This window comes from Acanthopagrus latus, chromosome 10, assembly GCF_904848185.1.
Source record: "Acanthopagrus latus isolate v.2019 chromosome 10, fAcaLat1.1, whole genome shotgun sequence".
NCBI classification, from domain to species: Eukaryota; Metazoa; Chordata; class Actinopteri; order Spariformes; family Sparidae; genus Acanthopagrus; species Acanthopagrus latus.
The window spans coordinates 14,282,788-14,353,426 of NC_051048.1; the positions used below are offsets into that span (position 1 = coordinate 14,282,788).

Here is a 70,639-nt window from a genome sequence, read left to right on the forward strand (position 1 = left end):
CAGTTATCATCGAGAGCTGACAGGGAAAAGGACAGAATTGAGCAGTTCTCACTTCACTCTGTAATCGAATCGTTGGGCTACCCCACAATGAGCATGGTGTGTTAGACCATGGATTGAATTTACAAATGAACGAATATCCCTTTAAGCTTCGACCACAAATCCCCAATGATGTTTTGTCTATTCTGTCATTTAGATTATTAGTTTTACTATTTTCAGCGTATACTAAGGAACATACAGTATATGCTAACTTGTTTTAACCCATGCTGATTGTTGATGTTTATTAGTGTAGTCTCATGTTGGATATAATTATTTCAGCAGAACCCCTCTGCTCTCATGCCACTCTATGAGTAGTATCAGTGCTGAAAAGGCTTTTTTTTTTTCATTATTTACTGCTAGGAATCCTTCTGTTGTCATGACTAGTTGGGAAATGGAGAGAGCAATGTTGCTGTTCATCTGGTCTCAGATCAGGGCACTCAGGTGTCCAGAGTAGCAGAACGGGACAGAGTTAGTTTGAATATTTGATGGCTGCGAGGGCAGGAGTTGCAGCAGTGTAACAGAAAAGCGAGAGGAAGATAACATGAGAAAATATTTTCACAATAATATCATACTGAGTTTGTATATATTTGCACTCCTCTCTGGCTCTTTTAAAGTTGCCATCCACAAACTTGAATTTTAGTTGAGTTGAGAAACAGAAAAAGTTTATTTGGCAGAGATAAGGCCCGCAGACAAAGGCAAAGAACCACCGCTGGGGAAGTAAAGGGAGAGAGCCAAGAAATGTTTTGGCATCAACAATGTCTTGGCATCAATCATTTCAGCTTCAACCGATTAGTATTAGTTATTTTTTTTTACTTACTGATTAACATACTGATTTTAACAAAATAACTCAACAGACGACACTGTAAAAAATGCATGTGCCTCGAAAATGTTAAATTATTAATTTTACATTAATAGAATGTATCAAGATGTAAACTGTAGTTGCACACTCACAGATAGAAAGTTATCCCATTGATCATTGCTGGACTTAAAATCAAAAAAGTACTTTAGATCTTGAAAATAGGTCAATATACTGTGTTCATGCACAAGTCAGGGAGGGCCAGATGAAGTCAAGAAAGCCACCGTCTACGACCTCTAGCTAGGACACTGCCTGTAATTGCAACTCAAAGTGGAGCTTAAGTTTAAATATTTTATATCACTTTGAGAAATGTGTGTGTGTGTGTCTGGGTGTGTGCTGGAGGAGACTGAAGGTTAGGGCTGCAGGAAAAGTGATTGCAAGTGAAATTTGTTTTAATCTAAATGACAGGCCCAACACAAAGGCCAATTATGGTGAAAATTAAATTTAAGAAAAATAAATATGGATTTGTTCAAATGCTCAGGGTTCAACCAGAAAAATTCAGACTGGCAACTTAAATAACTGATTTACCCCATTCACACCAGACCAAAACCTCCCTAACAACCACTAACATCTGGCTTTTGTATTGAAAAAGGGGCTCAAGGTAACAATTTCCAGCAATTGACACATTTTTATGGCCATATGTGAGTGGATATGACATAAAAAAAATTAGACATTATCCATAATGATTTAACACTGCTTGACTGTGTATTTCTTTGTGAAGTACTAGTCCAAATGATGCCTTTTTTCAAGTGCTTTACATTTGGCATTCACTCACACGTCAACTGGCTCTGCAGCAGTCAGGTGCAATGCAGTATGACATGTTAAGTTAAGTGCATCTTTGTTGTTTTGTTATAGAGTTAATTACAGTCACGGTTTACAAGTTATATGTGTACCATTTTCCAATAGTTCCAATGTATGACTGTTGTTTAAAACAAGGTTAAAGTCTTCTGGATGTAGTCTGATGAGGTGTATGATCAGCAGCTTTCCTTACTGATCTGTTTATCTAATGTGCTCATAATAATGAACATGGTACAAAAGGAAGAAAGAAAAGCAGACAGGCTAACTGGCCCACTGGCATTGTACAGGTTTTTTAGCATTTGAAATAATGCATATACTTGACAATTTTGGTGTAAAAACTGTATTATTTTACCATACCAGGAGGGAGTATGCAGAAAGTGTTGCTAACAATCTTTCTCATCTTGAAAGCAGAGAGTGACGTCTCAAAAATGATTTACACAATTAATGCAGCTCCATTTCAGTGTGTCCCTGGTGTGAAGTTAATTGACTTGTTCTGCATATACATACATCTACTTATGGGCCATAGTCTTACTGTTGCTGCTGTCAAGGCCACTAATACGGTATAACATAAGACATCCTGAGATTAGGCAAGAAGTTTCACAACAATATGAAAACATTTGCAAGAGAAAGTAAACTTTTTAGAGGCAGTTTTAGAGGAACTTTAAGAAAACTTTTGCAAAATAATGCGAAGGTTGGCCTCTGTATCCTTTTGTGTAATATATATTCCTGCATCACCCCCATGTCCTGTCTGAAGCTCCATACAGTAACATATGGTAAGGATATGAAAAAGTAACACACTGCAGTTGCAATGGATATGATTCCATTCCAAGGAACCCAGTACATAAACGTGGTTGATTCATTATTGAATATATAACAGTCTCAGGTGTACATGGGGAAACAATGCTAATGAGAGTGAAACATACAATTACAGTCACTCTTATGCATTCTGTAACTGAAGTCATTTATAGTAAATTATAGTGCGGTCTAACTGGAGGTGGGTTGTAAGAGCACAGCTTGGTACATATCGTACAGAACCGTACAAATAGGCAAATTGGTAAGATATGATTGAATATCAATTACTTGATCAATCAGGTAGCCAATCAACATCAAGAAATCAAGATAATACTATCACAGCTATCAACACTAAAGAGGCCACAGACAGCTGTTGAGAGTCTGTCTGTTGCAGTTCTCCCACAGCTTTGTAAAACTAATGCCCATTAATCTTCATAACATCCAATTATCCGTGAAAATTTCATGACGTACAAAGCTACGTTCAGCAGTCACTCAGCAGCATGCTAACAAGCTGGACTCCTGCAGTCCAAGGTTTGCCTCCCCCTGAGCTGTCTCTGCGCTCAGATGATGCAAGACCTGATTTATTCATCCATACTTCTCATCTGCAATCACACACACACATAAACAAGATGGTGCCACAGGCACCCATCAATGAGGGCCATGAAATATTTACTGAGTTTAGTTTTCAGAGGGTTCATGCTGTGGAGATTCACTCTCAAATTTGGCTCTGAATTTGCAGCTTTTCCTTGAATAACTGGTTGAATGCTAATGTTAGTTCTTGCTGTAGCTAACAAGTTATCTAATATGTTGTTTAACCTATGTTCTTCCACATTTTCAATATTCCTTGTCTTTTCAGTCACAATTTGTTAGATTCCCAACATTTATATGACTTGTAACTACAACACAGCAGCATAACATTCAAGCTTCCCACCCTGAGGAAAATGGCCGCTAGTGGAATATGGTTTATACATACTAGCATTCTTAAAACAGTTTAAGGCAGCCAACAATTGACCCTATCAAACTCCTGCGAATAATTATCTCAGTTCAGGATCTTTAAAGCACTGTGTCACACCAACACACACTCACACTTTTAACCACACACACACTCCAACGCCCCCCCCCCCCCTAAGTATTTCATATCACCTCTTGCATGGTCTGAAAAGTGTGACCATCAATTAGGGACCACACTTCTGCTGCGCTCTCCTCTATTCCCCTGCAGACAGGTCCCTGTAGCCTCGCAGTCACACTCTGTCATTCCATATTAAAGCGCTGAGGTTGATAACTCACCCTGGCTGCTTGACACACACCTTGCCACGAATAAACAAGGTTCTTTGAATGCCCCAGTGTCCCTTGGCACTATTAATGCATGAACAAACAATGCTGAAGACATGCTTGTACTGGACAAATGTACAAGAGTATTTTCATGTTCAAGACTCCTTCCAAACTACCCATATTGAATACACCAATACTTATACTCTGATTAATGCATTTTATACTCAACTTTACAGCATAAACCTTCACACTTGTCTTTCAAAGCAATATTTGAATAATAAAACATAACTCAAGGTGTTATGTTGAGTACACTTAAGATTGAGGTTCAAATCAGTTCATCAAAGACACCTATAGACTGCAAGATTTAGACTCAAGTGGACAGTATTTGTTAATAGAATTACAGTCCAAACGTTGACAATTTAATGAGATGGTGATTAATCTGCAGGCCAGAAGCTACGGGGAACAGTTTTAACCATGACTCAAGGTCTTTTTTCAGGTCATGATTTACATGCATCAGAGTGACGAAGGAACTCTCAAATGTATGAAAGGGGATGCCTGTTGATGGTATTTTCATGTCAAATAATTATTTTTCCCCCACTCCTGCACAAGCCATTTGAGCAGTTCTGTGTTGTGAATACTTGATGAGTGATGTGCAGAGCTGTGTCCTAGGCAGGTTTAATTTTCACAGCAATCACACTGACCTACAGTAAACCTTCAAGGATGATGGACTAATCAGAGCTATGTGTGCTGGCTTTGGTCGCTTCAACTGATCTGAGGACAGAAGAAGATGCATGTTTCCCTTTTTGTCTGAGATGTGCAATTGCCAGAGTTTTACTTATTTATGAAATACTTTACACATGCAACTGATATTTGATGTCATATTCTTACATGGCTGTTTTTAGTCAAATATAATCTGTGTTATGATTCTTCTTGTTACACTTGGTAGCAGGTTGTAGGACCCAAAAGCGGACACACGGCAGGGAGTGTAAGGCAATGCTGTTGGCCGCAGAGGTGCAGAGAGCTAGGTTTCTGATAGCAGAGCCTCTGGTAGATGGGAATGCAGGTGAACACTGGAAACAAAAAAAAAAACAATATTAGTTCTCAAGGTGGAAACACGAAAACAAAATGGTGAGGTTTAATACTTAAGCTGAAATAACCAAAAACCAAGAATCCAAACAAAAAACCAAGAAGAGCAAACACCTAAAAAACAAAGTCAAAATCAAAAGCAAAGTTCAAACCAAAAATCAGAAGAGCCAAGTGGAGACATAAAGCTGGCAATGAAAACTAGAAAACATACCATGGGGATAACCTGGAGGACAGTCTCAAGTGAAACATGGGAAATACTCAGGGGAAAACACAACAATCTGACAAAAAAGAGAGGGAGCACAAACACTGTACACATGCACAAACTAACAAGGGGATGAGGTGCAGGTGGAGTGATTCAGGGAAAGACACATGAGGGGAAAGAAGGAAAAACACTGGAAGGAGGGAAAACAGAACACTGGAGAAAAGTAAAAGACAACACCTATAAAACACCTATAAAACACACATACTAAAACAGAAATGACAGGACCATGACACTATGTTTGCCACTGTTGCAAATTAGCTAGAACCAAAGTCAGAAGAGGCCCACTCTACCAGCCAGACAGCTGCTATTACCCATGGATTGCAAAAGAGTAATACTTAGCCATCATGATGTCACCAGCTGGTTTGTAGACTACACCACTTTTGGCATTTTGGACGTTGTGGTGCTGCCATGGAAAAGGATTGCCATGCCCCGCCCATTGTATTTTAAAATATATGGTAGCATAGTAATTTACAAAACCAACACAATGCTCTATTGAAGGGGACTTAGATGATTGAGACCCTGAACTCATTAGAAAACTCTTTACTGAGGTAATAATTCAAGTGAGAAGGAGGGCAATCTTCTCGTAGACAGTGGGGTCACCCCCTGCTAGCCAATTGAAAGAAAGCAAGTTGAATGCACCTCCACAATGACTTCACTTTTCAGACCTGGGAACCACATCTTCCTCCCGGTTTATGCTATCATCAGCAGCGTTGGAGGAGGATGTTGTCTCGTGAGGGTTATACAGAGTCCAGTCCTGTGGCAACAGTAAACCACTGAACACTTGTGCCTTTTGATCAGACCACACGTGGTATGAACTAATTAATCTCAACCCTGAGGGGTCCAATGGCCCATTGAATCTGTTTGAATTGAATCCACATCATGATCTATAAAGCATTATTAGATGAATAATCAGCCATTGAGAAAACCATTAATTACATTAATTGTTTGTTGTTTTTTTTTTACTTGGCATCTTGGAAAAATATGGTTGGTTCCAAAAATTCCAAAAAACAAAAGTTTCTGAAACAGCAACTTGATTGTGTTGACATGCAACTATTAAATCATTAGTACAGGGGTTCTCAAACTTTTGCAAGCTGGGCCCCCCCATAGTTGGTTCATTGCAGTTGGGGCCAGCCCCCGCTCCTCCTCCACCTCTGATATGAATGTATGCTTTATGCCTAATAGGCATATCATCTGCATTTTTTACAGAAGCTTGCAGGTAGGCAATGTTAATGTGAGACCTGAGCCTGCTTTGCCTTGCAAAGATCCTCAATTCTTGGCTCAATGTCTGATAAACATAGCCTCAAATCATCCTCGATTTGAGCACGATTGAGTGATACGTGCTTTCAAGTCAGAGACTCCAAACACCACACATATCTCCAATAAGACCAGTAAAAGTCGCTAGATTTGTCGCTAGTCGCTTTTGACAAAAAAAAAAAAAAAAAAAGTCGCCAGGAGCATGATTTGTTTGTGTGTTATAATAGTCCAACCACTTGCGGGGCAGGCAGGCCCCACCGGTTGAGAACCACTGCATTAGTGTATGGGTTATAGTTGTGTTGGACTAGTGATACTGAGTCATCGCTTGACAAAATGAACATGTATGCAGTAGTATATTATGATGAAAGCCTCTCACACAGCATTTACACCACATTAGCACAATATAATTATCCCAAACTCAGGACAAGTTCTGGTGCCATAGGATGATAAAACACTTCAAAAGGCTTCAACTCTGCTAACATTCAACATCTTTAAAGCCTCTTCAGTTCCATAGTAAACATATCAGAGCAGTTCTATTTTACATGGCTGATGTACATTTTTTGATTTGGTAATGGAAACACGTTTCCATTTGTCAGATTTCCCCAGAGAGCTTGGCCACTTTCCACCATCCTTCCCACCCACACTGCCTAATTAACCTCCCCGGGATCTGCTTTTCAACAGGGGTAAACATTTGAACGCTGGTGCAAGAGCCTCCCAGGGCCTTCACCCTCCCTCCCATCTCCTACACCCTCCCTTCCACCTCCTACACCCTGGACCCAAGGTAGGGCACTAAAGTGCACCTTGCTGTAGCAACACTAATAGTAACAGTAACAGTATCTGCGTCAGGGGTGGATCAAGAGCAGAGGCTCGCATGCTTTTCTATGGAAATGAGTGGGAAATTATGTGCTGTCACATCATGTAATGCAGCAGTGAATCATTACTCCCACAAGTTATTCAAATGCTCAAGGTCAGCTCATCATCTTCAGCTGGAGTCAAAAGCAGAAAGAGTCTCAGCGGATGTACCATCTTTTGTTTACATATTTCTATAAGCAATTGTCCCCACGCAACATCACTGTTATCTTCAAATTGAATATTTTTTTAAGACCAATACAAGGTAAGGTATATGTAGAGTAGTTCAATGATACAATTCATAAATTGCATTAGAACGGAGGTGGGACAAAGTCAAACTTAAGTCTTGGCAACACAATTCTAGGTCAAGACCAACAAGTCTCGAGTCTGTAAAGTAAACTTGTCCATTTTTGGTATAAACATTCATGATGGTTTGCTAAAATAAGATAATGAACCATGCCATGTAAACAATACACCTACTGAAAATCAGCATGTTATAGAGCTGTAACTGTGACCATGTTAAGATGCCATGGTGACCAAGTGAAATGGACTTTCATTTCGATAGCACCATAGTTTCCAGTCCACTGAACACTCAAAGTGCTTAATGATACTTGTCACCACGATTCACACACACCTTCAAACACTGATGGCAGAGGCCGCCATGCAAGTTGCCAACCTACTTATCGGGGGCAGTTTGGTGGACACATCAACGCTCAGCATGGTGGTGAAGTAAATGGGGATAGGGTGTCAGTTTGAAACCTCACAAATCTATTAACAAGCAATACAAATGCATATAGTTTTGAGCATATATCATTCAAGTTTTGACATCTGTGTCACTTATTAGTAAGCCCAGACCAATACTTACATTTACCTAACTGTTGATTAAAAGGTAACATTGCCAATTTTACATGTCAATGTATCTGATGTGTCTGATGTGAAGTAAGTAGTATTAAGCCTTCTGTGGCTCCAGAAGGAGCTGCATGTAAAGTGATGGATTGTCTCCAATGAAGTCAATCAGTTGTTATGTTGCACTGTGGGTAATGTAGGCAACAGGTTTTGAAATCAAAGAAGACTGCGTGGACTAGAAAAAGCTTATATCTCCGGTTCTATTGTATCGATTGTGATGCTGGACCAGTGGACTGCTTTTCAAAACCTGGTGCCTCATTACCCACAGCGCAACTTAGCTAGAGTGACATCACCAGAGGCAAGTTATCCGATGACATGCAGTATCCTCTGGAGCCACAAAAGGCTTTATACTACTTTTATCACATATGCAGCAGTACTCCCAAGACCTGTTAACTCACTTAAATGTGGAAAAATGGTGGAATTACCCTTTAAGTATTTATCTAACAATCTGAAATAACAGCTTTCAACTACCAAATCAAGCACAACTTATCAGTGTGAGCTACTTAATATTGGCTTAAAACTATTACAATAATAAACATATTATTATCCATTTGTAATCAAGAAAAGTTTAACTGATTTTGCAATGTCTTCTATACTTCTCTTTGCTAATAATAAGTATCAGAGCCCAGCTCAGACATGCTTTTGCCAACCTCAGTGTTTGAACTCAGAGTTGGTGTGGCAAAAAATATTTTTTCTAATTTGCATGTCATTTTTGCTCACATGCAGAGGAAATGTTAGATCCCTAGAGAAGGTCACTTTAAAGGAGAGCAGCACTCCAACAAGAAGGCTGAGGTGGACAGAACAGATACTGAGAACTTAATGCATAGATCTCCTCGGAACAGCTTTATCAACCTGTTCTCATCAGTAAAACAACCCAATAGGTTACTACAATCAAGCCCAGACCAATACTGGATAATCTGTGGCCAATGCCGATACTAACATTAGGGAGTAATAAAGTACTGATATCACATATCTGCTGATATTCTCATATGCATTATTCATATGTGAAAAATGTTTTACGATCATCACTGGATTGTGCTCATCAAACACGTGTGATGACGATATGTACGTAATGGGTGCAGGAGATTTTCATCTCATCAGTACATTGACATAGTAAACTTTAATTTTTAACGTAATATAAAAAAAAAATCATCCAAGGCGTTTTTTTCTGAATTATGTTCAATAAAAACACATTTTCTATATCAACACATATTTGACAACATATGTGCCGATACTGATGTATCATGCACATTTTTTTACTGTGATTCCAATTAATTGGCATGTAAGACAAAGTTGACCTTGACCTTTATCTGTGTATATATTTTTAGCCCACTGAACACATCAGGTGCATTTTTTGAACCTCGAGATGGACAAAAATGATATTTTATTATTGATCTGTTGAGAACAAATCATTTCACTTCACTGTACTTTTCCATTTAAGATTCCTCAACAGAGTACTCTCCTTCTCCATTACCCAAAGTGATGGGCTGCACATATAGAGGTGGTGAGGGTTCCTTGCGTTGTTTTTGGGGTTGGGTGTGTGTGTGTGTGTGTGTGTGTGTGTGTGTGTGTGTGTGTGTGTGTGTGTGTGTGTGTGTGTGTGTGTGTGTGTGTGTGTGTGTATGTGTGTGTGTGTGTGTGGGTGTGTCTGTGTTAGTTATGTGTGAGTAGTGTGTGTGTGTGAGAGAGAGTGCGTTGCTGTGTGCATCTCAGAAAAAGGAGACAATGATGAATGAAAGTCCTCCTTTGTGTTGTGCACTGTCCTGTGTGTGACACTAACACTGAGAAGGGCCTGCTTCTGGCTCTGTTGTGTATTGCATTTATTCCTCCTGCCATGTCTCAAGGCCGTTCATCAAAACATGTGCATGAATGCCCTCTGCTGGGTGTTTGCGAACCTTGCCCTTCAAAATCTGTGGCAATCATCTGACCCTAGTGAGCTATTTTGCTGCTCTGAATCTGATCCATGTAAACAAACATCCTCTTGGTAATACTGTGAAGGTCTTGTTAGTCTTGTTGGATGAGAAGAGATAGGGCTCAGAGAAGATCCCAAAGCATGAATAATTGAACAACCTTGAATATGTTGTCTTCCAGTTTGCGTCAGAAGAAAAAAACAAAAACCTTTCAAACAATCTGTATCCACCCAGCTGCTCTCAGCCTTTCTTCCATTACAAGAAAGCTCCTTCCTACTTTTATATGACATTGGACTTCAGAGGCAAGTTGGTACAGCAGCCTCTCTGGTAAACAAACAGACAGCTCTGTCTGTTGCTCTGCTCCCCAAGGCTGAGAGCTCACAATGACTATTCATAAGAACCAAATCCTTAACCCAGATAAGTTAAGCATCCAACAAACACACTCATCATCATGTGTCACAGTCCAGTTTTGGCATAAAGAGGTTGAAATGAGGATTGGGTCAGTGCGGGGAAATGGAGAAAGACCTGTCACAGCAGAACTTACAACATATTTGTCTTTTCAGGAGCATACCCCCCCCGAAGAAATTGTTGAAAAACAACCCATTAGATGTGACTATTGGTGAGATTTTTGAAGAAAAAAAAACTGACAGATTGAGACTTACAAAATGAGTCTTATTCTTACAAATGACATAGCAATCAACAGATTCAAGGTATCTGCTGAGACCAGATCATTACACAAATGTGCCTTGAACTGGACAGAAACAAAGTTCATAATTTGTGTAACAACTGTTACCGTAATTGTTACCACTTCAATCAGGAAGTAAGCACTAAAAGACCACAGGTGAGGGGGAGGAGGAGGGAGGGTGAGAATGAGAGGGGGATGAAGAATGAGTGGTAGAGCTGGTAGTGGAGGTCATGGCCAAAGAAGACAACTTTCAAATGAAATCAGAGCAACCGTGGTTGATCATATCATCAACCATGGGCTGACACTGCAATTTTCTTTTTCAGTTTACTGTTTTGTGAGCATATTTTTGTTCACTCCAATGTAAATATATCTGCTGTGCATATGTTGCACAGACTTGTTCGGTGAAAGATAAAAAAAATAAATAAATGTTTCAACAGCATGTGTGTATCTGCAAATACAGTTTTTTTCAGTCGCTAACAAGCACTCACCCATACTTCTGACTATACTTCTTTTTCTAAACTCTTAACACAGACTCACACCTACAAAGCACAATTGGCCAAATGGATAATTTTCTTCTCAAAAACACATATTGTTAAATATATACTAACTCTTCATTTCAAAATAGAACACACCTTTCTCTGTACAAACTAACTTTACCAAAACACTGGAAATCTGACCCACAATGACATTATGTTGTCAAAGAATAACACTTGTTTTCACTTCAGAAGGTACATGCAGTCAGTCAAAGTACACCAGGCTTCAAAACACTGGCTATTGTTGATATTACTGCATAGACTTGTGTTTGTTTCAGTTTTACAGATATTTGCATGTAAAACATGCAATACAACATTTCTACACTAAATTTCCTGGTTGGGAACTGTATGTAAAAGCATTCCACTAAAAACCAAATCATTTTTTTATTCATTTACTGTTTACTACAAGAGGTACAGTAGATATAGGTACTGTTTACAGTGGGATAGAACAGAACACTTTTACAGTACTGCTTACAGTAAAGTGAACAAAATATCCATGAAACACAAAAGAACATTCTGAAAAAGAAAAAAAATGCAAAAAGCTCAAAATAATAAAAGCACAACATTTCTAAAGTAATTATCTAATCTCTGCGGTCTTCAGGGTTAGGCCACATGTTTTCATCAACATCGCATCTGATATTATCCAAGGCAATGCACCTGGGATAAAAGCGTTTAGTATGACGGATCCACCCTTGGCAGTTATCAGCTGTGATTTCCCTGCAGCCAGCATCCATGGCTTCAAGGAGGGACATCTGGTCATGTGGCTGATGGTCATAAACCTTCCACCTCCAAGCAGAAAAGAACTCCTCTATGGGGTTGAGGAAAGGTGAATAGGGTGGAAGGAACAGACGCACTAGTCTTGGGTGGGCTTCAAACCATGCTGTAATTGCTTGGGAATGATGGAATGCCACATTGTCCCAGATGATCACAAAGGTCCTCATGTTTTCACCTTCTTGATTCTGCTGTGGGATGAGGTGATGGTGGAGATCATCAAGAAAGGCAAGGAGGCGCTCTGTATTGTAGGGTCCAACCTGACATCTGTGAAGCAGCAATCCTGCGTTTGAAATCGCCGCACACATTGTTATGTTTGCCCCTCTCTGTCCTGGCACATCAGCTGTGGCCCTTTGTCCAATAACATTTCGTCCACGACGACGCCTTTTGGCCAGATTGAATCCCACCTCATCAAGGTAGATGAACTCATGAGGTGCCTGGTTGGCCTCCAATTCCATAACTCTCTGAAACAAAGTTTCAAATGCAAATCATGTCATTACTGTACACCATACTATGCTGTAACCAATTACAGTGCTGTACTGTCTAGGTTACCTGCTTGCAAAGTGCAAAGCTTTTAGAATTGAAGATTGAATTGAATATTCACTATACCTGGATGTATTGTTGCCGTAGCTCTTTGACTCTTTCACTATTCCTCTCAAAGGGAACAGTGTAGAGCTGCTTCATCCGCACTCTGTGTTTGGATAATGTCCGTGCAATTGTTGTGAGGCTGATACTGTCAACATTTTCAAACATGTCATTGTCTTCTACAATCCGAGTTTGCAGTTCATGGAGTTTTATTGCATTATTTGCAACTACCATTTCCACAATGGCAAGCTCTTGATCATTATTGAGGAGCTTTCCTCTTCCCCCAGAGGGAGGAAGACGTTGCATCCTTTAGAGGGACAAAAAATTCTATGTTAGCGTTTCTGTATGGCCTTACTGTATTGACATGTCAAGTGAGAATACAAATAATCCATGTAAAATGCAATACATACCTGTTGGTTTGTCGAAAAATGCGTACAATGGAGGCAACTGTTGACCGCCTCACATTGGGCTGCACTCTTTCACCAGCCTCTCTTAGTGAAAGACCATGGTTGATGACATGGTCAATGATAGTGGCACGAATTTCATCACTGACTACCGTTCTTGTAGCCCTTGGAATGCCACCACCACGCATTCTTATACCCCTACCTTGCCCTCTCCTTGGGCCTGCTCCTACACCTGCCCCCCTCACTACACCTCTCACTACACCTGCACCTCTCCTTCGTACTCTTCCTCGTCCAGACATTACAATGTTTTTCTTTTTACTGCTTCCAAGAGAAATCACTCCTCAAAGTCCTCCTTTTATAGTTATCAATGCAGCTGAAATCATTGGAATCAGCTGTAGTTGGCCCAATTTACCCCACATAAATCAGCTGTGTGTCAATTATTCAATTGCTAGTTCATTATCAGCTGAGATATATTGTTTTTGAACTTATATCAGTGCAGAAGTAGAGGATTTTATACTGTATCTAAGGTTTGGAGTATTGTTTTTGCTATTGTGGCATGTTGTGTGTTAACATTTGTAAATAATACAAAAACAATCCATAATTTTGTTGGGAGGTATCGCGTGTCTCTTAAGAAAATGTAAGCATTGTGGAAATGTGTTCACTGACTGCATATTGTGTGAAAACGACATGAAATGTGTGAATGGTATGGCCACAGAAGTCCGATGCTGTGCTAATTGTGTTTAGAGCTTCGAAAATGTGTTAACTGATTGGACAAACGCTTGTTAGTCACTGAAAAAAACTGTAATTCTATGCATGTGAACAATCTGAAGAATCCTCTACAGTTTGAACTATGTTAGTATTATGGTAAAGCATACTAAAGATAGGAGTGCTTTTCATTATGCCCAACAGTGTGTAGTTCATTAGACAAGAATCTGTAATATGAATATAAAAGTGTTTGCAATCCGGCGCAAAAGTTTGATTTTGATAATGCTATATGTCAGATGTATGAGGTATTTTGCAATTTGGGTGTGTGGTTTTGTCAATTGTGTTAAGTATTTTGATAAAACCACACTAGTTTGCAAAATTGTGTTTTGGCAATCGGCAAAAAACTGTAATGTATAAAATAGAGGAAACACTAAAGTACAATAAAAAATGGTGTGTCTCATTCCTCCAGTTTAGTAATACGATCTGCCACTGGTTTGGAGTCAGTGGGCCACATGACATGGAAGCTATTGAGAAAAAAATCATAATTTCTGCATATTACAGTTTTTCTCGATTGTTTACACACATTTTCTGAAAGCACGCCTCATACTCTCAGAACTCTACACACAAATCAAAAATCACACACACAATGGGCAAAACCCCTCAATTCTCCTGCAAAATGAAACTTTACATTGAAAACAATGTTATTTCTTCTCAAAATGGTATTTTGTTTTCAAATGGCACACACAAACCATCAAATGAATAGACATCTAGAAGAACCAGTTGAACACTGATGTGCTCAATGTAAAACACTATGATGAACGGACAATACTTCTTCTTCATTGATCATAATGACTTTTGTTCAGTGTTACACTTACTATAGACAGCACATACATGACTGTGTTGTAAAATATTTGAGAATATTGTTTTTATACTCAGGACACACAAATATGCGGCAACAAATATATTTTATCCACCTTGTGTTGGTAATCTTTCAATTCTGCAATACAAATAGTAAAATACTGTAAATACAGTGTAGGAATACAAAATAGGTACATTTCCCAAATACTTGAAACATACTTTATTTTTACAGTCAACAGAACAGTCCACAGGCAATACTGTACTACTGTACTCATTGAGTACTGTATTGATTGGCAGTACTGCAATTTTCTAGTGAGAGTAGATTTCTTACCTATTCTCATTACTCTCACTCCTCTGGCTCTGGCTCTGCCTCTGTTTCCAATGTTGGCATCCATTGCTCCAAAACAGAAGAGCTCCCCTGTTGACCTTTTATGTTAAAGCTCTGATTGCTAATTGTAAAACTGTGTAACAGGTGTTTGCCCATGTGATGAGTAAGTGTGCATAGTAGGGCAATTGACTTTAGAATTTTGAATGATAGTGTGTTCTTTGTGAAAACAAGAGATTTTCTCCATGAAAATCGTGCCAAATGCAGAGAATTGTGTGTGGTGTTTTGAAAAAAGTGTGTTTTAGAACTGCAATTTCAGTGTAAAGCAGGAATTGTGCTTGTAGTTTAGCAGAATTGGTTCAGGGGTTTGGTGCATGAGTTACATGTTGTGGTCATTGTGTCTCAAGTACCAGTTTTTGTATGTAAACAATCGAGAAAAACTGTAATATTCATATAAAATGAGGAAGCACTAAAATACAATAAAAAGAGCTGTATCTCATTTGTCCAATTTACTAATTGTTGTGCATTCAGTTGCTACTTCACAGCCCTATTATAAGGTATTGGGTATTTCCTATTTACCAGTAAGCTTCTTACAGTTTTTGCCCATTGCTTGAAAACATTTTGCAAAACTTGGCTCATTGTGTCAAAACTCTACACACAAGCAAATAAAGCACAACACCGGGAAATAAACCATTCACATCTATGTCAAATTGAAACTTTACTATCAAAACCTAACAATCCTTTGTCAAAATTTCACTCTGATGACAAAATGATACCCACTTATGAATACACTTTCAGATCAGCAGCAACCCACTAGTCTACTTTATATAAGACACCGCAGTCTTTCGTTTTCACTAATTGATTCAGTTACACAGAGGGCACATTTTCACAACAACCAAAAAATGAAATATTCAATTCAAAATCATTACATTACAGTAGTGTATTTTACAGTACAGTTAATTCGGTTAAAGCAAAAATAAAACAAAAATAAAACAAACAATACTCTACTGTAAACAGAAAAACACAATTGTGCACAAGTGGGCTTATGGATCATCCCGTCTGTTGGGGTCTGGCCACAGGATCTTATCAACATCACAAGCACTGTCTTCTCTCACTAAGCACTGGGGAAAATATCCCCCATCCCTGGATTGACCTTAACCTCCCTATGGCAATGGAACAGGCCTGCAGAGACACTGAGGTAAGGTCGTGCAACTTTTGTTAAGAACGGATTGTAATACAGAAAAGTTTATGTTTATTCTTGTAATGAGTGTCTGGCTGTGGAGGTTTGGAGCAGTCATAATTCTATAACTGTGCTGAATTATTATAATCCCTGTAAAACTTTGGTAATGGCAGATTTTGATGATATAATGGAGAAGGTAAGGTGTCCTGTTATATGGGTTGGAGATTTTAATGCGCATAATCCTTTATGGGGCAGTGATCACAGGGATAGTAATGCTGTGATAATAGAAGATTTTTTAGATAAGTATGATCTAGTAGTGATAAATGATGGAAGGCCAACTAGGTATGATATTCTTAGAAAATACAATCTGGGTAGCGATCATTATTCTATTATTTGCAGGTTTGGTAGGGATTTGAGGAAAGAAGTGGAGGACAAAGTCCCTAAATATAATTTTTCTAAAGCTAAATGGGTTAAATTCCAGGAGAGTGCCCAAAGCTTAATTGGAGAGGTTGATAGTGAGGACTCTATGGACAATTGGAATGCTGCCATTAGCTCCATGTTACATGAGGCTGCTCGGTGTTCCATTCCTTTGAAGCAGACACCTAGGCCCCGTATGCTGGTTCCATGGTGGAATAAAGAATGTGACAAAGCTGTAAGGAATAGGAATGTAGCATATAGAAGACTAAAAAAAGTATCCAATAATGTTTAATGCAACAGAGTACAAAAGACTGAGGGCAGTGATAAGAAGAGTTATTAAAGAGGCGAAGAGATGTAGTTGGAGGGAGTTTTGTGGCACGCTAGGTCCTGAGACTCCAGTAAGGCAGCTGTGGTCAGCTGTACAAAAAATGTCAGGGATATATAAAAGCAGATCAACACCTGTGTAACGGAAAGGAGAGATTGTAGCAGTTTCCAATAAAGAAAAAGCAGACATGTTTGTTGAAAGTTTTCAAGCAGTGCACAGCTCAGGGAGTCTGGGAGTTGAGAGATGTAGGAAGAGGACAGAGTTGATGGCAGTTAATCAGTGGAAATTGGAGGGGAGTTTAGATAATGCTAATCCCATTAATCTTTTTACTATTAAAGAGTTGAAAGAAGCAATTATGTCTGGGACAAATACTACCTCAGGGAGAGATGGGTTGTCATACAAGTTATTTAAACATATGGATGATATGGTACTTGAGGACATTTTGGCTTTATTTACAGTTTTTTTCAGTGACTAACAAGCGTTTGTCCAATCAGTTAACACATTTTCGAAGCTCTAAACACAATTAGCACAGCATCGGACTTCTGTGGCCATACCATTCACACATTTCATGTCGTTTTCACACAATATGCAGTCAGTGAACACATTTCCACAATGCTTACATTTTCTTAAGAGACACGCGATACCTCCCAACAAAATTATGGATTGTTTTTGTATTATTTACAAATGTTAACACACAACATGCCACAATAGCAAAAACAATACTCCAAACCTTAGATACAGTATAAAATCCTCTACTTCTGCACTGATATAAGTTCAAAAACAATATATCTCAGCTGATAATGAACTAGCAATTGAATAATTGACACACAGCTGATTTATGTGGGGTAAATTGGGCCAACTACAGCTGATTCCAATGATTTCAGCTGCATTGATAACTATAAAAGGAGGACTTTGAGGAGTGATTTCTCTTGGAAGCAGTAAAAAGAAAAACATTGTAATGTCTGGACGAGGAAGAGTACGAAGGAGAGGTGCAGGTGTAGTGAGAGGTGTAGTGAGGGGGGCAGGTGCAGTGAGAGGTGTAGTGAGGGGGGCAGGTGCAGTGAGAGGTGTAGTGAGGGGGGCAGGTGTAAGAGCAGGCCCAAGGAGAGGGCAAGGTAGGGGTATAAGAATGCGTGGTGGTGGCATTCCAAGGGCTACAAGAACGGTAGTCAGTGATGAAATTCGTGCCACTATCATTGACCATGTCATCAACCATGGTCTTTCACTAAGAGAGGCTGGTGAAAGAGTGCAGCCCAATGTGAGGCGGTCAACAGTTGCCTCCATTGTACGCATTTTTCGACAAAGCAACAGGTATGTATTGCATTTTACATGGATTATTTGTATTCTCACTTGACATGTCAATACAGTAAGGCCATACAGAAACGCTAACATAGAATTTTTTGTCCCTCTAAAGGATGCAACGTCTTCCTCCCTCTGGGGGAAGAGGAAAGCTCCTCAATAATGATCAAGAGCTTGCCATTGTGGAAATGGTAGTTGCAAATAATGCAATAAAACTCCATGAACTGCAAACTCGGATTGTAGAAGACAATGACATGTTTGAAAATGTTGACAGTATCAGCCTCACAACAATTGCACGGACATTATCCAAACACAGAGTGCGGATGAAGCAGCTCTACACTGTTCCCTTTGAGAGGAATAGTGAAAGAGTCAAAGAGCTACGGCAACAATACATCCAGGTATAGTGAATATTCAATTCAATCTTCAATTCTAAAAGCTTTGCACTTTGCAAGCAGGTAACCTAGACAGTACAGCACTGTAATTGGTTACAGCATAGTATGGTGTACAGTAATGACATGATTTGCATTTGAAACTTTGTTTCAGAGAGTTATGGAATTGGAGGCCAACCAGGCACCTCATGAGTTCATCTACCTTGATGAGGTGGGATTCAATCTGGCCAAAAGGCGTCGTCGTGGACGAAATGTTATTGGACAAAGGGCCACAGCTGATGTGCCAGGACAGAGAGGGGCAAACATAACAATGTGTGCGGCGATTTCAAACGCAGGATTGCTGCTTCACAGATGTCAGGTTGGACCCTACAATACAGAGCGCCTCCTTGCCTTTCTTGATGATCTCCACCATCACCTCATCCCACAGCAGAATCAAGAAGGTGAAAACATGAGGACCTTTGTGATCATCTGGGACAATGTGGCATTCCATCATTCCCAAGCAATTACAGCATGGTTTGAAGCCCACCCAAGACTAGTGCGTCTGTTCCTTCCACCCTATTCACCTTTCCTCAACCCCATAGAGGAGTTCTTTTCTGCTTGGAGGTGGAAGGTTTATGACCATCAGCCACATGACCAGATGTCCCTCCTTGAAGCCATGGATGCTGGCTGCAGGGAAATCACAGCTGATAACTGCCAAGGGTGGATCCGTCATACTAAACGCTTTTATCCCAGGTGCATTGCCTTGGATAATATCAGATGCGATGTTGATGAAAACATGTGGCCTAACCCTGAAGACCGCAGAGATTAGATAATTACTTTAGAAATGTTGTGCTTTTATTATTTTGAGCTTTTTGCATTTTTTTTCTTTTTCAGAATGTTCTTTTGTGTTTCATGGATATTTTGTTCACTTTACTGTAAGCAGTACTGTAAAAGTGTTCTGTTCTATCCCACTGTAAACAGTACCTATATCTACTGTACCTCTTGTAGTAAACAGTAAATGAATAAAAAAATGATTTGGTTTTTAGTGGAATGCTTTTACATACAGTTCCCAACCAGGAAATTTAGTGTAGAAATGTTGTATTGCATGTTTTACATGCAAATATCTGTAAAACTGAAACAAACACAAGTCTATGCAGTAATATCAACAATAGCCAGTGTTTTGAAGCCTGGTGTACTTTGACTGACTGCATGTACCTTCTGAAGTGAAAACAAGTGTTATTCTTTGACAACATAATGTCATTGTGGGTCAGATTTCCAGTGTTTTGGTAAAGTTAGTTTGTACAGAGAAAGGTGTGTTCTATTTTGAAATGAAGAGTTAGTATATATTTAACAATATGTGTTTTTGAGAAGAAAATTATCCATTTGGCCAATTGTGCTTTGTAGGTGTGAGTCTGTGTTAAGAGTTTAGAAAAAGTATCAGAAGTATGGGTGAGTGCTTGTTAGCGACTGAAAAAAACTGTAATACTGTGTGGGCAGGGGGTTGCTTGCCAAAGGAATGGAAACATGTGGTTGTGGTCCCTATCATGAAGCCAGGCGAGGAGGCATCTGATCCTAGTTCATACCGTCCTATAGTACTCACAGCAGTGCTGTGTAAAATAATGGAGAGAATCATTACTAATAGATTAGTGTATTTTTTAGAGACCAAAGGAATCTTTGTTGGTTTTCAGAATGGCTTCCGAAATGAGAGGTTCTCAATGGAGTCAGTTGCAGTCTTAGAACAGGACATTAAACGGGCATTTAACAATAAGGAAAGTGTAGTCAGTGTATTTTTAGATATTGAAAAGGCATGTGATTCTTTGTGGAAGGAGGGTTTAATGATTAAAACGTTTGATTTAGGAGTGAGGGGGCGGATGTTAAATTGGATTGGGGATTTTTTAATGGTGTGTTAGTTCAAAGAGTGTAGAAATAGAGAATGGAACCCCACAGGGAAGTGTTGTTAGTCCAGTTTTAATTACAGTTTTTCTCGATTGTTTACACACAAAATCTGGTACTTGAGACACAATGACCACAACATGTAACTCATGCACCAACCCCCTGAACCAATTCTGCTAAACTACAAGCACAATTCCTGCTTTACACTCAAATTGCAGTTCTAAAACGCACTTTTTTCAAAACACTACACACAATTTTCTGCATTTGGCACAACTTTCATGGAGAAAATCTCTTGTTTTCACAAGGAACACACTGTCATTCAAAATTCTAAAGTCAATTGCCCTACTATGCACACTGACTCATCACATGGGCAAACACCTGTCACACAGTTTTACAATTAGCAATCAGAGCTTTAGCATAAAAGGCCAACATAAAAGGCTCTTCTGCTTTGGAGCAATGGGTGCCAACATTGGAAACAGAGGCAGAGCCAGAGGAGTGAGAGTAATGAGAATAGGTAAGAAATCTACTCTCACTAGAAAATTGCAGTACTGCGTATCAGTACAGTACTCAATGAGTACAGTAGTACAGTATTGACTGTGAACTGTTCTGTTGACTGTAAAAATAAAGTACGTTTCAAGTATTTGGGAAATGTATTCGTACTTTGTATTCCTACACAGTATTTACAGTATTTTACTATTTGTATTGCAGAACTGAAAGATTACCAACACAAGGTGGATAAAATATATTTGTTACCGCGTATTTGTGTGTCCTGAGTATAAAAACAATATTCTCAAATATTTTACAACACAGTCATGTTTGAGCTGTCTGTAGTAAGTGTAACACTGAACAAAAAAAAGGCCTAAGTCATTATGATCAATGAAGAAGAAGTATTGTCCGTTCATCATAGTGTTTTACATTGAGCACATCAGTGTTCAACTGGTTCTTCTAAATGTCTATTCATTTGATGCTTTGTGTGTGCAATTTGAAAAAAAAAATACCATTTTGAGAAGAAATAACATTGTTTTGAATGTTAAGTTTCATTTTGCAGGAGAATTGAGGGGTTTTGCCCATTGTGTGTGTGATTTTTGATTTGTGTGTAGAGTTCTGAGAGTATGAGGCATGCTTTCAGAAAATGTGTGTAAACAATCGAGAAAAACTGTAATATAATGATCAATGACATTTTCTGCAAAGTAGAGGGAGCATTCAGGTTGTCTAGGTTTGCCGACAATCTGGACAAGAGAGCGAAATGCTGAGTTTATCTTAAAGCAGATTCAAAGAGCATTAGTGTCAGTAGAGGAATGGGGGAACACATGGGGCTTCAAAATATCTGCCTCTAAGTCTAAATATATGGTGTTTGGCTTTAAAAGGAAGCTGCCTAGGATTGGACTGTATATGTATGGAGAAGGTCAAAGCTTTCAAATTTTTGGCCGTTTGGTTTGAAGAGCGATGACTTGGGCTGCGCATGTCAGTAAAATTCTGTTGAAATTTGAAAAAGTCTTGAATGTTATGAGAAGTCTGGCTGGCTGTGAGTGGGGGGACAGGGGGAGAGGGAGACAATGCTTCTAATTTACCAGGCCATGATTAGATCTTCTCTTGATTATGGGTGCTTTGTGTATGGATCTGCATCTAAATCTGTTCTGGCAAGGCTAAATGTGCTGCAGGCCAGGGCTTTGAGGCTTTGCTTTGGGGCCTTCAGAGCTTCTTCAGTCCCTGCCCTGCTTATTGAAATGGGAGAAATGCCCTTATGGTTAAAGCGCCTTAAGTTTGGGTTGCAATATTGGGGTAAAACTAAGTGGGTGTCATCAAACTTTTCCAGCAAGGTGCCTGCTACAAGAGTCTGATGGAGGCACTAAGTATAAAACATTTTTTGCAAATATAAATCAGTGGGCTGGGAGGCTGTGTTTGGAACAGGTTAGTGTAGCGGAATATACAAGCTGTTACCTATGCTATATTGGATGCTGCCCAAGCTGAACATTGAACTGGTCTCTTTACAGGAAAAAGTTAAGAAGCTGGTAACTCCAAGAATAGCAGAACATCTAAATTCATTTAGAGACAATACTTTAATTATTTTTACAGATGGATCTAGAGATCCAGGTAGTGGGAGAGCTGGGTTTGGGATGTATGTGGAGCAGCTTGGGGTGAAGATTGGCTGGCGCATCTCTAATGGGAGCTCTGTTTTCACATCAGAGCTAATGGCAATCTTATGGGCTTTAAGGTGGATTGAGGAAACCAGATCTAGAGAGGTCATCATCTGTACTGGCTCTGCAGCTGCTCTGGAAGCCTTAAGAAGGGGGAAATCTAAGGCTCGACCTGATATTATTATTGACATTTTAACGGTGTTCTTTAGAATTAGGTTTGGATCTAACATCACCTTTTGCTGGGTACCGGGTTGGGGGGAATGAGCAGGTGGATCAGATTGCAAAACAGAGTTTGAATAGAGAGGTAGATGTTCATATATCCTGGGGGAGAGTGGAGCTGAGAGAAATAATTAAAGAGGGTTAATGAAGGAATGGCAGAGAGGGTGGGAAAAAGAAAGCAGGGGTCGACACTACTTGTCTTTACCACCTCAAGTTAAGAATGAAAAAAAAAAAGATAAATAAAATTTTTAAAAAAAAGATGTACCTGCACCTTTCATTCCCATAGGGATTCAGTTAAACTGTAGATTAAGACTGGGTCACTGTGGGCTAAATCACTCTTTGTTTATTGTAGGACACATGTGTCTGGTTTATGTGAGTGTGGGAGTCCTGAGACAGCAAAACATGTTTTTCTGGAGTGTAGAAAATATAGGACAGAAAGACAAACGTTGTTTGATAGAATGTTAGGACTTGGAGTTCAGTTTTCTTCGTTTAGACACTGTGAGAACCACAAATTGAACTCCAAGGCAAGTTTGCAATTCCTGCACAATACAGGACTATATGTAAAAATCTAGTTCATCGTCGGACCTGTGGAGGGCAGTAATACGCTAAACAGTGTCTTAACTGCCGGAATCGAAGAAGAAGAAGACAGGACCGCATGAGACTGTTTCCGAGTATGTTGGCGCTCTGCGAGATCTGGCGGCAACATGAGAGGTTGCTGAAAATACTGATGAGATGATACAGGACCAACTCATCAAGCATGCTAGCTGCCCAAGAATATGTGAGAAGATGTTGGTGCAAACAGAGGGAAATATCATACTGGACTTAGTTAAAATGGTGTGTCAGGTGGAAGCAGCGATCGGACACCCACAGACTCTTACAGCTGAGCCCCAAGTTCCTGTGCACCTCAGGAGGGTGAAGCCAAAATGCCAATTGAAGCCCGAAACAGGGAGTTATAACCCTGCTGAGCCAACTGCATTATCAAAACAGGACCGCTGCTGTTTTCGTTGTGACTCATCAACTCACCTCGCAGACGCTCCAGACTGTCCTGCACATACAGTGACATGTAGAAGCTGCAACAAGACAGGACACTTTGCCTGTGTATGTAAGTCTTAGTCCAAGTCTACTGTCAAAGTTGGAGAAGTGGTTATTCTTAAAATGAACACAGTGCTGATGTTACAAGATGGACAGTTTGATCATGAGATTACATATGCAGTGACCATAAATGCAAAATCAACTTCCTGCCCTGCTGACCTAGTGGTGGATACAGGCTCTGCTGTATCCATCATTCCTGAGCACCTCCACAGAGAGCACTTCAGTGATGTACAATTATCTGAGCCACTTTCAAGGTTAGTGACATACACTAAGTCCAAAGTCCCAGTGCCAGGCTGCCTATCAGCGAACATAACGCTGTGCTCTCACCTGCTACCTCTTCACCAGTAGTCACCTCATCTGCAGCTCCAGTAGCAGAGGTCATAGCCCGATCAGTGACTGGGGAGAAACTGGGTCTTGTAAAAGGTTTCATCCGTGAGTAAAAGTCAAGGAGGGTGTTCAGCCTGTCCAACAAAAGCTAAGAGGGCTCCCAGTCTCTGTCAGACAAGCTATCCCTGCTGAAATTAAGAGGTTGCTGGAAATGGATGTGATTGAGAAGACTGATGCATCTCCTTGGGTATAGCCCAACATGGTCACACTGAGGAAAAATGGTAAAGTGAGAATGTGTGTGGACTATCGTGAGCCAAATAAGGCAGTAGTAATGGACAGTCACCAACTGCCCCATATGGACGACATTTTCAGTGAAATGCGCAGAGCCACTGTTTTCTCCACTACTGACTTGGCAAAAAGCTTGTCATCAGGTGTTACTGGCAGAGGAGAGCTGCGACATAACTGCATTCATAATGCATGAAGGACTGTTCAGGTTCCGCAGAGTACTATATGGACTGTGGGGGTCCAGAAATACCTGGATGATGTCATAGTTTACGGCAGGGACCAGCAAGAACATGACTGCAACCTGCAGGCAGTGCTAGCTGCACTTAGGGAGGCTGGCCACCAGCTCAATACTGAAAAGTGTCATTTCAACCAGAAAAGCCTGCAGTTCCTGGGGCATGTAATTTCAGATCAAGGTTCACTGCTAAATGAGGATCACCTTAAATAGAATAGAATTGTGCAAAATTATGCATCTCTGGTTGAGCCCATGAGAGAATGCCTGCGTGATGAGACTTTCAGGTGGACTGCAGCTGTACAGGTGAGCTTTGACACAGTAAAGACTCACTTTGTAAACAGTCCAGCACTGGTCAGCCTCTCAACCATTGTTTCTACTGATGCTTCGCACAATGGTCTGGGGGACCTGACACAAGTGCATCCTGATAAGACAGAGTGTACAGTTGCATTAGCTTCACATTCACTCACACCGGCAGAACAGAAATACTCCATTGTGGAGAAGGAGGCATTGGCCTGTGTGTGGGCCACTGAAAAGTGGAGGACTTTTCTGTGGGGGACGCGATTCACTCTGCACACAGACCAATAGGCCCTGACCATACTGCTAGCTACAAAAGGACTTGGATGGGCAGGAATGCGTATTGCATGGTATTCAGCCAGACTTCTGGTTTCACATACGATGTGGTGTATCGTGCTGGTGCACAACATTTTGCTGCTGAGTTGCCTCTCCCATCAGAAGAGGATGCAGAGCCAGTGATGGAGCCTGAGCTGGATTTGGAACTGAAAGCTCTCTCAGTGAAAGACTTCACTGTAGCATGTGAGGTGTGTCCAGAACTTACTTTTCAGAGAATGCCCCTTCAATGAACTTGAACAGAATTTTTGATTCAAGTGAAACCTGGTTATAATGACAACATAACAACATTTCATTTCAATGCTTGTACCTGCAGTCGAAGTCAAAGTCAAAGTTTTTATCAAAAGGGGCCATTCTGAGACAGAAGCTGCTTGTACGCTTTCGTAACTACCACATTAAGCACAACCCAGAAGTCTTTTAAGGGGTTCATTAATGACAGACGTCAAGGTCTGACTGTGTGAGGCCTCATCAAAGCAGAAACGAGAGAGATCCTTGCCTCACCTTATAAAACAAACCTCCTCCTAATCAGGAAGTGCCAACCTGTCTGCTCCGCTTACTGTAAAATGAAGGGGTAATTTGTTTCTTCTATTTTTTTTTCTCCATTGAGGCAGCGACTAAGACATGTAAACAGGTGGTGTCATGGGCTGGAGGGACCACAGAGAAATGTCATGCCTATTTATTAGCTCCGCCTTGTCAGATGTGCACTGAAAAAAAAGACGCGAGAGAGAGAGAGAGAGAGACGGGAAATTAGAATGAGGTGTGTGTGTGGAGGAAAAGAGGGAGTGAAAGATGATACATGGTTTCTGTTCATCCTCAGAGAGGCTGATTACTTGATGAGAAGAACAACACTTTTTAGAACGAACAGGCTGTGACTGGGAGTCACTCACAGGGTTCAGAGGGCTGAGTGGGAGCTTCAGGCAATTTGACTGTCACAGCCCACATATATGAACGCATTTCACCTATAACAGTACCCAGGTGGAGTAAAAGGAGGCAGTATCAGGGCATCTCTCTCTCTCTCTCTCTCTCTCTCATTACAGGTGTGTTGCAGGAGGAGGGAGGCTGCGCTGGCCTCACAGTCTTTTGCTGTTTTCTACTTTGTTGTTTATTTGAGTTTGGGTTCAGTTCCCTGGCCTCCTGTCCCTGGAGTGTTGTTTTAATTTGGGTTTGAGTTCCTGGTAGTCATGTTTTCGTATCTTTTTGTTTTCTTTCTCTAAGTAGGTTTAGTAGGTTTTGATTAGGCAGCTTTAGTTGGGAGGATTCCCCAGATGTGACGGTCATGGCTGGTCTGGGGTCTCTTCTCTCTTTTTTTTCAGTTTGGCCAGGAACTCTTGACCTATTTCTTTTGTTAAATAAAAACATTTAAACTCGACTGTGCTGAGTCGGCATCCTTTATATGTTACTGGCCTCTTTTTGTTCGAGTCTTTGGTTGTGTTCAGTTTGGGGCCGTAACACATTGCAACAATTTCCAGGAAAAAAAAAAATCATTTTGTTCATACCTCATAGTTCTCATTCGTTCAGTGATTCCTCTCCCAGCATTCTCGTTCAGTCAGTCACTCGTTCTTGGCTTGCAGGCTTTAGCTGTTAACTGTTGTGTTGTCTAAAAGTACACATAATCATTAAGGGTACAGCTACGTTATTTGCCTTGAGCTACTGTTTTATGTTGACCATTAGCATGATCCTTTCAGAACGAGGAGCTGAGAACTGTGCATTACATGAGTCACCGCTAAATTTTGTCGTACCAGATACGCGACTGAACAATCAAACAAACAATATGAACGATTCTTCCTGCCGAACTGACCGACAGGAATTGAATCTTGACATCGAATGATGAAATCCACCTCTATTTGGGGCTATAGCCCCGGATGTTTTGGGAATAGTCCCAGATCTCTGTGCCTTCAAAAATAAATAAATAAATAAATAAAATATAATTGCCTAACAATGAAAACAGCTCCAGAGGTTTTTATGTGGTTGCATATCTAATGGCCAGCAGCCACGAATGCAACATTGTCATCAGAAGCTGACCTGGCTTTCCGCAGAGTGACAGAGTAAACAGAGAGGTGACACTCCCATAGACCTCCGTTGAAAAAAATGGTGGTGCTTTTTAACGCCTGTTTCTGGAATATGGCAGTAGGATTAGTCCCAAACACTGTCATTTGGGCATTGGACCTCATTCACTTACATTGATGCGCGTCGAGTAGTTCCAGAGGTAAGTTGCTGATATATCGACCTCCTTTGAATTGTCATCTGTCTAAGTATAAGAGGCCTTTTGAGATGCTTATACTGGTCTTCATTGGTATATGCTCAGTGAAATTATCTATATTTTATCTTGGTTGCTACAACCAATTTTCAAGCATTGCCTGCTAGCTAGTTAGCTAGCATGACTTTGCCAGCTGTGAAGGTAAGAGTTCAGTAATGAATCGCTGGCAACTTTTATGTTAATGATGTTAATGATAACAAGCAGGATTTAGATGTATCAAGGGGTTTCAATTTATTTTGGCTTCTATCTGCTGAACCTGGCTGTGTCAGCCTTTGTTAGTCAGTTTTGTGTGTAAGACTAGTTATAGTTGTTAGCACTAGTAGAAATACAGGGGCGTTTATGATAAATATTTCATTTAATATTTCACTGAATTTTGGGATATACTAAGTTTTCATTATGTGACGTGTTGGCTGTACTTAATTTTTTGTACTGTTCCTTGTTCACTTGGTTGTTGTGAACAACTAGCCTAACGCTACTTGTTGATGCTTGATGGCATGCTAGCCAATAGATTCCGCTATCCTATCTGTTTTATGAGCTCGTGATCAGGGTATGTCAAAGCATCATCTGTGACTCCTGATTTGAGCAAGGGTTATTTAATTAGGAATGGTGGGAATTTCAATTAGTGAGACACTGCTTTGCCGAAATGGATGATTTATCATTGGTAGGTAACCAGAGAAATAACAATAGTGAAATTAACATTCCTGCCTCTCTCTCTTTCGCTGTCATTAGTCCTGGTATAATGCAACTGGTGTGTATCACTCACCTATTTTTGTCTGTCAGACTCTCTCTCTTTAAGGCTGCCCTGTCCCCCAAGAATGTTCCAGGGATGTGCCTTTCATTGGTGTGGACTTCACAGGCATTCTTCACATTTGTAAGTTTACTATACTGTATACTGTTGTTATGTGTTCTTGCTGACATCCACCTGGATGGTCATAAAGCCTACTGCTTTTACAGAGTGACTGTAATGAATGCAACCATCTAATATTGCATTATTTTAAAGACACCAATGCTGTCAATGTACATTTTTTGAAACAGTTTCATTCTTACTGTTCTCTTGACCCACCTGGCTCTTTCTCTCCCCTTTGGACATATTTGGAGTGAAGGTTTGCCTTTCCCTGATGTGGAGTTTACATGTGTTCTTTTTCTTTCATTGTGAGTTTACTAAACAGCTCTTATTTTAGTTCTAGAAGAGACGGTATCAGATGAATCTAGCATATCTTTCCTCACCTCTGCTCTCTGTCTCACTCAGAGCACCAGGGTCCATGCAGCCTTTTGTCTCAGCATATGTAAGTACAAAATAAGCTACCAGCTCTCTGTTCATCTAAACATTATTCAAACTATACCTTAAGTTATTCCTGCTCTCTTTCTTTCCTTTGTATGCCTGTCTCTGCACCTTTCTCTCTCTATCTTTATCTCTCTCATTCTCTCTCTGCTTTTCATACTTTAAGGTGCCACTTTGGTGAGGAGCTCGTTATTTTACATGGATATATGGTCTTACTGTGGGCATAATTGTGTATTTGTATGAACAGTATATTTCATTAAATGCTTCATCTCTAGCAGTGTTTCTTTGACCTCCACTTTCACTTCAAGATGGGAACTGTGGTCATCTCTCCCAAGATGAAAGTCTCTGTGAGCAGTGAAAGACATGGTTAAAGACATGGTTATGGGCCTAAACATGGTTACTCTCTTCCATGTAGGCTACTGCGCTTTATTTTAAAGGTCCCATATACTGTTTTTCATCAATTTCACACAGCTGTCAGAGGTCCAACAACATTGTATTTGAAATGCATTGCCCCAAACCCATCCATGTAGAAATCATCTCCCCCAACCCCTGATAATACATCCATCAGCTTAGGCTTGTGAAATAATGAATTGTGGTCATCGGTGTAGTCTGGGTGTGTAGTCTCTGTTAATTGATGATTTTTTTTTCTCTTAATACCCTACAAAGCGTACTTGTAAGCCTGATGCAGACAGACAATGAAGTCAAGAATTTATAATAGGGAATGTTCTACCTGCTCTAATAGCCTATGCACACCGCACAGGTCTTATTATAGGCTATAATATCTTTCATGTAAACATTACTCAGTGGGCATATAGTGAGGGAAATTAGCTTTATTTGTGATTGAAATATGATAATGAGGACCCCAACGACTGGCCTTGATTTCCCTCTCAAACTATGTTGAAATTGCATCTTTAACAGCCCAATTTGTTGTTTTTTCACCTCAACATTAGTCTTTGTCTGTAAGATGTGACAACAGATAATCTGATAAGGTTTTTTGATTGTTGTTTATATGTTGTCTTTAATTGTAAGATCTTAATGCAGCATCAGTAAGCTATTACCTGAGTTAAGTCTTTTCCTACTTAGAAAAATATTAAAGCACTGGATGTATTTAACCTTCACAAACAGTAGGAGTTGAATGACAATGTGATGTGTACCTGATAAGGCTTTTTAAAAACTGTCCTTGGTCACACGTGTACCTTTCACCTTTAACTTCAACTCAACCGAACTATAAGTCTCCGTCAAACTCTGAATCTGAACCTCCCTAAATCTGATTGGTCAAATTTGGGAGGCGTTCTTCGTACACGTTCTTGATTGGCTCAAAGTGCACGCTGCTGCCATCACGGTTGAGCGTCCCTTCAGCGTGTGTTACAAGGAGGTTTTACCTGCAGTTGTGCATAATGAAAATGGCGAGCTGGTGTGTACGAGCAGTGAGACAGAGCTACTCTCTCGTAGCCTCGCCTGCGCTATCAAGGTAACAGACGTAATTTTTAATCACGGACCTTTTGAAACAAAACGTGGCGGTTAAAGCAATGTTAGGCTTGGTTCGGCAGGAAGAGGAGTTGGGAACGATGGTAGTAGCCAGTTAGCAACGTTAGCTTTCATAACCGACCGGTTTCCTTAACGTTGACCTTTATGTGAGTAAAAGCTTCAAATATAAACTGACTATTGAGGCACTTTTGTGTGTTGGAGGTGATCTGTCTCAAACTGTTTGGCCGAATACTGCCATTCGAATTAATACCATTGTTAGCATGCCATTACTAGAAACAGGATGATGATATAACGTAAAGTATCCTAAATGTAGAAGAGGGGGCTGTTAGTTTAGTTCGCTAAACTAACTTTCGTGCTGCTATGTGGAGTTTGACTAAATATATGTGTCTCTCTTATTAAATATTATTTATGCGTTGTCTTCCGTAATTGTGACCTGTCCTTCTTGGCTCAAGAGAATGGCAAACCAAACTCCATTCATACATCCGCTAATTTCAGTTTGGTTTCTTTTATAGTCATTGAGTCTGTTCTCTTCTTGTCCAAACTTTCATGCATGAATGAATAAATGAAATGATATATGCATGGAGTTTTGCGTCATGTATCCTCACTACTATATTGGCTATGAGAAGATGAAATGGTTATTTTACAATTTCTAATGACCCTCTCAAGTAAAAGTGGACGTTAATCATCGAATCACATATAGGGTAACTGTTGTATAACAAGCTTAGTAAGTGCTGCTTGCAGTTTTACAATTGGCAGCAGTGTAAATGAAGTTGTCTGATACTATGAATTAGCAGGTCTGGACCAAGAACCAGAAATAAATATTATTGTTAGTAATAATATAATATAGTAAATAATATAATTATGTTATTTTATTTTATTATTGTCAACTTTAATATTTTATTTATATCTTTTATCTTTATCTCTTGTTTCCATTCATGCTGTATCACTATTTCTACTTTGCATGGAGCATCTGTAACAAAAACAATTTCCCCCCGAGGACCAATAAGTATTCGGATTCCGATTCTGATAGTGAATACCCCAACTTGTGAGGAATTAGTAAAATAACATGTACAGTTGTTGTATATGGGTTTAAAAACACACGTGTTCAGTTGGGTTGAAATTAGGGCTGAACGATATGGACAAAATTTCATATCTCGATATTCATGCCAGATATCTTGATATCGATATGATACAATATGACTACGGGTTTGGTGAAAACCAAGCATTTTTCAGAAAAATAAAGAGATTATTTTAAGCCATGTACAAATGGTTGATAGAGAAATCATTACCAAATTATCACAGACTCACTACAGAGACAAATATATTTGAAGTAACAACAGTAAAGGGAGGGAGAAAATCAGAATCAGAATCGGAAAAGCTTTATTGCCAAGTACGATTTTACACATACGAGGAATTTGTTGTGGTGATGTTGGTGCATGCATCAAATAACTATTAATTGAAAATATAACAAATTAACAATACAAACTATTTAAAGAATAGAAAATCTAACCAATTAACAATATAAACTATTTTAAAAAGTAGAAAATATAACTATACAATATAAATATATATACATCAAACGAACTATGTGCATTTTTACAAGATGAACGATGACATCCTAATCTGGTGAGAGAGTGTAAACAGCAGCTATCCGGGCTCAAATCCACAGAGCGAGTTGCTGCGGCGTCCGCTCCTGCTGCCCCAGCCAGCACAGCCGCTCGGAAGGGGAGAGACCCCGGTGCTGCTGCAGAGGAGCCGTGGACTGCGATGACTCTGAGCAGCAGGATAATTACAATATAATATATTTCTCGTCTTTCCCCTGATGATCTGAATAAGTCTCCAAATTTGTCACTAGTCGCTTTTTAGAAATAAAGTCGCTAAGAGGGCCTGAAAAGTCACTAAATCTAGCGAGAAAGTTGCCAAGTTGGCAACACTGTATGTGTGCGCGTGCGTGCGTGCGCACGATATGTCGTTCAGCCCTAGTTGAAATATGGTGAATATTCATATTTGAGAGACAGGAGCTACATAATTTTGACCATTTTAGCTGAAAGAAAACACTCTCACAATTGATCAGCTAGCAAAATTGCAGATTTTCTTTTAGTCAGCCAGCTGTTCAATTAATCGACTATTCATTTTCATTCTAGGAAGTATATCTTAGCAAATGCTTAAGTATAATGTGTAACCCCAGTAACAGCTCATGTAAGCCTGGACAGTGAGACCTACATTTGTGGACAGATGATTCAGGGTGTCAGAACACAATTAAGACAGGCAAGTGAGCAGGCAGCCACCAGCACTTACACATTACTTATTGTGTGCTTTTTGCCTTTCCCACAGAGCATCTCCGCGATTGTTATGTACTGCCACCCAGCAGAATAATGGCCACAGGTCAGAGGAGGAGGCTGAAAAGCCAGAGCAGAGCGCAGCAGAAAAAGGCCTAATGGAGGAGAAGAGCCAGCTGGAGGAGCAGCTTAAGGAGATGACAGTAAGTGTGCAGAGGGGTACACTTAAAGTTTAGTAGAGTTCAGCATGCAGAGAGAACCATTGCCTCTCCTTTGACTGCATCATTCTGACTTAAACTGTAAAATGACAATATTCTGTAACAGCTTGGTAGCTGAATAGTTTCTACACATGCAATATAACCACAACTTTGCCTGTTCAACTCCAGACCTTATAGCATGCCATGACCTTCTCTCTCCTCCCCCATTTCCTGTGTGCCTCTTCACCTCATTATGTCTATTAAAGACAAAAAAGGCCCCAAAATATCTTTATAAAGTGATAATTGTCTGAACAATTTGACACACATTAAGCATTTTTAGTTACCATAACTATCTGTAACTATTAAGTCAGAGTAACAAGCCAAACTGAGACAATGTGTATTTCGGTCAAATAAAAGGTATCAATGGTAGATTGTCTTTATTAACATTTTGAGTGAATGAAGAACTTGTGAAATGTAGTTCTGTTCTGTATGTCTCCTGTTCCACAACCGCTCACTGTTTATTGAATCAGAAAAACATTTGACTGATAAATCATTGTAAAGTATAGGATAATATTATAGAAAGTGACTGCAAACAACAAATAGTATTATTTGTGAATAGAGTAAGTTTAAAATGTCCTTTTATGAGTTTCAACATTGTGTTCCATTTTTATCAGTCATTTTTACAAAAGTACTGAGCACACGTGGTTACTAATTACTGTAGTTAGTAGCCCAGAGCTTCATTACATAATGTTGATAATCTTGTGTTTTTAACCCATGATTCACTGTTGCTACAATCCTTTCAGGAAAAGTACAAGCGGGCCTTAGCAGACACAGAGAACCTCAGGACGAGGAGTCAGAAGATGATAGAAGATGCTAAAATATATGGTAATGACCATTGTTCTACATTTCAGTACGTTCCACATGAGCTTTACTATGGATAAATCCTGCAAAATGTCATCTCTGTGGTCTCAATAAAAATGTCTGCAGTTGCATGTTCCAACCAGGAGATGCCACTACAGGGCAACCTAAGATGTTTGGCTAAATTGTGTGACTTTAAAACGTGGTTTATCTATTGGTTGAGTTAACTTGTATTTGCACCTGGAATTGTTTAAAGACAAGCATGACCCTGATTTTTACAATTTAGCTTATGAGACCTTTTTCAATTTCAAAATGCATGTTTGCTTTCTAATATTGATTTTTTTTTTTTATTCTACATTTACTGTCAGATATCAACTCTGTCATAATTCTGACTACAGCTACATTATTATTATTAAAACGGCTTCACATGTGTATGAGGCAAGCCTCTACCATACCAGCCCAGATCTAAAATCCTGGCAAGTAAAAAGCTGCTCTCACTTATTGAGCAAGATAAAGTGGGGGAATGGGATATCAGACAGAAAGAAAAGCCGCCTATCTGGCCGTCGTTTTTGCAGCTAGGTCCGGATTTAGACAGAAGACGGTAAATTGGGAGTCTGTTTTGGTCTGACAATTTGCCGCCTCGGAGAGTACACTTATTACATTTATGTCTCCATTGCCATCTAATTCCAAGATGTCAATGTGCCGGCAATTGTGTGAGATGGGTGGAGGTATTGATGATGTGCACTGTTGTGCAACCCACAGCCGGGAAGTTTTAAAACAAGGAAACAGCTGATCACAGCAGTCAGTCCATCACTTCATCTGCAGACATCAAGATGAGTGACTGGACAGCCGCTGAGATCTGGAAGATGCTAGCATCTCCTCGGTCTCTGTAGCTGTTTGGTTGTGTTCGTTTATTGTTGTAACGGCAAGCTACGAACGGTCGCTACTTTCAAATTAAAAGCCCCATGCTAAGAATCCAGTTGGGGTGCAATGTCATTGACAATGTTCTTGTCACTTTTCACTGCCCAACTTCGTGCTTCTCATCACGTCATATGTTTACGTATACCCCAGTGGCGGTTTTTGTAAAAGGAGGAATATTACAACTTCCTTTTAGAAAGACAAGATGGCGCATTGCCACCTTTACCTTGCAGCAAATGTGCTGCCTCTTCCATCTAAAAGGGGCTAAAGAGTGTTCAGTTTTTATTACGATGTGTTAAGATTGAATACCCCTGACGAAGAGTTCAGTTTTCTGGCTTTTAGGTGTCATCATGTCGAAATCTGAGTAACCAGACAGTGTAGATGCATGAAAATAATAATGCAGTCAGAGATTTAAAACATGCAGAACAATGTTCTAACTTCCTTACATCTCCAGGAATCCAGGGCTTCTGTAAGGACCTGCTGGAGGTTGCCGACATCCTGGAAAAGGCCACAGAGAGCGTGCCCAAGGAGGAGGTAACGAACCAAAACCCTCACCTGAAGAACCTGTACGATGGCCTAGTGATGACTGAGATCCAGATCCAGAAGGTATTCACAAAGCACGGCCTGGTGAAGCTCAACCCTGACGGCCAGAAGTTCGACCCCTACGAGCATGAGGCTCTCTTCCACGCCCCAGTGGAGGGCAAGGAGCCTGGCAGCGTCGCTGTAGTAACCAAAGTGGGCTACAAGCTCCATGGACGCACCCTCAGACCTGCATTAGTGGGCGTAGCCAAAGCCCCCTAGAAATAATGACGTAGCTGTGACAAAGTGGGATTTGTTTTGGTGGCTGGGCAGTGGATGACTTCAGGTTCAGCAGACAAGCGTAGGCAGACTGACACCCTTCTGCCACCCTAAGGTACCTCAAAGAGGACGGGGACCCAACTGAACTGAACTTTGTATCTGGACCAGTTTTTAACAGATACATCTGACTTTGTCTTGCTTTATATTAATATTTTGGTTTGTCATCAGTCATGTGAGTCAGTTACTGTCTGAGGCTTACCTATCTCCTCACACAACCATCCATCTTAACTGGAAGAGAAGCAGGTCAAACATGATATTTCACCAAAAGTTCAACAGAAAATCATAAACCCCCGAGGTTTCAAGACTCCTTTTGGTGAGCTATAATGTAAAATCCATCCACACATTGAGTAGTGCTGATCCTGAACTGGTATCATTCCGGACTTTTCTTTAAGGCCCCTTGACTCCTCACTTGTATTTTTCTTTGAGTTTTAAATTCAGTCTGTGAGAAGAAGTAAGGGACAGGACCTGATGGTTTAAAACAAAGCTCTGCAATGTTACTATGTACTGAGGTGGGCTTCCCAGTCTTGATGGCAAAGACATCTTTCTATAGTTCCTTTGATTGTGATCAAGCTCTGGTAAGCCAGCCTCAGTTATTGTGATGTCCATATGTTAAAAGTCAAAGATTTTACAGCTTAATCTGTAAACCATCAGAATAATTATATGTATGGAGTATTGTCTGAGCTGTCACAGTATCAGAATAAACTGATCAAGTTTGAATGACATCTTGGTGTAGTGTTTGTATTAGACATCTTGAAATACAATTTTAAAGATCCCCTGCAGTTAAACTATTTCGTCTTGTTCCTACAGTTGAATGTTTTGAGCGTCATTGTGTAGAAGTATCAATGTTTGACATTAGATGTTTTCAAACTCATTGCTCAAAGTGTAAATTTTCTCTGTACACACTGAACTGATAGAGAAGGGCCTACAGCTTGATTTGTTACGATGCTAATAGTTTGGAAACCAACATTCACATAACACTGGTCAACACCAACAAGTGTCAGTGTTTACACTGCTAGTGCAAAATCTTTGGGACAGACGAGAACAATATGTTTAGCATGCTGGTTAGCATGCAACAGCTGACATTTAGCCTTTGGACAGGTTTAATTTCTCCTTTAGCTTCACACAATTGCAAATTGTTGAAGAGGAAACAGGACTATTTAGAATTGTATAGTATTTGCACTTTTAATACATCTCCATACATACCTCGTCATGTGCAAAAACAAAGTAAGAGGACAACAGAACAACTCGATAACCCCTAACCCTAACCCTTAGAGACAGCTCAACAGCATGCCATCACCATAACCAATGCCTAAGAAAATGCTTCTTTGTAATCCAAATTTTTTTTTTTATTACAAAACCTATAAAAGAAATAGCATGACACAAAATACTGTACATTTCACAGGTCATCAATTATAGTTTCTATTCCAATTTCTTACAAAATTATTTACACTTGGTGACATAACCTAAGCAAATCCCACCCCCCACAAAACATATTCATTTCACTGTTAAAGAAAATGATTGCCATATTTTTCTTCGAGACAGAATGTGGATCATTTGGTTGCACATGCAGAATGACAGTACAGTGTCAAAATCTGGAGAAATAAAAATCACTATAGGCTACCTAAAGGAACAAACATTCAAACAAAGGAGAACCGTCAAATACAACTGACAGTTTAAGGTTATCACTGTTTGGTTAGTTGGCTGGAAATTAGCATCACCTTTCTAGAACGTTCTGATTCCCCCTCAGCATCACATGAATTGCCCGGCCTGCTGCTCTATCAGAATCTTCAATAAACCCAATACAGTTTACTTATACATTAAACTCTAATCAAAGCATGTTGGCCATGGGTTAAAATGCAGCAGCAATAGTCTCAAGAAACAGCTCTATGTCCCAGAGGTGACCCACTCTGTAGGTTGGATGTATGATAATAAAAGTCTCCTTAAATGGTGATTTTTTAAAAAACATTTTTTAAGAGGTCAGTGGTTCTCGTGCACAATTAAGGCCTGGAGTCAAAACACAAGCCGAAAAACCCTTGGATGAAGAAGTTCACATTCTTAAAAGATAAGACTGGCAGCACCTAAATATTTTTCATCATCGACAAATCCAGCTTGAACTTCTCTGACTGTAGCACAGGCCTGGCTGTTGGAATAGAAGATGAACATCTATATAGCTGGGCACTGTAGTTTCTAACAATTGTTACTAAATAGGAAGAAATTACGTTTGCATTTGTTGGGGACTATTTTCAACTATGTAATAATACACAGTGAGTTGGTGTTTAGAAACGAGATGATTTATATAGGATTGAGTCCAAATAAACTCCAGTGTGTGGCTCACTGATGTTACTAATGTTAATATCATACCATAGAATCAATTCATTGTGGGCTTTGGTCTTTTCATGAGATTTGTTGACAATCAGAGAAATACAGATAAACCTGTTATACTCTGGATCGTAACAGAATCACAACATTCCTCTTTGATATGGTGTGGTCAAAGGTTTTTTGATACATATTGATTCTGAGTACTGCAGGAGGTTTCAATGCTCATTTTCTTAAGTATCGGTACACTGATATCAGCTGTGCTCTCTCTTAACAGTGCCCACACAGCCCACCTTCTTGCTGTCTCCACACCAATCATGTCATTAGTTTGAAATTCCAGTATTGTAACAACTCTAGTTCCATGACCACAAAAAAAGCAAAGCTCGCCTTTTAAGGCAGTGCCTATCACAACAGAGCTTCCACCACTTGTCACTTGCTTTTCATCCCAAAAAGACCAATATGAGGCAAAGAAAATATTAATCTAGCACACATGCCATTGTATTCACATGCTTTCCTTCTCTGTGATTTGAGATCTTCTGTTCCAGCTGTGAAATGACAGTCGATTCAAGAGCTTAATTTACATCTAGATAGCGCAGTAGCCCCTGCTCAGTTCGGCTGGTAGAAAAAAAAGCAGGAAAATGAGTCACCGGTGCTGCTCTCAGGGTTCAGCCTCCCAGACAAAGTGTAGTGACTCTGAAAGCTTCCCAGATGGTGTGTCAAACCAGGTGTTACGTGCAGCCTATCATTAGTTTGTGTGCATGTGATATGGTCAACCCCAGTGCATCTAATGAGGTAAGGAGTAACACTAGCCAAAAAAATTAAAGGATAAAGAGGAGTAATGTCAGCCCGTCATGCACACACAAAAACTGATAATTGGTACAACTGTGGCCTTTCCTTACACATTCTGCTTCTTTACCTATACTGAACCATACAGACACATTTAAATCTGAGCTGAACTTCACTTGGTGCTTCTTTAAAAAATAAAAACATTTGGGGCAAATTCAAAGCAGCACTTTAAAAAAATACGAGTTTCTGTTGATGCATTAAAACACATAAACGAAATACAAATGAGATCCCAACCATTACAGATATTTTAAGGCCTATACTTATTTTCTCACATTGGATACTAGAATCATACATAATCTCACTATTTTATAACAATGTTTAAACTGTTTCTCTGTTTACTGTTTTACTCTTCCCTGTGCTGTTCTCGCTGATTTGCTGAGGGGATGACATATTTTTGCGGACAGCATCGCCCTGCAAAACAGTGTCAGAGAGAACTTATTTTTGTCGAACATTCGTACATGGGGAAGCCCTGACAATGATATGTACCAAGCAGGATTTTTTACTCTCTAGCGGACCGACTACATTATGGAAATGCTGCTTCTTAACTATCACTTTAAAATATTCTTTGGCAATTCTGTACTGACTTGTTACTTACTGGACATGTGTGCCAGTACGTGTGTATCAGTGACAAGCTAACAGCAGATGTATCACCACGGCTAATTAATAAGTTTAGCGCTACATCAACCTATCACTGTTGGACTTACAAATTGAATTCAGGCAGCTAGGGCTCACTCCCAGGAAAGCTAGATGATGGTCAAACCCTTGCTGCTTTTATCATTTCATTCCCTTTTAGGCAGTGAGAAGGGATCAAATGGTTAAAGAGGTGAGAGTTTACAGAAGTTGCATAAAACTTTCTACAAAAAGGTGGCTTTCAAATGTTTTAAGCTTTAACACAGCTGACAAATTTTTAATTTGAGAGATCCTGAAAATACAACTTCATCTACAGCTACAACAGTGATAATTTCTGTCACACATCAGTGTCATGCTGACCCAACAAATTCCGGATCGTCTTACCACACTTTCTTTTTAGTATGAAATGGCTTTGCGGTTTAACATTTATCCATGTACATCCTCAATGAGCCTGCTAGCATAACACTAAAATATCTCTGCAACAACACAATACTTGTTAAGATTGTGGTAATCATCACGTATTAAGAATACGCACACAGAGCACTTTGAACCCAAAGCATTGTTTTTCACCCCCGTCCCATTCCAAATGGAAAAATAAATGCTTGTTTTCTGTTCCTAGCCCTGGTATGAAAATAAATGTTTTCTTCAGCAGGGCATCCAAGTTCTTTGCAATGTACATATTCACATGGTCACTTTGAAAAAATGGTGACAGCCAGTCCTGCCAACAGAGCTATCTGCAACCATCAACTTCTTACTTCCTGATCACAGATGGCCAGCTATGAGGCGTCTCGGGATATCCAGCCACTTTCTGTGAGGAAGGTGAGAATCCGCTTCTTGAGGACCTTGTCAAGGTAGCTGGGCAGCCGGCTCTTGGCCGGGATACCTTGCCTTTTCTGCAGGTGATCTTTGATGATGATGGTTTTGACAGTCAGGTAGCGTGCTGGGCTGAGGTTTAGAGAGTTACACAGCACCTTCTCCCTGTCTGACAGCAACTCAAAGCCTGTCAGATTCTCAATGGCTGCAAACTCACCATCTTTGCCCTCTTCTTTGATCCCGCCTCCAATGCCCAACCCTCCAGAGACGCCACCTCCTCCTCCTCCAGCCCCACCCCCTCCTCCCATCCCAGAGCCAAGGCCACCCCCTCCTCCACTGCCCCGTTTAGAGGTAATTACACTTTTGTTCTCCTTGCGTTTCTCCCGTTTGTGACGTGCTGCTTCGTATTCAGCAGACTCTTCCAGGCGAGTGATGCCATTGCGGCGGTAGCGCTGCAGCTCACGGACCTTGGCCCTCAGCACACGCTCTTTATGCATGTTCTCAAAAAAGTCTTCAAATTCTCGATGGGCCATGAACTGGCAGAGCCCCCGCAGCCTAACCCGCTGTTCCTTCTCCTCCTTTGTGATCTTTCTTTTGGGTGTACTCGGAACAGGACCTGATACTGCTCCTGTTGTGGAGCCTGATCCAACCATGCCACCACCAGGTCCTGCCCCACCCACACTACCAGCAACACCTATGACTCCCAGTGTTCCTGGTTTTTCCTTCTCCTTGTCTTTCTTGTCTCGGCCCAGGAATGCAGGCACCAGGTTGTAGTCTCGGGCGATGTTCTTACGTCGCTGCCGTTCTCGGAGCTTACGCACATACATATCCACATGAGCACGTTTCATTTCAATTTCCAGATCCTCATCATCGTAGTTCACAGACAGCCCACTGATAAGCTTCTCTGCGTCCTGGTCATATTCAATCTCGTAGTCGTCACGTAGAGGCATGTAGCCCAGCTGCTGCTGCTCAACCAGGCTGATATCCAGTGGAGGGAGCGGGGTAGTGAGGCTAGGTGACAGAGGCCCTCCACTGGGGCAGGTGTGGTCAGTCACCCGGTTTGGAATGCTGTCTGGGATGCAGGCCTTTCCAAGATTTCCATGGATGTACATGGTGACATAGTGTTCCATGACTTCCTGAGGAGTTCGGGATGCTCCAACGTGAGCAGCCATGTCCTCCTGAAAAACAACACAAACAGGAAGCTTTATTAATGAGCACAACAGTCCACCAGGACTAAAATAATTACTGAATTTATCAGACAAATTTACATATATGTATAACAAATTTAATATAACAGATTAATTAATAATTGAGGTACCTTGGCTGTTACAAAAAAAATTCAGTGCATTACAGGATGCAGTGTTAAAATTATGAGCTGGTGTTTTCCTGAAGCTTAATAATGTGATATATGTCATACATTTATCGAAATAATATACAAAAAGGTAGGGTTACAACTAAAACATGACAAACATCGATTTTTTAGGAGGTAAAAAAAAGGTATCAATTTACCAACCACTGTAAACATTTTTGGCATCGATTACGTAAATGTATTAATCAAACACCAGTGACAAAGATGTGTTATCATCTAAAATGACAGTGCACTGAAACAATAAGCGTCACTGGGAATTAATCTTTTTCTGCAATAAGATATCAAAAAACTATATTTATAACTCTATATTTACAACTGGTAGACTGATCAATATATAGAAATGTGTATAGTAATTGTGCCATAAGTCACTTAGTGGTGTTGTTTAAGGCCTGTGACATAATGTAGTATAAACATCTTTTTTTTATACACACATACACACACATATATTCTATAAGTATTTCGGCTCGGTCGTCCAACTTTGCCGGCAGTGCGAAGGGAAGATGGACTGTGATAATGGTCAGTAACTTTACCCTAACCTAACATTATTGCTACTAACGCTAGCTACTTCAGTCGTGACATTTACTACGCACTTCAAACAAAACTGCTGTTAGAGTAAGTGGTGTATGGTGGAGTTGAATAAAGTTACATAAAAAAAGAAGAAGAAGAAAAAAAAAACTACTTACCCAATTTCCAAATCCATACTGCTCGATAGCATCGAGTAGCGACTGCTCTTCCCTGCTGGTCCATCCTCCCTCTGCCTCGGGACCCCAGAGAGAGAACCGACCGCCGTCGACTTGCTGGTAGCCGTGCCATCTCCGGTGATTACCAATTTCTGCGCCCGCCGAGAAGCACTCCGGACACAGCTCGATATCGGGGCAGTCAGTGCAGCGAAGCCGCAGGTTTGTAACATCTGCAAGGCAGTTCACGCAGTACTTCTTCCCCAGGTCGGCCATGTTGCCTGGCTCCTGCTTCTTGTTGTTGGAGGCAGATCGTCGCGCCTGCGCACCGCCAGCCTCACCGCGCGACCTACTCACATCCTGCTTGTTAATATTAATGAGGAAGGGTCAGGCCGCCTCTGATTGGCTCTCGACCCCAGTTTCCAGGACAACTGAAACAAAACGAATAGTTTGACCGATTAACGAAGGGCACGGATCCTGCATCTGCAGAGAGACTGAAATACACTTTTGGTAGTTGTTTTTTTGCTCTATTGAAAAAATGGAGGGAGAGCCAGAAAATGACGTGAAGAATAAGACGGAGAGGGGAGATTCAGCAGACATTTCTCCTCTAACTGTAAATGGACCTGAAAGTATCCTAGCTGAAATATTTGCATCAGATCCTGATGAAGAAAATAATCGAAGTATGAAAGCCGCTGAAGAGGCCCTTGTCCTTAAAGAAGCAGCGATCTCTGGGCCAGAAGAGAACCGTGGGAACGAGCTCCCCAGTATGGACAACATCACAAGTGAAGATTTGGCTTTGAAGATAGAGGAAGACAATAAACAGCTAATGTGCCATGAAGAGAGTGTCACTTTTGAGATCAACAGCAGTGATGATGGTGAACATCACAGACTGCACCTTGGCACCCCGCAGAGAGAGAACATCAGTCCCTCCGAGGTGGAGGAAGACAAGGCCGAATATAAGGAACCCACCGCTGCTCCTGCAGACAATGAAGACATCATCTATGAAGAAAACATTCAGCTCCTCCAGGAGCTGTGTGAGGAGAGAGACAAAGCCAGCCAACACAGCAGCCAGCTACAGACGAAGCTGGCAGATTATTTTCGCAAGACTGGGGACGACACCCTACTGGAGAGGGAGCTACCTGTGTCAGAGCAGTTGCAAGAGTATGAGAAGCACATTAACACCCTGACTGAGCTGAAGAAGCAGCTCACCACTGACTCAGAGACAGCTGAACAACAGGCAGAGGAGCTGAGCTCACAGGCCCAAGAGAAGCTGGACAAGGTTGGTCTTATTGTTCGGGCTTTTGCAAAGTAAAAATAAACCAAAAAAACCCAAAACAAAACAAAATGTTAGTTAAACTTTAAACTTCCTTGTAGCTACTTAAAGTAGCTACAAGGAAGATTCATTTTGTTTTGATTCTGGCCATCCCTGTGGACAGAAGTGAGCTCTTACTGTGGTAAAGATCTTGATCTGGCTGGTGTAATATGTGGTTTATTTGATTTTTTATTTGAGTGATAAGGTAATGTTTCAATTTTTTTTACAGTATGTAAGATGAAAACCTGTATTTGACATTGGTTAAACTAAGTATACTTTGTTTTAGTGCTGTTTTACCAAACCACAGAGTAGCATTACTCCTATGGCTTTTAGACTCATCCTCAACACTCAGCTATAACAAAATAATATCAGTTTTATGATTTAGCCAACCTGGATATGTCCAGACTAGTGACAGGCATTAAGAATAATTATAACATCCATGTAGAAATAGCCAATCTTCTCAATGAAGGTTTGCTTCCATATGTCATATAGAGGCATCAATGTTGAGACTGTTTCATTGCTCCTTGTTTCTTATTGTTCCTTGCATTATGTTTAAAATACTCGAAAAAGTATTTATCTATACTGAAAAGCCTTTTCCCCCCAGTGCTCTGGATAAATTAAATGGAGGCGTATTCCCAATTAAATTCCAAATCATTTGCAGATGGTGGTGAGACATGAGCTGCAGAAATATGTCAAAAAGTGGTATCCTACATGAGCACACAACTGTATGCCCAAGTAAAAACAGATTTGGTTAGTTGATACAAAATAATTATAGCCTTGTCTTGCTTTTCTTACTGCTTCAGAGTTGGTGTGACATGGTTAAAGCTGATGTCTAGGGTTGCAACTTGCAACAGTATGAGATTTTCACCGTACAATGTATGGCATAAAATATCCCGATTTTGCAGTATACATTGTCATTTACATCAACTGTCAACAAAATGAAAGCAGAAGAGTTTTTGTTGAACAAACACATTATGATTATTTCCCAAAACATTGTTGTGGCAGACAGAATTATGATAAAAACTTGAAATATTTACTATCTTTTTCAGGGTACAGTAACCATCAATTTCACTACGATACTATAACTTGAAACTTGTATATTGCTGCAAACCTTGTGATGACCAAAACATTAATTTTTAATAATTAGATTTCTGCAACAATTTAGTCTAAATCTCATGACAATACTTGGGTTGTTCGTGTACTGCCAGCACCTTTGTTCAATTCCGATGCAACCATACCTACATAGTCCGGATGATTTTTAAAATATAAAAATTTTATAACCAAGGATTTGTTTTTTTGAGAAATACTTTGAAACCAAGCTTTAATGGTTTCCTATTTCTTCAGAGAGAAGGAGTACAGGGGTCTACACATGCTGCTACACAGTGAGCTAGGTGGATGTGACATGCATACAGAACTATGAAGACACTGCTCTCAGCACAATGCAAACAGAAAAATGTTTCAGGAGCAAACAATTTGCAAATACAACATGGAAGTCTGCCAAAGAAAATTGAAACTTTAAGCCGTGTGTTAACCCAGTGTACCCCGATTTAAACATTTAGCCCTGATAGACATGGGTCCTTGCAAGTATCTTCACATAACTTTACATGTGACAACTTGTTGCCCAATAATCATCTTTGTCCTCAGGTGGAAAATGAATGGAAAGCCTTTGTGGCACTGAAGCAGGATATATCTGTCACACTGCTAAGCCGAGGCCTTGGTAAACAAGCTGCTCAGACAAAAGTGGAGTCAGCCCTGGTAGCAGAGCAGCTTCACCAGGATGAACTGATCAAGCTGCGTCACAAGAACCTCAAGTTAAAGATCAGGATTCACAGGCTGGAGGCAGAGCTCCGTGACAGGGAAGAACACGCCAGGGACCCTCTACATCTCCAATTTGAGAAGCTGCAGGCTGAGAGGCTGGAGCTTGAAAAACAAGCCGAAAAGCAAAATGAGGAAGTGTTCAAGATGGAGAGAAAGATAAGCAGCAGCTTGGAGGTAAGTTGAAGAATCTGCAGGTACAGATTATGTCAAAGAAATTGTAACAGCATTTCAAAATATGTTGTTTTTTTCTGCTCTACCAGCTTCTGTCAAACATAAAGGAGAAGCTGCTCTGGAGCCAGATGGAGGTCCAGGCCAAGCGAGAGCAGCTAGCTGAGGTGCAGGCTCTGGTAGCAAGGAAGAGGAACCTCCTGACCAGGACAAAACAGGCACACAACAGCCTGCAGAGATACAACCTAAAGCTGAAGGAGTGTCGCGGACTGCTGGGGAACAGGGTCTTGCTGCGGGACTTTGAGGAGACTGTGGACGCCTCCGACCTAATTGAGGAGCAACTGGAGAATCTGAAGGGCCAGCAGGCTGAGATTCTATTCAGCTGTGGCGGATGGAAGAAGAAGCTGGACACAGCCTCATGAGTGAATACAAAAAAATGATTCAAAAGACAAAGGCCATCAGGAATAACAATAAGCATCAAGTCTTACAGTTTGTAATTTTATCCGGTGTGACATAGTAGCCACCAATTTCTGTGTTTTGGGCACTTTACAATGTTGCAACCTAGTTAAAATGAGAAGACAGAGCAGAAAATGAAAAAAACACAAAAAGACTATATGAGTCATGACAGGCAAAAGTCCTAAAAACCACAAAATTGGCAAAATTCCAGAAAAAGAAAGAGAGAGGAAAATAATGCAAAACTAGAGATAAAATAATTCAAAATCAATAACGGACAATGAGAAGATAACATCACAACAGAGGAATTAAGAACAGATGAAGAATAAAAGCAGTAAAAACGATAAAGGAAAATTAACAGATTAAAAATAAAAATAAAACTTTCTGATTATTTCCAGATTTACATGACAAGACTTTTGACCTTTCAGATACGAGCCACCTTAATATGCAAGCTTTTTTTCCTCAATATCCATGCATCATTCCCTGTTAAATGATCATAGATGCTGAAAAAAACATCTTATCAAGAATGTGAGGAAAGAAATTCCCTGAGGCGTCTCTTTATCCAGACATGCATCAAAAGTTAATGGGTCTATTTCAGGCTGAGACACATCCTCCATCCAAATTTTTGTTGAAATCCATTCAGTAGTTTTTGTGTAATCCTGCTGACAAACCAACCAACCAACTAAAAAACTGTATGCTAAGGTAATCACAATCAGGCTCCATGCTAAATAAATGTACATCAAGCGTATTTATCCAAGGATTCCTCTTAGTTCAGCTTGAGGTGATTGTCTCTGGCATATGGTCTGAACTTACCTGCAGTCATCCCATTTTTTTTTTTATACTGAGTGCTAATTCAAAACTAATAACCATGAGATCTGATGAGAAATACATACAGCAGAAACTCTAATTCACTATCTCAGGCATGCTGATTTCACTTGCGGTCAATAGATGGCGTTACTGTACAGTAGTGTATGAAACCTAAGCCAGGAAAATTCATTGAAGGCAAGTACTGAGAGACCATTCTTGTCTTTCCAGTTCTGTGTAGAACACAAAATAATTTTTCACAGTTTGTATAGAGAGCTGAATGCTTTCAGCTGTCTTTTTCAGTCTTAACTACTGTGAGAATGGGGATGAAAAATGGCACCCGAGACGAGTTCTACATCAGCTACTGCATTCTAGCTTTAATTTTTGTCTACTTTTGGTTACAGAGAAAAGGAGACTAAAGACAAACAATACAAATACACAACACAATGACAATACATTTGATTTTATAGACAAAAAGAATGAATTGAGTGAATATAATACGCTTGCTTCAAAGGTCATTGCATCACTGACATGACTACTTACAAAGTTCAAGATTCTATCCACTGCTCTAGTTTCATATCTTGAATATTCAAAACAGTTCTTAAACTAAATGCATTTTATTTATATTATCTAAATATATTATTCATATATAAGTTCTAGCAGAGCTGAAGCTGCACATTCCATCAGTGTCAAATCTATTTAGTCCTTTAGCCAGTGATTGAAACTGAAACCTAATTTCCTTACTTTCACAGCAAATTCATTCAGTAATTTTTAGGATATTTTAGTTTCCCTGCCACCTAAAAAAAGTAAGTAAACAAACAGGATCTACATTTAATACTGACTGACAAAGAGGTGTTCAGAAGTATACAGTTGCAATACACATAGATGGGTGAACTAAATTAAAAATGATCTGTATTTATACCAGTGTTGTGCACTTTCAAAACATGTTAATTATGTGGTAATCTGAGGGATTTCATTCCGGCCTTAAATTTGCTGAACTGACTCATCAGGGCTGCCCCAATAATATAAAATAGCTGAATGATTACATTGGTACTTTCCAAGCTGGACCACAATAAAAAATGAGGGAGGCCTCGCAGAGCAGCTGACAGTGCTGCCAAGCAACAGTAAACAATATAGCCCTTAATGCTAATGTTAGCTAGCATGCTGCTGTTGACAGAAATTGAAAAAAACATCACACTGAGACAAGTTTCTGCTTTTGTATAATAGTAATAATACATTTACTTTATATTGCACCTTTCAGGGTACCCAAGGACACTTACAATAACTAAGACTTAACAACAACTAAACAAAGGATAAATGGATAAACAAAAACAATGCAATAGGATAAAGAGATAGAAAAGTTGATTGATGGGACTGGACCTAGAGCTGATAGGCCTTATTAAAAAGATGGGTTTTAGGTCTCTTTTGAAAGGCTCCAGAGAGGTCTCTTTGTGGATTTCAGTTGGGAGAGTGTTCCAGAGAGTGGGGGTTGTCTCACAGAAGGCTCTGTCACCAAGGGTATAAGTTTGGTGTGAGGGATGGAGAGCTGGTGTGTGCCTGATGAGCGCAGCGTCCGAGACTGGAAGCGTGAAATCGAAGATGACACCCAGGTTGCAGAATTACATGGATGGGGATATAGAGCGGCTGTCCACGTCCAAGATCTCCAACCTTCTGGAGCAATGCCTTGGATGCCATAACCATGAGCTCTGTTTTGTAAGTGTTAAGCTTGTGTGGATTTGATGTCATCTATAGTTTTCTATCGTGGAGGCAGTTGACGAGTGACTGTGGGGATAGCTGGGTGGATGGTGTGGTTGAAAGACATCAGTTAGTTACAGATTTCAAGTCTGCATACATTTTGCCAGATTTAAGAGACATAAATTAGTTACAGATTTCAAAGACTGATGGAAACATTTGAAATGAAAGTTGAGAATTAAAAGGAAACATTACTTCCCTTATTGTTGCTGTAGTCCTCTGGAGGTCTTCTTCCTGTAGTCTGCATACATTTTGCCAGATTTAAGAGACATAAATTAGTTACAGGTTCAAAAGACTGATGGAAACATTTGAAGTGAAAGTTGAGAATTTAAGGAAATATTACTTCCCTTATTGTTTCTGCAGTCCTCTGGAGGTCTTTTTCCTGTAGCCTGTATAAATGTTTTGCAGATTTAAAAGACATGAATTAGTTACAGATTTCAAAGACTGATGTAAACATCTGGAGTGAAAGCTGAGAATTTAATGAAATATTACTTCCCTTATTTTCTTCTGGGTTGTTGTCTTCACTGGAGAGTGGGTCCTTCTCACTGGATCATCCTAGAAAGACAATGACATCATCACTGAGTTAAATCACTCAATGCAAGTCCATCCATCCATCCATCATCTGTACATATTCTATGTACGCCGCTTAATCCTCTGCAGGGTCGCGGGGCCAATGCAAGTCAATCACTTTAAAAAAAAAAAAAAAAGAGAGACATACTTACTTTGTTATGCACCTGGTTTGACATGCAGCTTGGTCTGCATCTCAGCTGGACGTTCAGCTTCCTCCCTGACACTCCTACACTACATTAGCTAAGATTAGCGTAGCTAATGTAGTGACAACAACCCAGCAGAAAAAAACAAAACAAAACAAACAAAAAAAACAATAAAAAAAAAATAAAATTACATGATACAAAATAATAAAAAAAAATACATGATTCATTAAACATACATCCTTAAATTACTTAATTTCATGATAACTTACGTAAGCTTAGCTTAGCTAATGTAATTCTTACATGAGCTTAGCTATTACATTGCAGCTTACATTATATCTTACACATGCCATTCTCATCTAAATAGATGAGAACAACATGAGTTAAGATTTTACAAACAATGTCAATAAATACATGATAAATATATTTTAAAAATGTTTAAAGGCATTTACAAAATTATTAATTGCAAAACATTTAACACACTGGCCCGGTCGTTCTCATCATCTCAAGAGATAATAAGAACATGAAAAAAGTGGCTGACCCCATACTCAAACAATTACATACATACACACACACACATTTACATTATACAATTAAACTATTTCCAGCCAAGACATGCCACTGCAACAACATATACATATGAAAAACAATTACATAAGACTAAACACACTAAAAGACTAAACAAGACTAAATCCTGAAATAAATGACATCAATCTCTAGTGAGCACAGTGAGCAAATCTCTGAGTGCAAATGATTATCCAAGCAAGCCCCCTGGTACCTGCCTAACTCCAAACTATCTTCTGAGACGTGCCGGGCTCAAGGCTTCTTTAAAGCAAAACTTCAGTAAACCTCAGCCAGAGAAACATGTCTCCACCCAGGATTGCCTCGAAAATAAAAAAGGCAAAATAACAAATAGTACACCGATGGAAGGACAGATTGCTCTGCCCAGCTGGCACCCTCCCTAACTAACCAGGGAGATCAATCACAACCTGAAATCAGAAACACTCGGATGCTATACTCACCCGGAGAGGACCACAGCTCCTGGTACACTGTAAAAACGTGGCACAACAGGTCTTGGACATAACAGCTGGAAATAAGTCATTACTCAGTCAAAATACAATAAACTGGACTGTGGTAACTGTAATACGTTTGGAGAACACCTGATTGAAGACATTTATCAGGATGTGAAATATAAATGTGGTCAATCAGTGTGTTCTTTTCGGTTGTCGAATTTGCTACTAATTGAGTGTAACCTCTGGACTGAAACAAATCTTTGATACTTTTTTTCCCTTTGAAAGGAGGTCCTCATTAAAAATCGCCACAAACAATGATGGGCTGGTGATTTAACATGTCCAATGAGTCCAAGAGGTTTTTCAAGTTTTGGAGAAAGATTCCCAGTTGAAAACTTGGCGGTTTGTACACAGTCGCTATTAGCACTTTGACTGGAGCCTCAATTTTAAGGACAACAAACTCCAAATCAGTGACCTGTTGCATGTACCTGTGAGGCTCTGCTTGCACAGTGTCTCTACAGTACATCGCAACTCCACCTCCCTCTTTTTTGGCCATGTTCACACAGCTGTCTGCTACGTGTGAACATGGTGTACCCCTCCAACTGAAAAATTTCAGCTACAAAGGGCCCTGACAAATGTGTCTCTGTAAGGCAAAGCACATCTGCTTGTTGGAGCTCGTGATGTGCTTTCAGGTCCACTATGTGACATGGCAGATCCTGCGTGTTGTGGTGGACAATTGTCAAAACCTTTGGCGTTTGTTCTATAGATTTCAAAAAGGTTAACAATGGTCTACAGCTCTGGAAAGATGCATCAGGCATACTTTCCAGGGCTGTCTTGATCTTGGGGTCAGCGTAAATTTTTTTCTCATCAAAGTCAAGGATGGTGAGACCTCGAAGCGAGGCTGTGCGGCTGAGCACGACGTACGCCATACCAGGTTCAAAAACATGCTTCAGACATACAACAGCCGACGGCATGGTCATTCCTTGAACTTTGTGGGCCGTACAAGCAAAAGCTAATTTCATGGGGAACTGCCGGCGAACAACCCCTTTCTTGTTACTTAGGTTCTCCTCAGATCTTTCGATGTACACTGAGTCATCTGAGGGACCTAAGATTTTTTTGCGGTATCTCTGTCCTGCTGTAGGATTGTCCAGCAGGAGTCCAATCATCTTCACGCCTTCCTGTTCTCTAATTACAATGTTAGAAATGGTTCCAAATGTACCGTTCACAAGGCCATCTTCCACATCTAAATTTCGGATCAACTTAACGCGTACTCCTTAAGCAGCCATTATGTTGTCGGGCAAATCTCGCTTGTGTCCTTTAATTTCCCCAGACACAAACGTCATGCAGCCAGTTCTGGGGTCTTTTCGAAAATCACGAGCTGCAATGCCAATCGCATCCTTGTAGGAAGCAGTTACGATGTTGGCGTTGTGACGGTCTACTTCTTTGTTTGTGGCGTAGATGTGTAGACTCAGTGCTGGGCAATGTTGACTATCAGCCACTGCCTGTGTAAGCAAGAGCCTGTCTTCATCTAACAAAGAATCTTCCTTTTGCTTCACCCTGAGACGGTTCAAGAGTTCAGCAAAAGCTCGATCGTCTTTCTGTCGCATGATCTCTGTCAAGGTGACCATTTTGAAGTTATCCCTCCAGAGATCAAACTCAGTCTCCTCGTACACACAGTGACTTGGCTTTACCAAGGGGTGGCAGTTGATAAAAGTCACCTACAGCAAGGACAGACATGCCTCCAAATGGCTTCCAATTACCCCTGATCTGCTGAAATCGCCAATGCACGTAGGCAAATAGCTCTTTAGAGACCATGGATATCTCATCGATGATGAGAATCTCAGCATTCGCCAGTGCTGCTCTGACTTCGTCAAGTGCATTCCCAAGACCTTGATAAGGTGGCTTCAAGGACCTTGGTAATTTGAGAATGGAGTGTAACGTGTTGCCTGATATGTTAAACGCTGCTGTACCTGTGAATGCAGTCAGCAGCACTGCGGGTTGGGACATGTCTGCGTGGTCCCGAAACCTCGGGAGCTCACGCAGAATTCTCGTTGCCTCATGGTGAATGCATTTAATTGCATGCGATTTGCCACATCCAGCCCCTCCCGACAGGAAGTAATAAAATGGTTCTGAATTGTGGCCCCAGGCTAGTTCAAAGCACCACTGTCAAACACTGTAGAAAACGGAAGCCTGAATTTCGTTCAGACTTTGGTACATTTTCCTAACAAAGTCTGGACTCAACTCTGGAGCATCTATTCTAGGCATAGAGCTCCCCTTATCCTTCTTAGTGCTGAATTCTGGGACATCTTCACCGTTTTGCTCCTGATCGCGAGGTTCACATTCAGCCAGGCACTCCAGCCGGTCAGCTTCAACTTCGGGCGCAAAAGAGTTCCAAACATTCACGAGAGGACCGCACACCTGAAGCTGTTGAAACGCAGCTTCCATGTTTTTTCCTTGGCCCTCATAACGTTTTTTGTTGTGCCCCACCATTTCCTCTACTCTCATACCCCATTTGTCGCTACACTTATAAAACTCTTCATAAGTGGGGTACACTTTATCTCTCAGATCGGCGTTGGATCGATGTGGGAGATAAAGTTTCAGCAATCTTCTATAAAACTTCTCTGGAGTTTTTTCCTCAGAGAAGCGAGTAAATCTAATGATTGCTGGTTTTCCTACGGTTCTCTTTTGAATAAATCCTTCATCGTTCAACAATGGAATGGCATTCGGGCTTTCTGTTTGCTGGCCGTAGACTACCCTGTAGTCTGACATGAACTCGGCCAGACACATACGTTCAAACTCTCGAGTGAGAGGTCTGTTGACGTATTTTTCAGGCAACCCCGACATCCATACATCCACTGATCCGGGTTCCATTCTTTCCAGTCTACTCATAGGGTGACTCATTTTCAGACCCTCCTCGTCGGTCTGAATAAACACCACGGATCGGGAGCACTTCTTGAGGCTTAAGCTGCAGGTATGGGCTACAGCCTCTTGAGCGCTGACCTCTCTGTGTTTAGAGTAGGCCTGCATAATTTGTTTCATTTCGTTGCGCTTGTTAACATCAGATGTCTTAACATCCTTGATGACGTTCTTAAGGATTTCCGTCATCTCGTGCTCCGGTTTCGCTACATATGACATCATGTACATGATGCAGCTGTAGTCGTCTATGACGTACTGGATGTCCATGTTTGCGTTCCACGCTCTAAGCAAATCAGGCTTGTAGGCATTAACCCAACAATCATTTGGATGGCGCCTCAGCATCACGACATCGGTGTTTGCCAGGTGCTGCGCGGCAGCAAAGTATTGCTCGTAAGTTAAGTTGCACTGGCAAAGCAAGTCTGTCAAACTGCTGAACGAAGCACCTAGATCCATAAGCAGATCTCTAACTGGTTGGAGCGTTTGTTTAGCCAATTTTTGCATTTCTGCGAGGGCCCTTTTCTGCTCCTCTATTTGCGCTTCAAAGTCTGCATCATCTTGATCCTCTTTTTGGTGGCAATTAATAGTGGGGGGCCTGGTGATAAATGTTTTATCCATCGGTAGTTTTGGAAAGCCGAACCTGCAGGCTACATTTCCCTTCTTTCAGGACTTTGAATGTTTCCTGCTGTGCACCTGAACCTCTGACACTATTTTGTGGAGTTCCAGATCTGTGTCAGGGTTGGGCATTTTGCAACTAATGTATCTATCTATAAATTCCATGATGTGTCCATCAGGGTCCTCTTCAAATTTAGGTGAATCTTTTATCCAAATGAGCATGTGGATGTGCGGGCTTCCCCTGGCTTGGAACGCGATAAAAATAATCTTTTACTTCACCAATCGGTTGTGAAGGAGAGAGGATGAGGTTCATCATGAGAGCCTCTACTCTCTTTTCAAACATGCGCATTACTATGATGGGGTTACCTCTCAGAATGTCACATTTTGTTTTCCAATCCAAATCTGAAAACAGCCCTTGTTCACCTTGCTGAGCTTTGATGGCCTCTATGAACTCAGGCCATCTCACCTCAACAGTGGAGAACGTGGCAAAAAATGTTGGTTTTCCAATTTGACAAACCATGGCGTGCACATCTTTAAGGGTTTTATTCCAATAGGCTGGAGTGCCTCTAAGAGGCTGCATGAACCTGGTTGCATCTTGGCTCATGATGAGCCGTTCTACCTCATCCTTGTCCTGGAGCATGACATTGTTAATCCTACGGCCATCTTTGGTTTTCGACTTTCCTTTGCGCATTTGTATAGACATACTGTCGCAAGGTGAGTCTCTGTAACAAACTGCACAAAGAAAAGATAACTCTGGTCACTTGCAAAACGCGTATCTGCAGCAAAGAGCCTAGAATTAAAGTAGAGGCTCGGGGATAGGGAGACGGTTCTAGCTTCATCTAATGTGTTCTCTCCTGTCGGAAATTGTACAGGAAAAGCCATGGCCTCTAACTTGGGTATGGTGAAAAAACCAACCAGTTTGTTGCCTTGCGCGGGTGCAACACTAAATACTCCATCGCCATATGAAAGGATTTCCTGTGCAATGTCGGGGGGCTGCATGCAAGTGTCCAGGGAGAGGCCTGGTCTCAGCTCCTCCTGTTCTTCCTCATCTGCCTCCAAGTGTCCCAGCTCATTTTGCCTTTTAAAAATGTCCTTTAAATCTACATTCCTATCTTCCTCTGGGATGCTGGGCTCCTCTTCTTGTCTAGGCTCCTCTCCCTGTCTGGGTGCCTCTTCTTCGATGGGCTCCTCTTCTTCGAGCAGACAGTCAAAAGTGGCAGTCTCATCAATAAACACGTCTTTATATTCTGAATGTGTCTCTTTCAATTTCGCAAGGCCAGCTAGCACATTCTTCATATTAACGTTGTAAAAGTGTTGGTAACCTTTGTATTTGATGTGCCTTTTCAATTTCACTTGAAGCAGCTGCGCTTCTGCTCTGGGCCTTGGGAGACTGTTGACGGTCGCTTCCACCTTTGATGGAACGCACACAACAGCTCCGTGGACTGCTCTCTGTTGGCCTTTTGGCAGAGCAACAATTTTTGCAAATGGCAGGATTTTTGCTATCAGCTGCCTCTCAAGCACATTACGTGCAGCCAATTCTGGGGGGATGGGTGCCAACTCCAAATTGTTTACGACTGCCATGGGTGGTATGCATCCTCTGCTAAGGTGGTTGTCGCAGGTGTAGCATATCCACTCATGCAGTCTCTCTTGTGGCACAGAGCAAGGGGTAGAGCAGTCAGTGTTACAAAAGTGAACATAGTTTCCTGTCAAGCATGCTGCTGCAACTTTTGCGTGTTTAACGTATTTTTGTCTTTTGCATTCTTTGACCTGATTAGGAAACATGGTTCTGTTACAAACGGTACAAATGTATGTGGGTCCATGTTTAATGGACTCACGAAAGACAGCTATGGCTGCTTCCATCACCGGATCAATCAGGGGCTGGGGACGGTGGGGCACAATTGTCTGTATTTTCTCCTGATTCTAAGCGCTCGCTGCATCTTGTAAAATATGCTAAAGGCAGCATTTGTGGCCAATTTGGTTCCTCTCTGCTGGTTACAACGTTGATTAAAATGACGTCTAAATTCCGGATCATTGTGATATCTAAGATTTAAATCTTGCCTTTTCTTTTGTCTATAGCTTTCATCCGTGTTGTATCTCTGAGACATGACAAATTTTTGTCTGCTCCGAAACACTGGATCTGACTGGTATCTATCTCTAAAGAGTTTTGTTTTGTCCGCTGCGGAACGTGGCATCTTCCTTGTATCTATCTCTAAAGAGTTTTGTTTTGTCCGCTGCGGAACGTGGCATCTTCCTTGTATCTATGTCCAAAGAGTTTTGTTTTGTCCGCTGCGGAACGTGGCATTTCTTTGTGATGTAAGTCTTCCGTTGTCTCCTGAAAGTAGCATTTTCTCTGTATCTTCTGACGAGTTCTTCCTTCTTCATATCTTGAACATTTTCATAGTAACATTTGAAGGATAGTAATCGCTGATTCTGATGGAGACTGTCTTGGGCATATCTTCTTCTTTGTGCTTGGAGTTTTTTTCTTCTAAATTCTGGACAGCTGCTGTACTTTTTCCTTTCATATTGGATTTTTTTCTTTTTTTCTTCACCAGACAGTAATGCGTGTTGGTTTTTGCTGGCTTTCCGCATCGCTCTTCATCGCTGTTGCTTTGGCAACTTTGTGAAATGTTTTGCTGTTGGTGGTGCAGGAGCCGTCTTAAGGACGCGCTCTGCTGCTGGTGGTGGTGAAGGAGCCGTCTTAAGGACGCGCTCTACTGCTGGTGGGAGAGCTGTCCTGGATACACTGTGTGCCAGAGATGCCTGAGGGCATTCTCTGGAACCAATGACTTCGAATGACACTGGCACAAACTCATAACTGGCAAAAGGGGCACGATTTGCAAAGAGCCAAGTCACTGATTTCCAAGAAGGTCTTCATAATTGCAGTTCCGTGGGGGTGAGGTAAGCCCATCACAGTGTGAATCAAACACACCATACCTGCCTGAGTGGTCACGGAAAACTGCAATATACCCTGGATTTACTATGACTAAAGCCAGATTAACTTCACCTGACAGACACTCTAACTGTGTGGCAAGGGGCAGATACCAAGCCCGGCTTCCACTGGCTTTCACAAGTCCACACCTGATTTCAGGCATGTGGACGTTACACATATCTGTGTCAGTCAGGACTTGTTTGGGCAGTTCTTCCACAGCGAGATGGTCACTGCGGAATCTTTTTTCTTGGATCAATTGTTGTTTCACACCTACATAAAGTGTATCTCCCTTTGCCGGCACTCCATCAAGGGCAGCAGTGTTAAACTGACAGCCCTCGTTCAAATAAGCCAGAAAAGTCAGGGACATGCAGGTACACTGTTGGTTCCTGGAGAACTTCCTATACCTCATGTCACTCTGACTATGACTAGCCCTAATACTAGCACTAACCGGCACCTGAAATATAACAAATTATCATTATCATAAAGGATTACGTACTAGCATAATCATGAGCCTAGGTAACATTATTAGTTGTAGTAATTACAGTTTTTCTCGATTGTTTACACACAAAAACTGGTACTTGAGACACAATGACCACAACATGTAACTCATGCACCAACCCCCTGAACCAATTCTGCTAAACTACAAGCACAATTCCTGCTTTACACTCAAATTGCAGTTCTAAAACACACTTGTGTCACTACACTACACACAATTCTCTGCATTTGGCACAATTTTCATGGAGAAAATCTCTTGTTTTCACAAGGAACACACTGTCATTCTAAATTCTAAAGTCAATTGCCCTACTATGCACACTGACTTATCACATGGGCAAACACCTGTCACACAGTTTTACAATTAGCAATCAGAGTTTTAGCATAAAAGGCCAACAGGTGAGCTCTTCTGTTTTGGAGCAATGGATGCCAACATTGGAAACAGAGCCAGAGCCAGAGGAGTGAGAGTAATGAGAATAGGTAAGAAATCTACTCTCACTAGAAAATTGCAGTACTGCATATCAATACAGTACTCAATGAGTACAGTAGTACAGTATTGCCTGTGGACTGTTCTGTTGACTGTAAAAATAAAGTATGTTTCAAGTATTTGGGAAATGTATTCCTACTTTGTATTCCTACACAGTATTTACAGTATTTTACTATTTGTATTGCAGAACTGAAAGATTACCAACATAAGGTGGATAAAATATATTTGTTACCGTGTATTTGTGTGTCCTGAGTATAAAAACAATATTCTCAAATATTTTACAACACAGTCATGTATGAGCTGTCTATAGTAAGTGTAACACTGAACAAAAGTCATTATGATCAATGAAGAAGAAGTGTTGTCCATTCATCATAGTGTTTTACATTGAGCACATCTGTGTTCAACTGGTTCTTCTAAATGTCTATTCATTTGATGGTTTGTGTGTGCCATTTGAAAACAAAATACCATTTTGAGAAGAAACAACATTGTTTTGAATGTAAAGTTTCATTTTTCAGGAGAATTGAGGGGTTTTGCCCATTGTGTGTGTGATTTTTGATTTGTGTGTAGAGTTCTGAGAGTATGAGGCATTCTTTCAGAAAATGTGTGTAAACAATCGAGAAAAACTGTAAAAGAAAAATGTATACTTCTTGTAAATGTTTCAATACAAATGTATTAATCTGCAAAACCAATAAAAAAACATATTCATCAACATAACAATTTGTTAAAAAAAAAGTTCTGAAATATCTATAAAAGATATGAGAAATATCTTTAAATTTTGTTCTCGCTGGCCCACATTCAAACAAGAACATAATGAAACCATATCTCAACAAGCCCAAAAAACATGCAACCCGTGACTACCAATATGCATAAGTGACTTTACAGAAAAACAAGCCCAAAGTCTTGGCAACTGTAGTGACCAATTCTTGTGTTTTGCCATCTGTCCATTGTCTATTACAGCTTATCTTTTTCAGGGTCACTGGGGGCTGGAGCCGATCACAGCTGACATAGTGCAAGCAGTGGGCTACACCCTGGACAAGTCGCAAGTTCATCAAAAGGGTGACAACTTTTCACACTCACATTTACATCTACGGACAATTTAGACTGACAGATTAACCCCACCTGCATGACTGTGGACTGTGGGAGAAAGCTGGAGTGTCCAGAGAGAACCCATGCTGATTTCCTTTTTAATCTTCCTGCTTGTGGAGGGAGAGGAGAAGTGGCTCTGGTTTATCTCTGGCTGAGAGAGGACCATGGAGAGGTAAACCTGTTATTGAACCCTCTTTAACGTTATCAATATTATCATTATTAGCTAGCTAACAGTTGGGGGTAATTAACATACGATACATTATGTTAATGCTGACATATAAACTGCTGATCGCCACATATGGTTTTATTTTAATTTTAAAGGCATTATTCATATTTAAAGTGTTTGGTAGATAGTTTTGTTGGTTGTAATTTATTATTATTATTATAATTATATAGTGGAATTATAATTTTTGCCTCTTTCTTTAAACATCCTTAGTGACATGGCAGCCGTCAATCAAGTCAGAACTGCAAACCCAGTTGATGAATGATGTGGTGGACAGAGGAGATTGGACCCCCAAACACCCTGAGGACTAACCCAGATGATGTCCCACTGACACCAGGGTATTTATTGTGGCATCCCATCCAGCCCAGCTGCACTGCAGGCACTCCTGCTCAGCCTGTTACTGCACATCATCTGTAACTGTTTAATATTGTCTTTAATAATTGTTTTTGTTAATAGTGAATCATTTTCTTTAAATAGTTATTTATGCTGTAATTTTGTAAATGATTGTAAATGTTAAGACCTTAATAATTAAAAAAAATTATTCAATCCTTTGTTGTCCCTGAAAAGTAGTACTTAATGCCATTTGCTCTTATAAATTGTACTTAAGTTGTAAATACTGAATGTAATAGACCACGTGTAACAGTAGAACAATGTTTTATTTCATGAATTATATAAAATGTACAATTATGAACAAATAATTTAAAAAGAACTCATACATTAACTAAATAACAGAAATAATATAAGGGTTGTCCTCTGGAGCAGGAGCCTCTCCATCCTCTCTGCAGCCTCATGTCCTCCTTTATCCTCCCTCCTCCTTGAAGCAAGAGGAAAGGTAAACACAAGATCACATTAACACAGGGATGCAAAGATTTTTTAAAAAGTGATATCAGGACTGATAAATCGGCTATTTATTATGTATTATTATTTATTATTGCCTTACTTCCACCCAGCCGCGGTGGAATGTTTCACCCTGTGAATAAATCTTCGTTCTGACCTCGGACAGTAATGAAGCTCTCTATTGCTCCCTAAAACACAATGAAATGTAAAAGATGTTTGTGTTACGTCAACAGACAAAAGAGTTCTAATACAGAAAAAAATATATAATCATCATAAGGATAATCATAAACTTGACTCTTTATTCAAACATTTAACTAGACTTTACAGTGTTACAGTCTGATCTGAATCTGTTCATCATGGTCCATTTATGTATATGAAATAAAATGAGTCGATAACATCTCAGCAGTCACAATAAGATATAAGTCAACCTCTGAACATCTGATGTTTGAAAGTAAAAGGCATCAAAAAAGAGCATTACCAACGTATTTTAGCCGATATTTTGAGGTTTTAACGTCCCTTGAAGTTTGACATATCTGGCGTTTGTCACTCAAATGAGTAAAAACTGAGTATAAACCCAATACTTATATTTAAATACGAGATCTGCGCCACTTGAGGTCGCCATTCTTTCTTTCTGTCTTTCTTCTCTTTCGGCCGCAATGAATCTGGGGCAATTTATAGCCGTGAAGGATAGTAGCGGTGTGTCCTCCAGGAAGAGGGAACAGAAGGCAGCATTTGTGGGGAGCATTTGGAGGACACTTTGAATTGGGACAGGCTTCGCGCAGCGTAGTGACGTAATTGCACCTCAAATGCGCACTCCCAAGGATGCTGCGCCTGAATTGGGACACAGCCACTGGCTGTGGTATAAGAACAAAACAATGCTCAACTGTGCGGCTGATATCATGACGCTAAATGATAGAAAGCAAAATTATAGCAATAATTATGTTGGTTTAATTGCACATTATATCAATTGTGCATCAACACGTAATGTTTAGAATGAAGTATGCTGTATGAAGTGTATATATAAAGATTTTCACTTTGGGGTGGGTACAAATTAGCCTCAGCTCGACATCATGTACACACGTAATAGAGCGATGCACAGGTATGCATGATTTTTATGAAAACAGCTGACAGGACATCTGCAGCAGAGACGTGCTTACCTTTAGATAAGATTAATGCTGTTTGTTTTATTTGTGGTGCCGTTGACTGTATGTAGAGTTGAGGTCCACTTTATGTCAGATCAAGGCTGAAAACAAAACTCTCCAAACAGCATCTCCTTACCAGAGCTGCCAGAGCTTCTTCTCTATACAGACACCGAAAATCAAAGCAAACCATCTCAAGATGACCAGCACTGTAATGTTTTAATATTACTACTATAAACTGCTGCGAATAACACAAGGTAAATCTTCTTCTCTTACCTGAGAAAGGATCATGATCATCAAGAATACAACCAATACAACATTCAGGAGAGTCAAAATCTGGACAGTCGACTGCATCTTGCTGTATACTGATGAAACCTGACTCTGTCTGTGTCTATTCATTCTGCATGACATACAAATAGAGTGAAAACTGTTTAGCTTCTGTGTTTGCAGGTGTGTAAACGTGCTAGACGGTATCATTTAACCATAATACCATCATTGCATCGAAAGCAGAATGTGCGATCTGCTTACACATGCACATAATACATATATTTAGTTTCACACTGTCTTTTTTATACATTTCCATCAAGGGTTATTGCAGTGTGTAATGAATCTTCCTTACAAAACTCAGCAGCACAGCATGTCAAGACCAGAATGAAGAATGGAGAGTAAATTCAGCTGTAATCATCACAACAGTACAGCCTTCATTAGCAGTCAGCATTTATTTTACAAAATAAACTAGAACACAAAGAGGGGTAACCAGAGACAAAAGAGCTCTGCAAGAATAACTCAAATCAGTATGTTGTGGGACTGTCATAAACGGACAGAAATATTAATTCATTTCATTTTGGATTTAGCTGTCCACTACATTTTCAAGCATATTGCCTAAATCTTGTTTAGCTTTGGCCTTTTTCCAATGTGGATTTGGGGAATGTTATATTTGTTTCAGTCAATAAATAAAACGCTAAAAATGCACATCAAAACAAAAAAAGCTGAAGTAAAATGAAGTTGGATGTGGAGGTATTGAAATTTGGGCCTAAAGTGCCTGGTTGTTATAAATTTGTATAACCCATGCAGAAAACTTGTTGTCAACAGAAAAATAGAGGCGGAGTCCTATGGTGTGGAGATTTGAATGCCCACAATACACTACAGGGAAATAATCTGTAATAGATCTGATACTTGTCACCAGTACCATAGCTCTATTTTGCGAATGGCATGCTATCAGGGAGGCACTATTGGTAGTGACCATTGTCCAATATACAGTGAAAAAGGAAGAAAAGAAAACAGTTGTACATAAAAACACAGGTGGAAAATGGATCTATGAAATAGCAAATTGGAAAAGGTTTGTGAGTGAATGTGATAAACAGTTCCAACATATTGATGACAACAAAAGTACAGGCAGGACGAGAACCAGACTGATACCTGGGATCTGCGAGATGATAAGTTCAAAGAAGCAGTAAATAATAGCAATACTTCGGAAGACAGTAAGGCTGAGAGCACCATATAGATATATATGCAATATAATAATGAAGAGTTAATGAGGAATGAGAAAACAAGACAAGAATGAGAGCTCCAGTAAAAGATGGAATATCAGCGAAGGGGCAGTAAGTAAGCTATTGATGCCATTCAGTAAAGTGTGGAAGGAGGGGGAAAATCCCTACAAGCTGGAAGATAGCAGTCATCATCCCAATCAGAAAGCCAGGAAAAGGCCCTAGTAAACCAGAGAACTACAGGCCCATAGCACTTACATCACTTACTGTATATGCAAACTAATGGAATGTGTAGTCAATGAGAGGCTCATGGAAAAGAAAGAGATTATAGCAACATAACATATGTAGGTCCCCCTTTTGCTGCCAAAACAGCCCTGACTTGTCAAGATATGGACTCTACTAGACCCCTGAATGTGTGCTGTCGTATCTGGCACCAAGATGTTAGCAGCAGATCCTTTAAGTCCCATAAGCTGCAAGGTGGGGCCTCCATGGATTGGTCTTGTTTGTCCAAGATATCCCACAGATGCTTGATTGGATTGAGATCTCAGGAATTAGGAGGCCAAGTCAACACCTCAAACTCGTTGCAGTCCTCCTAAAACCATTCCTGAACCATTTTTGCTTCATAGCACGGCACATTATGCTGCTGAAAAAGGCCACAGCAATCAGGGAATATTGTTTCCATGAAAGGGTGTACATGGTCTGCAATAATGCTTAGGTAGGTGGTACATGTCAAAGAAACATCTACATGGATGGCAGGACCCAAGGTTTCCCAGCAGAACATTGCTCAAAGCATCACACTGCCTTCACCGGTTTGCCTTCTTCCCATAGTGGATCCTGGTGTCATGTGTTCCCCAGGTAAGTGACTTAGATGCACCTGACTATCCATGTGATGTAAAAGCCAAGGTGATTCATCAGACCATGCCACCTTCTTCCATTGCTCTGTGGTCCAGTTCTGATGTTGGCTCTTTCGGTGGTGGACAGGGGTCAGCATGGGCATCCTGACGGGTCAGCAGCTATGCTGCCCCATACGCAGCAAACTGCAATGCACTGTGTATTCTGACACCTCTCTATCAGAACCGGCATTAACTTCTTCAGCAATTTGAGCAACAGTAGCTTTTCTGTTGGATCAGACCACATGGGCCAACCACGCTCCCCATGTGAATCAGTGAGCCTTGACCACCCATGACCCTGTCACCAGTTCATCACTGTTGCTTCCTTGGATCACTTTTGACAGATACTGACCACTGCAGACCAGGAACACTCCACAAGAGCTGCAGTTTTGGGAATGCTCTGACCAAGTTAGCATGTTAGCTTGCTGCCTAATATATCCAACCCAGGAACAGGGGCCGTGATGAAGAGATAATCAGTGTTATTCACTTCACCTTTCACTGGTCATAATGTTATGCCTGATAGGTGTATGTATGTATCATTGATCAGGTCAAGGTGAGACTATGGTAGCATGTTGTATGGATCTGCAGCCAAGACTACACTGGCAGAGTTGGATGTTATCCAGGCCCTTTGAGGAGCTTTTAGGGTCAGCTTAGGGGCAGTTGTTGTTTCTGGGCTGTCTTCCTCAAAGGTGTCGGTGTGCAGTTTGACGATAAAAGAATTCTGCAGAGGCAAGGCTGGGTGGTATGATAAAGCAATCTTTTTCAAAACAGATCTCAAGCCTGCGTCCAGACCAGTGCAGCTGCACCCAGTGTCCCAATAACTGGCAAAGTTCTGCCTAAGGCTTTGCCCTCTGCTCAACCAGAAATCCTCTCAAGCATTCAGTCCTGGAAATCTACAAGTAACCACCTAACTTTCTCTGCCTGTGCGGGCGTTTTTATAGTCCCGCCCGCACCTACCTACTTCTTCTAATAGGTCACTTTGTTGGATTGAGGGTCCATCTATCCAGAAGGGGAAAGAGGAGTTGGTGTGAGATGTGTAAGATGTTGCTGAATTCAAAAGGGAAACAAGAGCAAGAAGACGTGGAGAGTGAGACATCATCTCCCCCAACCCCTGATAATACTTCAATCAGCTCAGGTTCATGAAAAATTTAATTGTGGTCATGGGTGTAGTCTGGGTGTGTAGTCTCCGTTAAATGACTTTTTTTTTTTTCTGTTAACACACTACAAAGCCTACTGTAGGCCTAATGCAGATAAACAATGAAGCCAAGAAATTATAATAGGGAATGTTCTACCTATTCTAATAGCCTATACACACAGCACAGGTCTTATTACAAGCTATAATATCTTTAACATAAACATTACTCAGTAAGCCTATAGTGAGGGAAAATTAGGTTTACTTGTGATTAAAATATGATGATGAGGACCCCAACGATTGGCCTTGCTTTCCTGCTCAAACTACGTTGAAATTGCATCATTAACAGCCCCATCTTCAAAATTTCCCAGGGGAGAAATCCCAGGACCCCAGCATGAAGGCAACTCACTTGTAACACCACGTAGTGACACAAACACAAACAACAATGGAGGGAGGAGAGAGATGCAGGTTTTCTAGCTGGAAATACAGTCATTATTTTGTGTTCGTGTCAGCTAAAGATGAGAATGTTAAAGTTCGTTGTACACTCTGTACTGGCGACAAAGTATTGCCAAGCTTAAAAAACATAACGTCAGATTTGAAGCAACATTGTCGCAGCATAGCACAGTTAAGTTTACAAAGCAAGCCCCACCAGGTGGTGTTAAACAGAGAGCTACAAGCCAGGGCCTCGACTTCTGCAGGAGGTCCCCCACCAGCCAAACAAGAAAAGCTGTACTTCAGTGCAAAACAAGTAAGTGGGGGAGAGTTGAGGAAGTTGGTTGGGTGGTATGTTGTAGAGGAAATGCTGTTACTGTTAATGTTACTGTTAAAAATGCACTTCCAATAAAGTGAGTACTGGCAAAACCGGCAGCTGGGGATGTTGTCGGCAGCTGCTGAGTGTAACCAATAAAGTAACGTGTAATCTAACTTAGTCTTTACTTTTAAAAACAATAAATCAGTAAAGTAACTAAGTTACTATAGCTATTATAAGGAAAAATCAGTAATCAGATTACTTTTTAACGTAACTGAGGAAACACACTGTCTGCGGGGCTAAAGCCCTAGATGTTTTGCACTCCTAGTGACACCCCTGGAGCATTGTACTCCATTGCACAATTACGATAAACATTAGCTATCAATTGATCAACCTTCAAGTTGAAAATTTCAAGTTAGAATAATTTGTAACTCAGTCTGCCTGTAAAGACGTACTAGTGAAAAAAAATGTACACACACACGCACACACACACACATACTTCTGTTGACTTGATATACTGAAGTTTCAGTAATGTCGGTCAGGAGACTGTACCTCCCAAATGATTAAAACATTTTTGTATAGTTTGGTTAATCAAAATATTTTTGTCATTATTGACCAAGCAAGACGAATTAAGGCTTTCCTAGTTTATATGGAATTTAGAAGACACAAGGCAACACTTTTACACTGTTTGTACAAGCTTTATTTTGGATAATACAAAGCATCCAAAAGACATTGCTAAGGACAAATTGGTCAGGGTGCCTATTCAGGGTTAAAATAACTCAATTTGGAGACTCAGTCTTTACTTATAACAGATTTGCACATTAGTACAAGATCAAGACCACATTGCAACATGCATGTCATAGGGTTAGGGTGGGTTATGTGATGTGATAAAGAGCCAAAAGCATCAGAAAAGTGAAAGAGCAGGCAGTCAGTTTAAAAGGAGGTTTCGTCTACGTTCCTCATGATGCTCTCAACCCAGGAGAGAGTCGGATCTGCACAGATGTGACGAGACTTCTGTGTGATCAGACTGAAAGAAAGAGGTGAAGATGTTAATGTAATTTTAATCGTCAATCTTTTTGTAAAGAATAACAAATAAAAAATAGAATTAAGGAAACAGACGCCAACAGTAGGTTTTACAGCATTAATGTAATTCAAAATAATGATAATAATGATGATAATAATATAATAATAATGTTAATGATAATAATGATAATAGTCATCTTTTAAAAAATACAAATTTAGGGTGCACTATTTTTAAAAAAGGCATGAAATCTAATAGATTAAATAGTAATAGTCACACTGAGTAGTACGTGTTATACTTATTTGAACCTCATGTTAAAATAAACTCAAATTTGTAGCACTTACATGACTCCAGTCTTGGGGCAGCGATCATCAGTCAGGTAATATGAACGAATTAGTTTTTTGTTCACTCTTCTCGGGTAGAATTTGAAACAGCAGTCTTCGGGACCGATTTCACCTGAAGAAAACATCATAATGTAATGTGTATATATATGTGTGTGTGTGTGTGTGTGTGTGTGTGTGTGTGTGTGTTTGTGTGTGTGTGTACACACACATACATACATACATACACACACATATATGCATATACATAAATAATATATATACACCAAGGTTAACTTACTCTTGCAGTTGACAGAGGAAAGCAGTGCAGCTCCCAAGATGCAGAGCAGAAGGATGTGATCAGTTCTCATCATGATGCTGTAATCTTATGGTGAGACAATAGTGATTAATATCACAACTGCTCTTCTTCTGTAGTCAGCAGCATCTAAACCTATGGTGGTATGCCATGTCACGTTTATCTTGATCAACAATGTTTGTGTAGGAAGATTGGGGGGTGGGGGGGGCGGGGGTTGTGGTCTCAGGGTACTAAAGTTGCTAAGGTGAAACTTTCCGCTTGTTCTTTCTTTTTCTTTTTCTTTTTTTTTTTTTAAGGTTGAGTGGTTGATTGCAGAGGAAATGCCTTTGTGGTGAGCCAAGATGTAGCTCACAGCATGAACCATGACTGCAATCATTATTTCTTTAAACTATAACCAGCCAAATGCCTCATCTTGCTCAGGTGAATAAAAGTTTCACAATCTTTGTCTTGTGGTGACCTCTGGGCAGGGCCTTAGCCAGGGTATTAGAAATACTGAGGTCATGGGTCCTTGCCCTGCCTTGGGGGGGGTTAAGCCCCATTGCAGGAATGTTTTGAAGACTATGGTATAAATCTATGTTGAGAGTTAAAATTCCTGAAGGCATATGGTGTAGGAAAGTCACCATTGAAATCACCTTCACTGTGGAATAAACTGAGCAGAGGAGCACAATTATAGTGTCTTTCCTTTTTGGAGCCAGGAACACTGCTTACCTGGTTTGCTGGAGCCTACTGGCCATTCCTGCCCATATTGTTTTTGTTTAAAGCCTGGGTGTGGGGATGCCAAGTGACACATAATTCAGTTTAAATGTACTGGTTGCACAGGGAAGAAAAAGGTGCTTTTTATTTAGAAAATTACAGTTTGATTTAAACTGACTTCATGCTCTGGAGGTAAAATGTCATGAAAATTGGACCTAATAAGTCTTTAAATTAAGTAAATACCAATAATATACTCTTGAAATAAGAACATAGTGTAAATGTATTTCTTATTTGCAGGACAATAAAAAGTACAGGTATAGATCTATTTTTGATCAACAGAATAGCTATGAGGTCACTGTAACATTTTGGTAATAATTGCTGAACAGACAGCTATCTGTGCCCCACTCCTTGACCGTTTGCACAAAGTCTGGCACAGGCCACTTTTGGAGTAAGCGATAACAGACAGTGTGATTGCAGCAAGTAGACTGGTTGATCACTCCAAGCTGCTGCTGTTTTTATTTTCTACCGTGAATATATTTGTAATGTCACAGCAGAAACTTTTAACAATCTGTCTTTGGTTTGGACACATTACATTTTAAATTAGATCAATAATATGTGTACTCAGAACTGGAATGCAGGTGCCCCCTCTGCTTCTGTCCCTGTGCTGTACTGTAACCCTTAGCCTCATTGCTTGTTTTGAGTGTGTAAGTCAGGTGCAGCCCCTCGGCCCTCACACAATCATTGAATGACAAGACTGTATGTGCACAACTCGTTAACACAGTATGTTGTGTAACTGCTTGTAAATGCAGAGCTGTTCAGCACTGCTGGTGAGATGATATACACCTATATTCAAAATATGCCATACGGCTAAATTGTTTTGCAATTGGTAGCTTTACTGTAACATTTTAGGGAGTTTATATATTAAAACATTAACAGACCCAAAAATTGCACAGAAGATATGACCTTAGTGTCGTCAGTGGTAGCTAATCGACCCCCCTTTATATTACCAATTGGATACATAATCCAAGACAATTATTAGTTTCCATTTTACTCAGATGACACATTTCTTCTTGCATAAATGCTGTCCAGAATGCTCTGTCAAATACTCACCAGTGTCACCTCTGGCTGCAGAAGTTTTGGTGTCACTTTCAATAATAACTTCAATTTAAAGCCTCAGACTGGGGAGAGACAGACAAAGAGAGAGTAGAGAGATACAGAAAGAGAGATAGTCAGACACACACAAATTCAATTCTAGAATGATTCAGTGAATGAAACCATCAGTTGCCATTACCAAATATAGCAGTCTGTGGAAATGACAAAACTCTCTTTTTCAATGCCTATTTGTGAGCTGGCGTTGATGAGGTTGTTTTTTCATTTTCCATTAAACATGACCAAAGAAACAGTACTGCTCCAAGATGAATATGTATAGCTCTTTATTTTAATAAAACCATTGTTTATATACATTTCAAGTGAGATACAGCTGCATGGTAACCCTCTGCTGTCTTCATGTCTATCACTCATCTACAGTACACAGGTCTCTTAAGGAAAAACAAAATAGAAAATTGCAAAACAAACAGAACCAAAGAAATTACAAATATCCAGTGAATTAAACAGCTTATGACACATTCCATTCAAATTTAGTTTGATTGAATTTTGTTTTGAGGATCATTCATTATTTGCCAGTGTGATAGAGGAAGCAGGTAGTGTTGGCAGAGCTGGGAAGGTCAATTCAAACACAGGCCAGGCCAGGCTTTGATATATAACAGCTAACCCAGTAACTAAAAGATAATTCTGGAAATACCACTTAAACACATATACACATGAAAAACCACACACTTCAGCTTGTATTGTCAACTGCTCACAACTTAAGCACAAAAAAATAAAGGATGACAAAGACAACTGATTAAAACCTGCAAGTGATGACAAAGTGATGATCTTAGGCACAAATCAAAGGCTTTCATTAACGTGCAAAAAAGCTTTATTGCAGTCCTGCCGTGTGTCACAACACTGGGGGAGTCAGGCTTGGGGTGGTGGGCGTGCATCTAGATTTGAGATTTCATCTGATGAACAGGTCTGTGCAAAATGGCAAAAATTACAAACTTGCTTTTCTGTGTGGATATAAACAGTACAGATGGTACTTCACCTTAACTTAGCACTGTGTGAACTCATCAAAACAATGCTGGTAATGACGCTTGTTATAAATACTGGCCTCACCGAACACTGGTCAGGATGGAGTTGCACATTAACCATGTTGTGAATGCAGCGCTGACAAACTGACGACCTCAAAGAACAGCAGCCACAAGGCCTGAGAGATGACACAGTCACACCTGCCACTATCTCACCACTGACATGCTGATGACAGGAAACCAGCATCTGTCATCAAAACAACTACAAGTATTTGCATGCTATGGACTTCTTGCAAGTTTTGCTTAGCCATGAGAAGTGTTGTCTGATTCTGGTTCAGGGTCTGGTTATGTTAAAGGAAAAGTTCAATTATCAAAAGTGGAAATTCCTCAGTTCATCTACTCATCCCCATCCTGACGGAAAGTCAGGTGAGGGTCCGTAGTCCAAAAAAATTCCTGGAGATTCTTAGCAAATAAGTTTTGGAGCATTCTCCTGAGCAACTGAAGTAGATGGGAACCAAACAAAAACATAAACTGGCTCCATACAGAGTGTTAAAATCCCCATCTACTTTAGAAGTTTAGAACAATGCTGTAATGCTGTTTTTCTATGAAGCTCCACAAATGTGCTGCAGACTGCGAACATTCATTCGACTTCAATCAATCAGCATTGGGATGAGTGAATGAATGGCTGGATTTTCATTTTGGGGTGAACTATTCCTTTATAAAGGCATACAAAGGTAGTGAGAAACTATAGTCAAATAGTGAAATCCCAATTTTGCTAAGCTAAACAACAAGTTGGACAGATGGTGTTAAATCACAGACATGCCACACACACTCAATAGGCTGCCCTGTAGCTTATTGTCAGGGCTTTTAGAGAGTGCCTACACAATACTCTTCACTTGATGATGTCCTCAAATTGCTTTCCATTTCGTCCAACCTACCATCTAAAAGTCAAACATTTCAATGTACTATCTGACAAAGAAATTAGCAATTCCACACAACTAAGATGCTTGTTTAAATGATGAGTAAAATGATTATTTTTCCATTACTCTTCACTTAACTGGGTGAGAAGAGGCTCATCAGC

At 40.3% G+C, this 70,639-nt stretch overlaps 7 protein-coding genes and 2 long non-coding RNA genes across 12 annotated transcripts in view; 4 read left to right on the forward strand and 5 right to left on the reverse strand.

Moving 5' to 3' along the window:
• Positions 1-11,220: 11,220 nt before the first annotated feature.
• On the reverse strand, positions 11,221-13,800 carry LOC119026776. Its single transcript, XM_037111303.1, has 2 exons — positions 12,620-13,800; positions 11,221-12,474 (listed from the first exon to the last, which is right to left on the reverse strand). The coding sequence occupies exons 1-2, from the start codon at positions 12,899-12,901 to the stop codon at positions 11,821-11,823; spliced, it is 936 nt and encodes a 311-aa protein (XP_036967198.1). The 5' UTR covers positions 12,902-13,800; the 3' UTR covers positions 11,221-11,820.
• Positions 13,801-17,883: 4,083 nt separating this feature from the next.
• Positions 17,884-19,953, forward strand: LOC119026777. The gene is made up of 2 exons (XM_037111304.1): positions 17,884-18,506; positions 18,652-19,953. The coding sequence occupies exons 1-2, from the start codon at positions 18,225-18,227 to the stop codon at positions 19,303-19,305; spliced, it is 936 nt and encodes a 311-aa protein (XP_036967199.1). The 5' UTR covers positions 17,884-18,224; the 3' UTR covers positions 19,306-19,953.
• Positions 19,954-27,326: 7,373 nt separating this feature from the next.
• Positions 27,327-28,937, forward strand: LOC119027666. Its single transcript, XR_005077468.1, has 3 exons — positions 27,327-27,495; positions 28,327-28,417; positions 28,796-28,937. It is a non-coding gene; the product is annotated as an uncharacterized LOC119027666 (long non-coding RNA).
• Positions 28,938-30,140: 1,203 nt separating this feature from the next.
• Positions 30,141-36,148, forward strand: grpel1 (GrpE-like 1, mitochondrial). Its single transcript, XM_037112010.1, has 4 exons — positions 30,141-30,299; positions 32,651-32,798; positions 33,596-33,677; positions 35,023-36,148. Exons 1-4 carry the CDS (start codon positions 30,226-30,228, stop codon positions 35,367-35,369), a joined length of 651 nt encoding a protein of 216 aa, XP_036967905.1. The 5' UTR covers positions 30,141-30,225; the 3' UTR covers positions 35,370-36,148.
• Positions 36,149-36,587: 439 nt separating this feature from the next.
• On the reverse strand, positions 36,588-42,529 carry tada2b (transcriptional adaptor 2B). Its single transcript, XM_037112008.1, has 2 exons — positions 42,084-42,529; positions 36,588-41,209 (listed from the first exon to the last, which is right to left on the reverse strand). The coding sequence occupies exons 1-2, from the start codon at positions 42,351-42,353 to the stop codon at positions 39,995-39,997; spliced, it is 1,485 nt and encodes a 494-aa protein (XP_036967903.1). The 5' UTR covers positions 42,354-42,529; the 3' UTR covers positions 36,588-39,994.
• On the forward strand, positions 42,470-45,862 carry ccdc96 (coiled-coil domain containing 96). Its single transcript, XM_037112009.1, has 3 exons — positions 42,470-43,356; positions 45,034-45,381; positions 45,468-45,862. The coding sequence occupies exons 1-3, from the start codon at positions 42,616-42,618 to the stop codon at positions 45,795-45,797; spliced, it is 1,419 nt and encodes a 472-aa protein (XP_036967904.1). The 5' UTR covers positions 42,470-42,615; the 3' UTR covers positions 45,798-45,862.
• A 13,624-nt stretch (positions 45,863-59,486) lies between these two features.
• LOC119027454 lies at positions 59,487-61,379 on the reverse strand. Its single transcript, XR_005077381.1, has 2 exons — positions 59,790-61,379; positions 59,487-59,663 (listed from the first exon to the last, which is right to left on the reverse strand). It is a non-coding gene; the product is annotated as an uncharacterized LOC119027454 (long non-coding RNA).
• Positions 61,380-65,759: 4,380 nt separating this feature from the next.
• LOC119027411 (C-C motif chemokine 3-like) lies at positions 65,760-66,886 on the reverse strand. Its single transcript, XM_037112585.1, has 3 exons — positions 66,725-66,886; positions 66,448-66,559; positions 65,760-66,109 (listed from the first exon to the last, which is right to left on the reverse strand). The coding sequence occupies exons 1-3, from the start codon at positions 66,795-66,797 to the stop codon at positions 66,016-66,018; spliced, it is 279 nt and encodes a 92-aa protein (XP_036968480.1). The 5' UTR covers positions 66,798-66,886; the 3' UTR covers positions 65,760-66,015.
• A 1,962-nt stretch (positions 66,887-68,848) lies between these two features.
• Positions 68,849-70,639, reverse strand: part of tbc1d14 (TBC1 domain family, member 14) — a 72,600-nt gene continuing 70,809 nt past the window's right edge. For all 4 annotated transcript variants that reach the window (XM_037112182.1, XM_037112184.1, XM_037112183.1 and 1 more), the window contains one exon: positions 68,849-70,639. This exon is cut by the window's right edge and continues 1,106 nt beyond it. The gene's annotated coding sequence lies outside the window, so the exon portion shown is untranslated.

What these genes read in the sequence shown, in the direction of transcription:
- LOC119026776 (XM_037111303.1), bottom strand. Translation starts at nt 12,901, where the DNA reads ATGCAACGTCTTCCTCCCTCTGGGGGAAGAGGAAAGCTCCTCAATAAT. An exon ending in TACGGCAACAATACATCCAG is followed by an intron (nt 12,475 to 12,619) that starts GTATAGTGAATA and finishes ACTTTGTTTCAG; the next exon opens with AGAGTTATGGAATTGGAGGC.
- LOC119026777 (XM_037111304.1), top strand. Translation starts at nt 18,225, where the DNA reads ATGCAACGTCTTCCTCCCTCTGGGGGAAGAGGAAAGCTCCTCAATAAT. An exon ending in TACGGCAACAATACATCCAG is followed by an intron (nt 18,507 to 18,651) that starts GTATAGTGAATA and finishes ACTTTGTTTCAG; the next exon opens with AGAGTTATGGAATTGGAGGC.
- grpel1 (XM_037112010.1), top strand. Translation starts at nt 30,226, where the DNA reads ATGAAAATGGCGAGCTGGTGTGTACGAGCAGTGAGACAGAGCTACTCT. An exon ending in GCCTCGCCTGCGCTATCAAG is followed by an intron (nt 30,300 to 32,650) that starts GTAACAGACGTA and finishes CCTTTCCCACAG; the next exon opens with AGCATCTCCGCGATTGTTAT. An exon ending in AGAAGATGCTAAAATATATG is followed by an intron (nt 33,678 to 35,022) that starts GTAATGACCATT and finishes TTACATCTCCAG; the next exon opens with GAATCCAGGGCTTCTGTAAG.
- tada2b (XM_037112008.1), bottom strand. Translation starts at nt 42,353, where the DNA reads ATGGCCGACCTGGGGAAGAAGTACTGCGTGAACTGCCTTGCAGATGTT. An exon ending in AGTATGGATTTGGAAATTGG is followed by an intron (nt 41,210 to 42,083) that starts GTAAGTAGTTTT and finishes GTTGTTTTTCAG; the next exon opens with GAGGACATGGCTGCTCACGT.
- ccdc96 (XM_037112009.1), top strand. Translation starts at nt 42,616, where the DNA reads ATGGAGGGAGAGCCAGAAAATGACGTGAAGAATAAGACGGAGAGGGGA. An exon ending in CCCAAGAGAAGCTGGACAAG is followed by an intron (nt 43,357 to 45,033) that starts GTTGGTCTTATT and finishes CTTTGTCCTCAG; the next exon opens with GTGGAAAATGAATGGAAAGC. An exon ending in AGATAAGCAGCAGCTTGGAG is followed by an intron (nt 45,382 to 45,467) that starts GTAAGTTGAAGA and finishes CTGCTCTACCAG; the next exon opens with CTTCTGTCAAACATAAAGGA.
- LOC119027411 (XM_037112585.1), bottom strand. Translation starts at nt 66,797, where the DNA reads ATGATGAGAACTGATCACATCCTTCTGCTCTGCATCTTGGGAGCTGCA. An exon ending in TTCCTCTGTCAACTGCAAGA is followed by an intron (nt 66,560 to 66,724) that starts GTAAGTTAACCT and finishes TGTTTTCTTCAG; the next exon opens with GTGAAATCGGTCCCGAAGAC. An exon ending in TGCCCCAAGACTGGAGTCAT is followed by an intron (nt 66,110 to 66,447) that starts GTAAGTGCTACA and finishes TCTTTCTTTCAG; the next exon opens with TCTGATCACACAGAAGTCTC.